This window comes from Adiantum capillus-veneris, chromosome 19, assembly GCF_014529385.1.
Source record: "Adiantum capillus-veneris isolate H3 chromosome 19, ASM1452938v2, whole genome shotgun sequence".
In the NCBI taxonomy this organism is placed as follows: Eukaryota; Viridiplantae; Streptophyta; class Polypodiopsida; order Polypodiales; family Pteridaceae; genus Adiantum; species Adiantum capillus-veneris.
The window spans coordinates 66,550,122-66,622,210 of NC_140949.1; positions in this window are offsets into that span (position 1 = coordinate 66,550,122).

Below are 72,089 nucleotides of genomic sequence, written 5' to 3' on the forward strand. Positions count from 1 at the left end.
CCAAAAAGGGTTATCGATGTAGAAGTTTCTCCACTCGATTTAAGACTTTTCTGAAATTTTACGTTTTCTGACTCCGCGTTTTGGCTTTTGGTCAACAAAAATAGGGAAAAACACCCAAGTCAATATGTTACTAGGGTAAAACCTACCCTCTAAACCCACTGGTGCAGTCAAAATTTTCAAATTTGGTCTCCAGAACCCCCTTGAGACATCCTACGCGTAGGATGTCTATGTTTATAGAATTGCAGGTTTTCTTCACAGAACCCTTGCAAATGCTCTTTTATATGCACAACATCAGTCAGTCATACAAAAATATCCACAAAAGCTTGTTTAACGCATTTTTATTCACAAAAGCACACTTTTCCGTGATTTCAAATGCAATCAAGCACTTTAGCAAATAATTCAGTGATGAATAGCTCCAGATCAGAATCGGATCACTTACCTAAAGCTACTCCTACAAATCATATGGGGTTTTGCATCTATGAGTAAAAAAATGCTTCACCGCCACACACGGACTAGTAAACTCTTTTTTCACCTCACAAATCACTCGACCACCAACAACTACTCTTATCCACAGATCCTAACTAAACCTATCTAGTCGCAGACCTTCGGCAAGACACACGCTTCCTGGCTATCCACTTGATCGCGGAATATCCTCTTTCGGATCCACTTAAGAAAAACGCTTTCTTTAGCCGAAACTAAATCAAGCAACCATCACACGAGTGTTAGTAGGAAACGTAATTAGGTCCTTGTGTCCCCGGCAGCGGCGCCAATGTTGGACGGGGGGAGCGACTCACACACCCATGAAGTGCATGCAACCACTACCTAGATCAACATAATGTCAATCTTCAATCGAGGACACAGATGACACGATAGGCACACAGAAGAAATCTCTTTAGCTTGTCAGGCTGAGACCATCCTACACATACAACACTCTGGAAGGCCAACTAAACCACAATCAAGAACCTCACTGCTCTCAACTACACCACCTAGCCACATATACACATACGGAAGGTAACTCACCTAATCATGCCAGATTCGTACGAAACTTAAGGAATACCATCCCCTCACTGGGATACACTTGTCCCTAAGCTTCTACACTCAAAACCCTCACTCTAAACCCATGTGCGGAAAACGCGTAGGATGACAGAGTTAAATTTTGAAAGTGCCCGAAACTGAAATTTATGAGTATCTATGCGTAGCTTATGTCTCCATGATTCTATAGACTACTAGCAAGCAGAAAACAGACATCGTTTGATACACTTACAGCCACAAATAGCTCGTAAGATGCGTCGGCGTGTGCGCTTCGTCTCGCGTGGAATGCTTGACGTCGTCGCGTAGCTCTCCTTGAGCCTACAACAATGGTGCAGTCGGATCTCCAATGTGTTGAGCGAGCCCGGCGTAGCGAGACGATAAAGCTCACGCTCACTCTCTTTATCTCTCTCACACAATAGACGGCAGCGCTAAGTTTTGATTATGATAAAAAGTCTTTTTACAAAATGACCTAAGTACCTTATATACTAAGGCTACCTTAGGTTTAACCAAAAATGGGGTTGAAAGGGTCAAATGGATTTGTATTTACAATCTGGAAGTGCCATTGCACCCCGACTTTTGAAACTAGAATAACTACTCATTACAAATGATGTTTACAGCCATAATCCACAGCATTTCATAACTCGCAAAAGATAAGACTTTGGTATGAAACTTGAATTATGTTGTGTTGTTGACCCAGCGGCCAACAGTTTGTTTCCAAAATTTTCCTTTGAAGGTGATATAATAATGCGAAAGGATAAAGGAGGCAACAAAGAGGACAAAATAGGTTTTTGAGAGTCAAAAAACTTAGTAATGGTAGATCTGAGAGCAATGAGGCCTTGAATAATAGGAATTCTAGGGTATAAGGCTTCAATGTCAAAGGTAAAAAGGGGGCTGTTAGGTGGAAGGGGAAGTTTGTCCAAGTCTTGAATGAGGGTAAGGGAGCTCTGTAGGTGTTGTTTTTGGCGAACGATAATTGGATAGAGTTTTAAATGGAGCCAAATAGAAGCCTTCTCAAAGAGGTAATCATTATAGGCACATAAAGGTCGAGAGACGATGGATGGCTTATGTATTTTAGGGATGAAGTAGATAGGACAAGGTTTAGGGGGTTTGTTAAGGGGGGAGAGGATAAAGTTGCGTTCCAAAGAGGGAAGAGCGGAGTAGCTGAGGGTGATAGAGAAAATAAGGGAAGCTAAGAAGGTAAAGGGAATGTTAAGGCAAGTCTTATACGTGGAGTGGTCATTGAGATGTGAGAGGGCATATTTCTCATACCAATCTAATGGTAGGATTACTACACCCATGTTTTTGTCAGCGGGTTTTATGATTATTGAAGGGTCTAAGGAGAGGTAGCTAAAGCTTCAATGACAAAACGAGGTCGCTTTGAGAGGCGGGAATAGCAAGCATTCAGAATGAGGTTAAAGTTATACCGATTAGTAGACAAAATTTGGCTAAGATGGCGATTTATTAAGGGTGGTTTCCAAAGGGGGTTGGGTTCCTTAAAAAGAGAGGGGGGAGAAGGTTTAAGATCTTTAAAGAAAATCTTAAGGTTGAGATTTCTTGATTGTAGTGTGAGTTGAGGAGTAAGGTAGGGGAAGGGTTTAGTGGGGGAGGGATGTATTTTAAGCCTAAGGCCAAGAATCGCCTTTTAGAGGGAGAGAGAGCTCGAGGTGCCAAATTGTGAATTTTAAAGTTGGAGATATCGTGCTCCAAAGTTGAAACTTGACATTTGCCAAAGATACAAGAGTTTGTAGCCTTGTGGATTTGTGAGTGGGAGCCACCATTTTCTTCTTTTTCTTCCTTTGTGGAGTGCTATTGCCCGCAAGATTTCTTCCTAGCTATACCTAACTCAATTTGGAGTTGTGTATCAAAAGTCAGAGCACTTTTAGTGAACTGCACTTGAAACAACACTCAAAACAATCTGAGAACCAAAACACACGAACTTTGGCTTATATCTTGGTCTCCAGAAGGTATTTTTAGCTCAACCTTGAGATTTGGGATTTCCTTAAGTATGTCTACAAGATCACTCAGTCACATACCCCCACTATGCTGAGAGATACATGGATCGGGATCCATGTTTCCTGTCAAATTTTTTATTTTTTATTTCCAAATTTTTATTGTGTGTAGACAAGGTCATATGCAAGCTGTATACCAATTTTCATCAAATTCTGAGGTTGAGCTACATGGATCGCGATCCATGTTCAACCACATCTGGACTTGTCCTCTTAAGAGTTTATTCGTGACTATGTCCACAAGTTAAATCTCAAATCTTTTTGGACTCGGACTTATTTTGACAGGTCAAATACCCAATACAAGGTATGCATTGCGGTTTTCAGTCTCTCACCTATTTTGCTCCCTTTTGGCCCAAATTTGCTCAATGTTTTTCAAAACTGGACTTGGGGATATGTTTCCTTGTGTATGCACTACTGATCTGGAAAGTTTCAACTCAAGCTGTCACTATGGGTACATGGATCACGATCCATGTTTGGAGCTCAAACTGACTTATCTTGGAACCATCAAATTCACCATGATTAGGAGGTTCTATGGTATCAAATTTTTTGAAAATGGACCTCTAGATTGAGAGTTAGGTCAATTTCGGCACTTGCTAAGAGTACTTGGCAGTTCTGGGATTTTGGTTTGGTTTTTGATATCTAAATTCACTTTTGAAAAGACCACTAGACTCCTTGTGATATCCTCTAGCTAAGGTGAAAGTTTGGTATCAGTCTGTGACAAAGGAACATGGATTGCAATCCATGTACCTATGTGTTAGAAGGCACAGGAACTTGGCACACAACTTGTCCTTGGTCTCTTGATTCCTACTATATGGTTTTTGTGTGATTTGGACTTGTTTAGGTCAAGCAAAAGTGAATCCCTAGGTCTGATTTAGGGTTTTCCTCTTTGAACAGTTTTTGACTCTTTTGATGACTTTTTTGGACTTTTTTGACAAAAATTATCTAGGAACTTTTGTTCACAATGGTCTCTGCTACAGGTTGGAAAATTGTTTTCTCATAGGTACATGGATCGCGATCCATGTTCCACCACTTTTGGATCTGAATTTTTGGTGTGATGATAGCTTTTGATGTTTGTAGCTTGATCCACAAATCGTTTTGAATTTGGATCAGTTTTGCCCAACCAAAACTGACTTCTATAGTCTGCTACGATAGTTTTAACAATGTTCTATTTTTGGCTCTTTTGCCAATTTTTACAACTTTTTTGCATATGGTTCTTTTGGGAAAGTTGTTCCAAATGGTACCAGCTACGTACTGCTCAAATCTCAGCCAAAAAATTTTCAAATTTTTTTCATGAGGTACATGGATCGCGATCCATGTTTGACCACATTTTGACATGAAACTTGGTCAGCTTATAGTCCATGTTATGGTGATACTCTTCCCCAAATCTGGTTGAATTTGGCCAACTTTTTTCTACTCAGAAGTGAGTTTTTTTGTCTGCCCTGCGATTTTTGACTAGTTTCTGTATTTGGCTATTTTGACTTGTTTTAAAAAATAACAAATATTCAAGCGTGCAAAACGACACTATAAGATTAGCCGAAAAATGATGGATGTCAAAATCAGCTGTGGCAATAATAGGGGGAGTACCACCAAACGCGTTTGCTCTTGTGAGCTCATAAGTGGTGGTGTTAGCGGATTGTGTTTGTAAAAGAGGAGAAGGTAGGGGTTTATAAAGGGAGCTTGGAGGATTATTTTTGAGGCTTATATCTTGGGGGATATCATTTTTTGGGAGGAGTGGAATTAAAGGCCAAGTACTAGGGTACACGGAGAAGAGTTATGGTGAGTTAGGTGTGGATGTAAGCTAAGAGATCAGGTTCCAGAGTACAATTTTTGGGAATTAGAGGATGGGGTAGAGGTGTGAATCAAAGGGAGGCTAACAAGAAAGGAAAAGGAGAGGGAGAGGTTAAAATCAAGCTCAATAAGGATTTGGTAAAGGTGTAATGAAGTGTTCAAAGGATAATTCAAGTGGAGGGAGGAAAGTTTCTCCAAAAAATTAAGCTCTAGATGGTATGGTGCTAGCATAAAAAAAGGGGGGGGAGGGGGGGGGGGGATAATAGTAAACTATAACTTTTTAAAGATTGTCTAGGATAGATGTACAAAACTGGATTGGGGTTGGCTTGGGAGCTTAAGAAAGAGTGGGTGTGTGAGGCGAAAAAGCGAGTCAAGGGGGGTGTGAATTGTGCACCAAAAGCTTGTGGATGTTGGGGCCTAAAGTCCAACAAATAGTAGGCCTAGGGAGGTGGGAAAGGTTAGCATCAAGCTGGAAAGCTTTTGAAATGGGATTGCTAATACATTGAGAGGGTAGTAGTTTTCTAGAGGTAGGTGTAAAGGGGATTTTGAACACGGTGGGTGGATTTTGTTTTATCTTCTGCAAGGGAAGGAGGAGAGAGGTGCGATTAAGGTAAGAGACCTTGCTAAAAACTTTTAGGAGGAAGCTGGGTGGGTAGCTTTTCGCCCGAAGGCGTAAGTAGAAGAGGTTGCGGAGGTCGAGGTATCCCTTCAAGGTTGATTCTCTAATACTATACCTTTTGAGCTCTGAGATGATGAAAGAAACCTTTTGATGTAGTTATAGGCATTTAAGGGTTTTTGATAGCAATGGGAGTCCAGGAGACCAGATGAAGTGAAGCGGGCCCCTTTAAAAAATTCAATGTCAAGTATAATGGCATGGGTATGGGAGGTGGTACTCGAGATTTTAATGTGCTCTTACAGAGGTTCACCATAAGAGTTTAAGAGGTGGGTAAGGGTATTGAAGGATCCCTTCCATAGTCCAAAAGCATCATCCACATAGCGCTTGAAGTAGAGGAGGTTAGGGTTAAGTAAGAGAAGGCGAGAGGGTTCCAAGTGACAAAGGAAGAGCCCAACGTAAACCAAGCAAAGTTAGAACCCATGGCAGTGCCTTTGTTTTGTTTCCAAACTTTTCCTTTGAAGGTGATATAATGATGCGAAAGGATAAGGGAGGCAAGGGAGAGGACAAAATGGGTTTTGTGAGAGTCAAGAAAGTTAGTAATTGTAGATTTGAGAGCAATGAGGCCTTGATTAATAGGAATTCTAGGGTATAAGGCGTCAATGTCAAAGGTAAAAAGGAGGGTGTTAGGTGGAAGGGGGAGTTTGTCCACGTCTTGGGTGAGGATAAGGGATCTTTGTAGGTGTTGTTTTTGGCGAAGGAGAATTGGATAGAGTTCCAAATGGAGCCAAATAGAAGCCTTCTCAAAGAGGTAACCCTTATAGGAACATATAGGTTGAGAGACGATGGATGGCTTATGTATTTTAGGGATGAAGTAGATAGGACAAGGTTTAGGGGGTTCGTTAAGGGGGGAGAGGATAAAGTTGCATTCCAAAGAGGGAAGAGCGGAGTAGTGGAGGGTGATAGAGGAAAGAAGGGAATCTAAGAAGGTAAGGGGGTCTTAAGGCAAGGCCCATAGGTGGAGTGGTCATTGAGATGTGAGAGGGCATCTTTCTCATACCAATTTAATGGTAGGATTACTACACCAAGCTTTTTGTCAGCGGGTTTTATGATTATTGAAGGGTCTAAGGAGAGGCTAGCTAAAGCTTCAATGACAAAACGAGGTCGCTTTGAGAGGGGGGAATTGCAAGCATTCAGAATGAGGTTAAAGTTATACCGATTAGTAGACACAATTTGTCTAAGATGGGGATTTATTTGGGGTGGTTTCCAAAGGGGGTTATGTTCCTTAAAAGGAGAGGGGGGGGGGGGGGGGGGGGGAAGGTTTAAGATCTTTAAAGAAAAGCTTAAGGTTGAGATTTCTTGATAGATTTTAGTGTGAGTTGAGGAGTAAGGTAGGGGAAGGGTTTAGTGGGGGAGGGATGTATTTTAATCCTAAGGCCAAGCATACCCTTTTAGAGGGAGAGAGAGCTCGAGGTGCCAAATTGTGAATTTTAAAGTTATAGATATCGTGCTCCAAAGTTGAAACTTGACATTTGCCAAAGAGCAAGAGTTTGTAGTTGTTTGGCGGCTAAGTCAACAATGGCCAAATGGACCAGTCAAAGACGCTGTCTACTACTTTTAGTAAATGCTAACGAGGCCAGATGATGCGAATGCAAAGTAAAGATGAAGATGAAGCAAACACAAGCAACAGATGCAGAGAAGAGTTGGAATTGATGACTATCTATGGAGTTACGATCACAATTGACTGTCACTTAAGTTTTAGGAGTTTCCGTCAAATGACCGCAAATGTGGGTCGTAATTATGTTTTGGGCTCATCAAGAGTTCCAAGTTGTAAACACTGTGGTATATTTAGATCCTAGGCAATGCACATAGCAGATTAAGTGAGTTTGGCCATTTGGGTGCCCGACCACTTCTAAAAAGCCTAGTGAGTATATAACTCAAAACACACAATGTGAAAAAGGATTCTTACTCACTTGAGATAAGCTTTGTGAAGAAGGAGATGTCTATGGAGTTCTTGAGCTTTCTACGCGCGTACATGGACGATTCGGCCTCATGCCAATAGCTAAACTCTAACCTCTTCTCTCTCATTTACTCATGGTGTAATCAATGCTTGATTAATCAAACATTGGTGGCTGATTTGTTGATTAATCTCTCTCTTTTTCATATTTCCCTCTTGTTTAAGCATGCTACTAAGTGTGTGTAGGCTTGTGTAGAGTGTTGGTGCCCGGTGTGGTCAATCTATGCTATTCTATGCTCATTGTGTGCTTGATTAAAGTTGGATTAGTGATTGATTAGAGAGTAGTGCGTGATTAAGCTTGTGTGTGAGAGATTAAGCCGAATGGTAGAGTAAATAGTTTGCTCACTCCTCGTAGCAACATCATACCCACTCCATAGCTTTCTCTGTGTGTAGGTTTCACCTTCTAATCCTCCATTTGGCACACACAATCCACTTGTGTGTTTCCATGCCCTAGCCGGATCCTACTCCTCGGATTGACATTATGTTGATGTATTTCCTATGCTAGGATGACGTCTCAACATTGGCGGCACTGTCGGGGATCGATAACCTAAGCTAGAGGTGCCATCGGTGTGATTAGGAGACACTAATTTCCCTAATTTTTTGTTAATTTTGTTAGTTTTTAGATTAGGTGTGTTGATTAATTGAGTGGTTCTTAGTGTGATTAGTGCTTAGAACATCACAAAACAACCCACACACATCATTAGTTCTTGATTTTGATCACTAATTTTGACCATCAAATTCACTAATTTTCCCTAACTTTGATGTTAATTTCTTGTTGATGACTGATAAGTGTTTTTTGTGCTACACACAAATAGAAAGTGAGTTGGGTGTATGGACAACATGGCTATGTGATCCACACACTCATATCCTACTCCATTTGTGCGCAAATCATAGCCGAAATCACCTATTAATCACTAATTTTCACTAATTTTTCTCTAATTATTTGGGCATTTTGCAAAGTGCTGATTTGTATTGATTATTTGATGCACGTCCATGATGATTATGTGTTTACATTCATGCTAAACGATGCTACACATTGATTTTTGTGTTGGTTGTGTTACGGGATCCACACACACACACACACACACACACACTAGTGTGTTGGGCACTAATCAAGTCCTTAATCACTGACTTTGTGATTAAGGTGCTGAAATTAATGCTAATTTTTTAATTTTTTGTGAAGGTTTGGTTCATAAACTATGTGCATTCGTAAAATGCAAAACTAGGTGCGGTTTATGCCCGCTTGCGTATAGGTGAAAGTCCCTAGTTCGGGACTGGTTTGGAGTCAAAATTGCTTATGAGAAGCATGTGATTGCTTATGGTCATCAATAGTTATGGTTATGTTTTTCTAATTCCGTTGTGATGCCAAAATGCTGCCAAAATTCGGTCAATTTTGGTTATGTATGTTTATGTGCATGATTTGATGCAAAAAACGTGTTAATGATTGATTAAATTTGAGATTTGGATGCTCGAATTGAAGTTTAATTGATGCAACACATTGTTTTGAGTGCGATTGGTCATCGTGCAAGAGAGAGTGATTTTTGTGTTTATTTAAGAGCAGTTTCGAGATGATTTGTGTGCTTAAAGAATGATGCTTTGTGAGATTTTGATTAAGTAAGTGATCAATTTCTACGTTTCGATTGCGTGATTGCGAACGTTTAGGTCGGTGGGATAATCTAGAATTTTTGGTAATTTTTTGGTAATTTTTGCTAATTTTTACTCAAATGTGCTAATTATACTCAGAAAATTAATAAACCGCCTAATTCGGGTGAATTATGGAGTACCGGGGTAAATTTTTTTGTTTTCTGAGTGTTTTTGTGTATTTGTTTAATTTTTTTTACATTTTTGGGTTTTTGTTTGATAAGATTTGATTTTTTATTTTTTTATATTTGTATATTTTATTATTTTTATGTGTTTTTTCTATTTTTGTTTGTGTTTTTGTGATTGTTTTGTGTCTTTTTTTTCTTATTTTTGTGTGTTTTTTATATTTTTTGTGTTTTTTATATTTTCAGCTTGCCTAGTAGGAGGTAACTTCATCCTCTGTTAAAATCACAAGCCAAGAGGTTGTGTCCACCCAAAAAACGCAATTACGAGGTGATGAAAACGGTGTTGTCCAACTATTTTCAGCGTGCTCTGGACGCTCTCGACAACGATTTTCGGCGTGCCTAGCAGGAGGTAACTTCATCCTCTGTTAAAATCACAAGCCAAGAGGCTGGTGCCACCCAGAAACGCAATTGCGAGCTGATGAAAATCCATTACAATGACTGGGGTAAATTTTGGCTGGCTTATTCGTTCTGTTCACCGTTGGTCAGTAAGACGCCAGGTGGTAATCATGGATCCCCCGTTGGATTTGTACCTCCCCCCCTGCTCATTGTCGTTTGCCACCCGTTAGTGAGAAAATAGAAGAGTCACCACCTCCTTTGGAGTGCGCAACCGCCTAGTGATGGCTACAATGAATGGATTTCCCAAGGACTGTACGCCCATAGATGATCAAGATGATGTTGAAGATACCGTGTACTATAGCAGTCACTAGTGAGAGACCATACGAACCACGATGAGATGGTGTTCTAGCAGGAGGTAACTTTATCCTCTGTTAAAAACACAAGCCAAGAGGCTGCTGTCCACCCAAAAACGCAACTGCGAGGTGATGAAAACGGTGTTGTCCAGCTATTTAAAGCGTGCTCGTACGCTCTCGACATTCGTCCTATTCATCATCTGTGCAAGGTGAGATGAAAACGGTGTGGTCCAGCGAAATCCATTACAATGAGTGAGGTAAATTTTGGCTGGCTTATTTGTTCTGTTCATCGTTGGTGAGCAAGTATGTTTGACGTCAGGTGGCAATCATGGATCGCCCGTTGGATTTGTACCTTCCCCCTGCTCATTGTCGTTTGCCACCCGTTAGTGAAAAAATGGAAGAGTCACCACCTCCTTTGGAGTGCGCAACCGCCTAGTGATGGCTACAATGAATGGATTTCCCAAGGACTCTACGCCCATAGATGATCAAGCTGATGTCCAAGATACCGTGTACTATAGCAGTCTCACTGGTGAGAGACCATACGAACCACGACGAGATGGTGTCCTAGTAGGAGGTAACTTCATCCTCTATTAAAAACACAAGCCAAGAGGCTGCTGTCCACCTAAAAACGCAACTGCGAGGTGATGAAAACGGTGCTGTCCAGCGATTTTCAGGGTGCCTAGCAGGAGGTAACTTCATCCTCTATTAAAATCACAAGCTAAGAGGCTGCTGTCCACCCCAAAACGCAATTGCGAGGTGATGAAAACGGTGCTGACCAGCGATTTTCAGCTTGCGTAGCAGGAGGTAACTTCATCCTCTGTTAAAATCACAACCCATGAGGCTGCTGTCCACCCAAAAAACGCAATTAGGAGGTGATGAAAATGGTGTTGTCCAGCTATTTTCAATGTGCTCTGTACGCTCTCGACAACGATTTTCAGCGTGCCTAGGAGGAGGTAACTTCATCCTCTGTTAAAATCACAAGTCCAGACGCTGCTGTCCACCCAAAAACGCAATTGCGAGGTGATGAAAACGGTGTTGTCCTGCGATTTTCAGCGCGCTCGTAGGCTCTCGACATTCGTGCTAAATATCATCTCTACAAGGTGAGATGAAAACGGCGTTGTCCAGCGAAATCCATTACAATGACTGAGGTAATTTTTGGCTGGCTTATTTGTTCTGTTCACCGTTGGTCAGCAAGTATGTTTGACGCCAGGTGGTAATCATGGATCGCCCGTTGGATTTGTACCTTCCCCCTGCTCATTGTCTTTGCCACCCGTTAGTGAGAAAATGAAAGAGTCACCACCTCCTTTGCATCGCCCGTTGGATTTGTACCTCCCCCCTGCTCATTGCCATTTTCCACCCGTTAGTGAGAAAATAGAAGAGTCACCACTTCCTTTGGTGTGCGCAACCGCCTAGTGATGGCTACAATGAATGAATTTACCAAGGACTCTACGCCCATAGATGAACAAGCTGATGTCGAAGATATCGTGTACTAGAGAAGTCTCACTGGTGAGAGACCATACGAACCACGACGAGATGGTGTCCTAGCAGCAGGTAACTTCATCCTCTATTAAAAACACAAGCCAAGAGGCTGCTGTCCACCCAAAAATGCAACTGCGAGGTGATGAAAACAATGCTGTCCAGCGATTTTCAGCTTGCCTAGCAGGAGGTAACTTCATCCTCTGTTAAAATCACAAGCCAAGAGGCTGCTATCCACCCAAAAAAGGCAATTACGAGGTGATGAAAATGGTGTTGTCCAGCTTTTTTCAGCGTGCTCTGTACGCTCTTGACAGCGATTTGTAGCGTGCCTACCAGGAGGTAACTTCATCCTCTGTTAAAATCACAAGTCAAGACGCTGCTGTCCACCCAAAAATGCAATTGCGAGGTGATGAAAACGGTGTTGTCCAGCGATTTTCAGCTTGCCTAGCAAGAGGTAACTTCATCCTCTGTTAAAATCACAACCCATGAGGCTGCTGTCCAACCCATGAGGCTGATGAAAACGGTGTTGTCCAGCTATATTCAGCGTGCTCTGTATGCTCTCGACAACGACTTTCAACGTGCGTAGCAGGAGGTAACCTCATCCTCTGTTAAAAATCACAAGCCAAGAGGCTGCTCTCCACCCAAAAACGCAATTGCGAGGTGATGAAAACGGTGTTCTCCAGCTATTTTCAGTGTGCTTGTACGCTCTCGACATTTCTGCTATTCATCATCTCTGCAAGGTGATAAAAAAGGTGTTGTCCAACGAAATCCATTACAATGACTGGGGTAAATTTTGGCTAGCTTATTCGTTCTGTTCACCGTTGGTCAGCAAGTATGTTTGACGACAGGTGGTTATCATGGATCGCCCGTTGGATTTGTACCTCCCCCCTGCTCATTTTCGTTTGCCACCTGTTAGTGAGAAAATGGAAGGGTCACCACCTCTTTTGGAGTGCGCAATCGCCTAGTGATGGCTACAATGAATGGATTTCCCAAGGACTGTACGCCCGTAGATGATCAAGCTGATGTCGAAGATACCATGTACTATAGCAGTCACTGGTGAGAGACCATACGAACCACGACGAGATTGTGTCCTAGCAGGAGGTAACTTCATCTTCTGTTAAAAACACAAGCCAAGATGCTGCTATCCACCCAAACACGCAACTGCAAGGTGATAAAAACGGTGCTGTCCAGCGATTTTCAGCGTGCCTACCAGGAGGTAACGTCATCCTCTGTTAAAATCACAAGCCAAGAGGCTGCTGTCCACCCAAAAACGCAATTGCGAGGTGATGAAAACGGTGTTGTCCAACGATTTTAAGCTTGCCTAGCAAGAGGTAACTTCATCCTCTGTTAAAATCACAAGCCAAGAGGCTGCTGTCCACCCAAAAAACGCAATTACGAGGTGATGAAAACGGTCTTGTCGAGCTATTTTGAGCGTGATCTGTATGCTCTCGACAGCGATTTTCAGCGTGCCTAGCAGGAGGTAACTTCATCCTCTGTTAAAATCACAAGCCAAGAGGCTGCTGTCCATCCAAAAACGCAATTGTGAGGTGATGAAAACGGTGTTGTCCAGCTATTTAAAGCGTGCTCGTACGCTCTCGACATTCGTGCTATTCATCATCTCTGCAAGGTGATGAAAACGCTGTTGTCCAGCGAAATCAATTACAATGACTGGGGTAAATTTTGGCTGGCTTATTCGTTCTGTTCACCGTTGGTCAGCAAGTATATTTGACGCCAGGTGGTAATCATGGATGGCCCGTTGGATTTATACCTCCCCCCTGCTCATTGTCGTTTGCCACCCGTTACTGAGAAATGGAAGAGTCACCACCTCCTTTGGAGTGCGCAACCACCTAGTGAAGGCTACAATGAATGGATTTCCCAAGGACTGTACGCCCGTAGATGATCAAGCTGATGTCGAAGATACCGTGTACTCTAGCACTCAATGGTGAGAGACCATACGAACCACGACGAGATTGTGTCCTAGCAGGAGGTAACTTCATCCTGTGTTAAAAACACAAGCGAAGAGGCTGCTGTCCACCCAAAAGCGCAACTGTGAGGTGATGAAAACGGTGTTGTCCAGTGATTTTCAGCGTGCCTAGCAGGAGGTAACTTCATCATCTGTTAAAATCACAAGCCAAGTGGCTGCTGTCCACCCAAAAACGCAATTGCAAGGTGATGAAAACGGTGCTGTCCAGCGATTTTCAGCTTGCCTAGCAGGAGGTAACTTCATCCTCTGTTAAAATCACAAGCCAAGAGGCTGCTGTGCACCCAAAAATCGCATTTACGAGGTGATGAAAACGGTGTTGTCCAGCTATTTTAAGCGTGTTCTGTAAGCTCTCGACAACGTTTTTCAGCGTGCATAGCAGGAGGTAACTTCATCCTCTGTTTAAAATCACAAGCCAAGAGGCTGCTCTCCACCCAAAAACGCAATTGCGAGCTGATGAAAACGGTGTTCTCTAGCTATTTTCAGCGTGCTCGTACGCTGTCGACATTCGTGCTAATCATCATCTCTAGAAGGTGATGAAAACGGTGTTGTCCAGCGAAATCCATTACAATGACTGGGGTAAATTTTGGCTGGCTTATTCGTTCTGTTCATCGTTGGTCAGCAAGTATGTTTGACGCTAGGTGGTAATCATGGATCGCCCGTTGGATTTGTACCTCCCCCCTGCTCATTGTCGTTTGCCACCCGTTAGTGAGAAAATGGAAGAGTCACCACCTCCTTTGGAGTGCGCAACCGCCTAGTGATGGCTACAATGAATGGATTTCCCAAGGACTGTACACCCGTAGATGATCAAGCTGATGTCGAAGATACCGTGTACTATAGCAGTCACTGGTGAGAGACCATACGAACCACGACGAGATGGTTTCCTAGCAGGAGGTTACTTCATCCTCTGTTAAAAACACAAGCCGAAAAGAGGTGGAGGGTTCCGAAGTGTTCTCTAAAAATAGGACCCGTAACACTCACCCCTCTCACAAAAAAGCTCTATGTCCTCATCGAGTGTGCATACATTATTCATAGAGCAATAACCCCCATCTTCCGGGCGCAGCTTACATTGTTGGACACCACTCGAAGCCACATATGCAGTGTCATCCACTGCCATAATTTTAGTCCAAGCAATCAACCAAACAAAGTTGCTCGATCGCCATCCCCGCATTTCTGATTTACCCATCAACGCACTACCCTGCTGGTTGCAATAAGCATATAGTTTATTTGCGGCTTCGATACCCAGAATCCAGTGGTGCCATCTTAACCAACACCGTCGAATGAGCAAAAGTGTGTGGATGATCACTCTCCAAGCATACCCATCGTCATCATTGACCCCGCATTTTCCTGTCGTAGCTCCAATCCAAGCCACTAGCCAAACGAAGCAACTCAAATAAAACGCGGGCTGGTGCTCACTCGAGCCCGTTTGCTCCCAATATGGATCGTGCCTTACATTGGCCAACTTTTCCTCCCATGAATATTTGAGCGACACCTCACCTGGTTCGCATGACTAGTCAAAAACACCATTCTTTTCAGTACCTCGCAAATAGTACTCCACCTCGCTGATCAGCCCTCTTCAAGGAGGGATAAACCATCGGCCAACCACCTTTTTTTCTTGCTGCCTGGTATGCCTGGTATGCCAGGCACGATATCGAGTACACTCTACCCGTCTTGCACTCTCTCGTATTCCGCTTCGTCGTGGGGGAATGCAGCGGCCATCTGTGGCTTGTAGTAAAACCAGCCCCTGCTGATCCATTAGGTACACCACATGGCTGCCTACCTCTTGCTCATCAAGACCAGAGAACGGCTGTAGTTATGCATCAAGCCCCAGCCATTATGCATCAAGCCCCTGCTTTCGTCTACCTGAAAGACCTCGCAAAGCTGCCCGCTCGTAGGGCCACCATTGGTCACTGCCACACTTTGGCTCAGGATTCTCAAAAAAAAAAACCAATCAACTCGCATGTCTTTACCTTCAGTCGGCCCTACTCAATCCCATTGAGTAACCCGTTAGGGGGCTCCTTATTCATAAAACTAGCCAGCCCAGGTCGCCATACATCTCTCTCACCGTTCCATGCTGCTCATATGCTGCTCCTCGTGAGCATAAGGTGCCAATAGCACAAAATGAGCATAAAAAGAAAATATGGGTTCTATCTCCCGGTAGGACCTCCAAATACTGACATCTTCGGACACCCACTCAGCCCACTCTTTGTCATATCCCTGCATCTCGCCCGGCTCTCGAGCCCAAACCAACTGTAGGCCTCTAGCCCGTACCAACTGTCCATGCCATCTTGACCATTGAGGAGGTCGTCCGCCACATCGCAGGACGCCTCGAGTAAAAGGACATCTAGTCCTCCGAGTGAACCATATCTGGCCAGTCAAGACAGGCCCAGAAGCTTAAGCTGCCCATAGTTAGGCTTCGCGCATCTCCCACCAATTGGTACTTCGTCGAGGGTACCATGACTGAGAACTGGCCAACCGTGCCATCCTCGGCTTTATAATTGTGCATTTATCGAGTATATATGTGACCTTGGTGGTCTCTCTTGAGAAGGCCAGAAGCAAAAGGACAAGTACCAGTCAAGTACCCACAGCACCACAAATCAAGGACCCATGAACTTCACCATTTTTCCAGCAATAGTCTAACCTTTTCAGCCCATGTTCATCAGCGTTTATGCTACAGAGTATGGTGTAGCAAGGAAACTCAATGAACCGGATGCAAATGCCAAATGTGGTTCCCTGTTCAAAGCACAAGAAGTTGTTGATTAACTTTTTGTCCAAAATGTCATCTCTTGGAACACGTTCGTGGAAGGATATTCCTAACATGGCTATGGCAAGAAAGCTCTTGGATGTGTTAAGCGGGCTCAAAAGGAAGACCTTATACAAGACCTTGACATGGGTGAGTGAATTCAAGATGAGATGCTAGTCATGGGACTGTTGGAGAATGATGTTGTGTTTTCCAATGCATTATTGATATGTATGACAAATATGGTGCCCAATGGGACTTGGGGAAAGGGCCACATGATTGGATTGCACGTACAATGACAATGCAATACAAAGAGACCAGAATGTATGAGGAAGTGGAAGCAAAAGGGACACTAACCATGATCAGCGAAAGTAGCGCTAAGCCGGGCGAATTAGAGCTGCTTGCTGGTTTTTTGAAGCCGGATGTGGGTTCACGTAGGTCATGTCACATAGAATAGCCGAGTATGCTACTGATACAGCCATAGATGGCCGATGGGTCCCCCCTTGATAATAGGAGCATGCATACATGTAATGGACAATATAGGGTTGAGCAAATGAGCCCCACCCTCTCTTAGCAAGACTCCCCTTCCCTCAGCCATCAGCGTTTTCAGCCATCGCCAAAAGGACCTTCCTCTTGGCGTTTTCCAGAACCTGCTATCGCCATCCCAAGCCCACCTTGCCCTGGCGTTTTACCCCAGTGGCAGCAGCACCATCAAGAATCACTAACACTAGGATTTGCTTGCAGATCTGCAGCGTTTTCAGCATGCACTAACGCCAGGAACACATCATTGGATCAATGTTTTTTATCATCAGTTGCAGCAGAACCTTTGTAGCCGGTAAGGGTTTATTAGCACCTGAAAAACTGCAAATTTCAGCAAGAAAACCTCTGTTGTCCCAGCGTTTTTGAGCAAGGAACTTTCTCCCCAAAAATGCAGCCAAAGAGCAGATTACAACAGCGTTTTTCATGATCCTCTCGACCCGACAGAAACAGTCTTTTTTCAGCCATGAACCCATCAAGAAACAGTCATTTTCAGCCACCAAGAAGTTCACAGATTTCAGCCTAAGTCGTCGTCGTCATCACCGTCGTCACCATCGACATAGTCCCATTGCATCAGTCCATTGCATATGCATTTTACATCTTTGTGCAATGAAGTAGACCACTCTCGCCGATGAGAGTGGGGCCTTCGGAGGCAGGCACACAACAATCAGGCAGCACCTCAGCAGGAGCCCTAGAGTTTTCTCAAGAAGAAGAAGGCCCAGATCAGCCTGGCGTTTTCAGTTTTCAGTAGACAACCCAGCGTTTTCAGTTTTCAGCCTTGACGCCGTCATCGTCGACACCATCGTTGTCGTCGCCATCATCATCGTCGTCGAAGTCCCTATCTTGATGACGACACCATCGCAGATCCCTATCTTGACGACGGCACCTTCGTCATTGTCATCGTAGTCCCGGACTTGACGATGACACCATTGTCGTCATCGTCACAGTCACCATCGTCGTCCTCGTCGTCAACATAGACCAGCAGTACCCGTCGTCGACATCATCGTCTTCGACATAGACCTCGTCGTGGACATCACCGTCTTTGACACAGAACCGTCGTGGACATCACCGTCTTCGACACAGAACCATCGTCGACTTCACCGCCATCGACACAGAACCCTCGTCGACTTCACCACCTTCGACACAGTACCGTCGTTGACAAAGACCCTTAGTACCTCGTCGGTGTGCGCTCCTTGCCGCACTGTCGAAGCAAGGGACTTGCCAATACACCATGTGCGAGCCACAAACGGCTCCAAGCACACAACAAGCCTAAACTAGCAAGCTCAAGAGAGCAAAGGGTGTGTCACTCACCGCTCTACGCTCGCCTTTGTGGTGGATTCCTCGCCGCGATGAAGAAGAAGCTGCAGTCGTGCCGCGCTCAACCGCTTCGCCGCCGTCGTGCCTTCGTAATGCTCGATCGCACACACACTCTCCCTCTCTCTCTCTCTCACACACACACACACACAAGGAGGTGAAGAAGAAGAAGATGGAGATGGAGCAAGAGCACTCTTCTATTGCACAAATGAGAGAATGAGTAAAAATTAGGTTTAGTTGGCTTTTATAGGAGCTCACCCCATTCACACTTGGGCGCCCATGCTTAGCCAACTAATCCCTTGAATGTCCAAGTTAAAGTGCGCCTCTCATCGGCGATCACTCTACCTTTCCCTATTGGACCGACAAGCCCGGTACCTGACTCTAAATAATACAACGTTTATAGATCATAGGGTGTCCGTGTGCCGTGAGGGTTAACAGTCGGCGACTTCATCATCTTCGACATAGACCTCATCGTCAACCTCCCCGTCTTCGACATAGAACCCACAGAAGTTGTCGTCGAGATCATCGTCTTCAATATAGACCCCTTCAGTACCTCAGTAGCATCAATACCCTTCAACATCAGCATCATTGTAGTCGCATTTGTGCAAGAATAAAGAAAGTACTTGATTTGGAAACAGAGCAAGGGGGCCCTTGAGGGTTGGGACCCGACATCCCTGTGTCGTCTCTTTTCTCTCTCTCTCTCTCTCTCTCTCTCTCTCTCTCTCTCTCTCTCTCTCTCTCTCTCTCTCTCTCGCGTTTCTCTCTTTCTTTCAGTTCAGTTCAGTTCTCTCAAGTGAAGTAAAGTGTCCCTTGTGTTTGTGTGCGGAGTACTAGATCCAGGCAAATCCTTATTCTCTTTCGCTGCATCTGACATGGGCTCTCCTTAGAGACAGATATGCTTGATTAGCACTAGAGTCTTCACGACAGCTGGCACTGTGCCACATATGCGCAAAAAAGGCCTCTCTTTGGATCCAATCACCTATGTTTGCACATTGGAGGAATGTGGCCTTATGCTACCTAACATGGTGTGGCAAGTAGGTTCTATGAACTGGATGAAAATGCCAAATGTGGTCCCATTATCAAAGCATTAGAACTTGTTAATGAGCTGTCTAGTGAAAATCTCGTCTCCTGGATGCGTTCATTGTAGGATATTCCCAACATGGCTATTGCAAGGAAGCACTACGATGTTTTAACCAAATATGAAGGCAACAACTTTCTTCAAATGCAATCACCTATTCTTGCACATTGAAGGGGTGTGGCCCTACACGACATCTTCATATGGGTGAGAGAACTCATGATGAGATTGCTAGCCAAGAGGTGTCGGAAACACATGTGTCAAATGTGGTGCCCTTGTGAATGAACTTGATGAGATCTTTGTACAAAATATTGTGTCTAGGAATGCAAGATATGCCCAACATGGTTGTGGCAAGAAAGCTCTGTGTTGTTTCAATCGGATGCGAAGAGAGGGGCTCTCTATAGATAGAATCAGCCATGCTTGCCCTTATGTTTCCCTACAAAGTGTGGCAAGGAAACTTCTCTTGTGTTATAGTCAAATGTTAAGTTGCTTTGTAGATGTTGAAGAGCTTCTTGTAAACTAGCAAATGGTAAAACTTAAGAAGTTAGAATATAGAGTTATATATAATTTTATGCTAATTACCAAAAGAATGATAAGAGAACAATGTTTGACCAGCTTTGGTAAAGCTTTGATTGACATGTGTGGCATGTGATATACTTTTGACAGCACACAAGTTCTTGGTAAGCTTTATGTTTGCAATGCTATCTCTTGGACTCCACTTATATGCAAGGCCAGGGTGAAAGCCTTAGTCTATTTATTTATTTTTAAAGCAAAGGCATGCATCTCTCCTAATCACTAATCCTTGCATTTGGAAGGAATGTGGCACCATACAAGAAATCAACCAAGGAAACAAGAAGTCGACCAAGGCAAAAGATTCAAGATTTGATGAAAAACAACATAATACTTGACAAAGCTTTGATTGACATGTATGCCAAATCGTACCATAAGCTGATAAGTGGTGGATCAACTTCAGAAATTGACGCATTGCAGACTCACTGAACTTGGTCTAGATTCACTTTATGTTTTTCAGTGCATTTCCAGGAATCAGCTTCGCGATCTGATCGGGTACACATCTCGTATCCGATAAACGACGGATCAGCTCATTCCTCTGTTCCATGATGACAAGCTCCTTCAACTGCAGACAATTGGTTCACTTCCATCAAGCTGCTTGTGAGGACACAAGCATGTTTTAAAAAAACGGGGAGTAGATGGAAGCACAACCAGATGGTATTATAGGTGCTTACCTCTCTAGAAAAACAGGGCATGGGGCCCCCAATTATGTAGAGTGGGCACACTGATGGTGGTAACGTTTGGTAATTCACCTCGTAGAGGAAAAATCTCATGGCCATCTGTGGCCTGCATTCGAACCAGCCCCTTCTGATCCATTAGGAGCAACACCTGTTTTTTTACCTCTTGTTTAGCAAAAACAGAAAACTGTTATATTCCTTTGGGCTGGATTTCGGCAGATGCAATGACTGTGAGGTCCTTTGGAATGGGGAATTGATGGCCTACGAGCCAGATGCGAAGATTGCGGGCTACTTAAGTGAAACTGATGATAAGGGGCGTCAAGTGGAGCCTGCCGACTCTCTTCCCTCAGAGAATGGGGAATTGCTAGTGTCCGTGAACATGCATGACTCAGAAGCTAACAAAGGGCTGATGCCCAAAACCATCCACATTCCACTCCGGAATGGCTTGTATCCATACCTCACATGCTTTGGCCTCCAGGCAACCTGATCTGAGCTTCCCCATCGAGCTTTTCCCTTACCAAAGACCAATGGGAGCACGCTTACAACCAAAACAAATAGCTAGGCCTCTTGTCGGCTCGGAACCCTCGAGGCCTCGGAGCATGAAAGTGAGCTAGTAATGCGAGGCCAAGAAGAGGTGGAGGGTCCTGAAGTGTTCTCCAAAAAGGGGACCCGTAAAACTCACCCCTCCCGCAAAAAAGCTCTATGTCCTCATCGAGTGTACATACATTATCCATAGAGCAATAACCCCCATCTTCTAGGCGCAACTTACATTGTTGGACACCACTCGAAGCCACATATGCAGTGTCATCCAGTGCCATAATTTTAGTCCAAGCAATCAACCCAACGAAGTCGCTCGATCGCCATCCCCGCATTTCTGATTTACCCATCAACGCACTACCCTGCTGGCTGCAATAAGCATATAGTTTATTTGCCGCTTCGATACCCGGAATCCAGTGGTGCCATCTTAACCAACACCGTTGAATGAGAAAAAGTGTGTGCATGATCACTCTCCAAGCATACCCATCGTCATCATTGACCCCGCATTTTCCTGTCGTAGATCCAATCCAAGCCACTAGCCAAACGAAGCAACTCAAATAAAACGCAGGCTGGTGCTCACTAGAGCCCGTCCGCTCGCAATATGGATCGTGCCTTACATTGGCCAACTTTTCCTCCCATGAATATTTGAGCGACACCTCACCTGGTTCGCATGACTAGTCAAAAACACCATTCTTTTCAGTACCTCGCAAATAGTACTCCACCTCGCTGATCAGCCCTCTTCAAGGAGGGATAAACCATCAGCCAACCACCTTTTTTTCTTGCTGCCTGATATGCTAGGCACGGTATCGAGTACACTCTATCCGTCTTGCACTCTCTCGTACTCCGCTTCGTCGTGGGGGAATGCAGCGGCCATCTGTGGCTTGCAGTAAAACCAGCCCCTGCTGATCCATTCGGTACACCACATGGCTGCTTACCTCTTGCTCATCAACACCAGAGAACGGCTGTAGTTATGCAAGATGAGATGCTAGTCGGGGGACTGTTGGAGAATGATGTTGTGTTTTCCAATGCATTATTGATATGTATGACAAATATGGTGCCCAATGGGACTTGGGGAGAGGGCCCCATGATTGGATTGCAGGTACAATGACAATGCAATACAAAGAGACCAGAATGTATGAGGAAGTGGAAGCAAAAGGGACACTAACCATGATCAGCCAAAGCAGCGCTAAGCCAGGCGAATTAGAGCTGCTTGCTGGTTTTTTGAAGCCGGATGTGGGTTCACGTAGGTCATGTCACATAGAACAGCGGAGTATGCTACTGATGCAGCCATAGATGGCCGATGGGTCCCCCCTTGATAATAGGATCATGCATACATGTAATGGACAATATAGGGTTGAGCAAATGAGCCCCACCCTCTCTCAGCAAGACTTGTAGTCGCATTTGTGCAAGAATAAAGAAAGTACTTGATTTGGAAACAGAGCAAGGGGGCCCTTGAGGGTTGGGACCCGACATCCCTGTGTCGTCTCTTTTCTCTCTCTCTCTCTCTCTCTCTCTCTCTCTCTCTCTCTCTCTCTCTCTCGCGTTTCTCTCTTTCTTTCAGTTCAGTTCAGTTCTCTCAAGTGAAGTAAAGTGTCGCTTGTGTTTGTGTGCGGAGTACTAGATCCAGGCAAATCCTTATTCTCTTTCGCTGCATCTGACATGGGCTCTCCTTAGAGACAGATATGCTTGATTAGCACTAGAGTCTTCACGACAGCTGGCACTGTGCCACATATGCGCAAAAAAGGCCTCTCTTTGGATCCAATCACCTATGTTTGCACATTGGAGGAATGTGGCCTTATGCTACCTAACATGGTGTGGCAAGTAGGTTCTATGAACTGGATGAAAATGCCAAATGTGGTCCCATTATCAAAGCATTAGAACTTGTTAATGAGCTGTCTAGTGAAAATCTCGTCTCCTGGATGCGTTCATTGTAGGATATTCCCAACATGGCTATTGCAAGGAAGCACTACGATGTTTTAACCAAATATGAAGGCAACAACTTTCTTCAAATGCAATCACCTATTCTTGCACATTGAAGGGGTGTGGCCCTACACAACATCTTCATATGGGTGAGAGAACTCATGATGAGATTGCTAGCCAAGAGGTGTCGGAAACACATGTGTCAAATGTGGTGCCCTTGTGAATGAACTTGATGAGATCTTTGTACAAAATATTGTGTCTAGGAATGCAAGATATGCCCAACATGGTTGTGGCAAGAAAGCTCTGTGTTGTTTCAATCAGATGCGAAGGGAGGGGCTTTCTATAGATAGAATCAGCCATGCTTGCCCTTATGTTTCCCTACAAAGTGTGGCAAGGAAACTTCTCTAACCAGAAAAATTCCAAATATGGTGCCGCTATCAAAGCATGGAATGTTCTATTGATGAGCTTTCTATCCAAGGTTGCGTCTCTTGGAACCCATTCATTGTAGGATATGTGCAACACACGTGTTGAAAGAACCTCCAGGCTGTTTTAACCACATAGGAAGGAAAGTCCTTTCTCCAAATGCAATCACCTATGCTTGCACCTTGAGAGCTATGTGGCCCTACATAGATTTTCACATGCGTGAGAAAATTCATGATGAGATTGCTAATCAGGGGTTGTTGTAAAAACATGGTGTCCTTGGCAATGCGTTGGTCTATATGTATGCCAGAAGGCATGTGCAATTACCTATGCTTTCACCTTGAAGGCGTGTGTCCTTATGCTACTGAGCATGTTGTGGCAAGGAAGAGCTGAGAGGTTTTAATCCCAACTTGGCTCTAACAAGGAAGCTCTATACTACTTTCACTAGCTGCGAACAGAAGGTCTCTCTCTAGATGCAATCGGCTATGCTTCCTACTTGAAGGACAAGGCATCTCTCTAGATGCTATCACCTATGGTTGCATCTTGAAGGCCTAAGGTCGAGATGTATACCAGATGTGGTGCGATTTTACCAAGGGCAGTGTCAGTAGGTGCAGGGTTGTTTCCACCTATGCTTGAACATTGAAGGTGTGGCTCTCTCATGTGCTTCAGAGAATTCACGATGAGAATGGTAGGTACGGGCAGTTGCGAATACTCATCCTTGGAAATGCATTTGTTACTTTGTATGCCACATGTGGTCCCTTTATGAAAGAATGAAAAGTTGCTGGTGAGCTTTTGTTGGCCCAATATGGTTGTCGCAAGGAAGGTCTGTGTCACATATATGCAAAAAAGGCCTCTCTCTGGATGCAATCACCTATGTTTGCACATTCGAGGAATGTGGCCTTATGTTACCTAACATGGTGTGGCAAGCAGGTTTTAAGAATTGGATGCAAATGCCAAATGTGGTCCCATTATCAAAGCATTAGAACTTCTTGATGAGCTGTCTAGTGAAAATCTCGTCTCCTGGATGCGTTCATTGTAGCATATTCCCAACATGGCTATTGCAAGGAAGCACTAAGATGTTTTAACCAGATATGAAGGAAAGTACTTTCTCCAAATGCAATCACCTATGCTTGCCCTTATGTTTCCCTACATGATGTGGCAAGGAAACTTCTCGAAACCAGAAAAATTCCAAATTTGGTGCCGCTATCAAAGCATGGAAAGTTCTATTGATGAGCTTTATATCCAAAATTGCATCTCTTGGAACACATTAATTGCAAGATGCCTTCAAGGTGAAAGCATAGGTGATTGCATTTGCCACCTCCTTTGGCATCCATATAGACCAAGGCATTGCCACCCATTTGCATCGTTAGTCAGGTGGGTCCGAGACCCCCATCCTTCCATACCAGCCATCTGGCCACCCTGTTCCATGTTGCTTTCAATGAGCATCAGTTTCCAGTACCAAAGGACGACCATAAAAAAGAATCTGGGTTCCATATCACAGCACCCCCAAGTAATGTCATTTTCGAACACACACTCGGCCCACACTTTGTCATATCCCTGCATCTCTTTCGGCTCTCTACTCTAGATACCACCTGTCCATGCTATCGGGACCATTGAGGAGGTCGCCCGCTGTATTGCAGGACACCTCGAGCAAAGGGACATCCATACAAGTGCGTTCATGACAGGACCTGCATCCTCTTGCTCAACTGTATCCTAATGACGACCACTCCCAGAGGGTCCACTTTAGACCGTCTCGGCTCAGCAACAAAACCATAATAGGACTCAGAATCCCTTCCATTTAGAGTCTCCATAACCACAAGCATGACCTGATCATCCTGCATTTCTTTGTCCCGTGATTGAAATTACCAGCATCTGCATACCCTTGTCATGCATCTCTTCGTCAAAAGGGCTCGCGCCCGCTACTTTTCCATAAAACAGACCTTTGTCAAGCCTTTACTGGTTTTTCCTGCGTAATATCCCCGGCTCACCCTTCAATACCACAGCTTGCCTTCTGTCAACCTGATATGGACAGGTTCAGGTGGTTCTACCCACGACCCCTGACCGCTGGCCTTCTTTGTCGATACCCATTCTGCTTCCCCTGCGCTCTCGCGAATAGTCTCCCACAAGGATGCCGGTACCGCCGGATAACTTGAAAACGGCACCCCACGAGACCCCTCCAACAACCTTGTCCTTGATGCCCACAAGCCAACAGTCACCTCGTGGCACTCCCCCCCACTTCCTTCATTCGCACAATACTCACTGTGTGAGTCTGGCTCGCTGGTCACCGATTTCCTTAGTTCTGGTTTTCTAAACACAGCACCATCATGCATAAATCGTTCAAAATCCTCTCTCCACAAAAGATGCAAATACAGGATGGTAATGAGGACAAAGTACAGGTGAGAGCACATGTATGTAGCCTTCTGATTGAGATCTCACAATAATTATAGTTTAGCACGATAGTTGATTAAAGGGAAGATAGAACAGATTTTGAGGTTGTCGCATTTGATTGGAACTAGATGATGAATAGCACGAATGTCAAGAGCGTACGAGCATGCTGAAAACAGCTGGACAACACCATTTTCATCACCTCGTAATTGCGTTTTTTGGGTGGACATCAGCCTCTTGGCTTGTGATTTTAACAGAGGATGAAGTTACCTCCTGCTAGGCAAGTTGAAAATCGCTGGACAACACTGTTTTCATCACCTCGCAATTGCGTTTTTGGGTGGACAGCAGCCTCTTGGCTTGTGATTTTAATAGAGGATGAAGTTACCTCTTGCTAGGCAAGCTGAAAATCGTTGGCTTGTGATTTTAACAGAGGATAAAGTTACCTCCTGCTAGGCAAGCTGAAAATCGCTGGACAGCACCGTTTTCATCACCTCGCAATTGCGTTTTTGGGTAGACAGTAGCCTCTTGGCTTGTGATTTTAACAGAGGATGAAGTTACCTCCTGCTAGGCACGCTGAAAATGGCCGGACAGCACCGTTTTCATCACCTCGCAGTTGCATTTTTGGGTGGACAGCAGCCTCTTGGCTTGTGTTTTTAACAGAGGATGAAGTTACCTCATGCTAGGACACCATCTTGTCGTGGTTCGTATGGTCTCTCACCAGTGACTGCTATAGTACACGGTATCTTCAACATCAGCTTGATCATCTACGGGCGTACAGTCCTTAGGAAATCCATTCATTGTAGCCATCACTAGGCGGTTGCGCACTCCAAAGGAGGTGGTGACCCTTCCATTTTCTCACTAACGGGTGGCAAACGACAATGAGCAGGGGGGGGGGTATAAATCCAACGGGCGATCCATGATTACCACCTGGCGTCAAACATACTTGCTGACCAACCGTGAACAGAACGAATACGCCAGCCAAAATTTACCCCAATCATTGTAACGGATTTCGCTGGACAACACCGTTCTCATCACCTTGCAGAGATGATGAATAGCACGAATGTCGAGAGCGTACGAGCACGCTGAAAATAGCTGGACAACACCGTTTTCATCACCTCGCAATTGTGTTTTTGGGTGGCCAGCAGCCTCTTGGCTTGTGATTTTCACAGAGGATGAAGTTACCTCCTGCTAGGCACGCTGAAAATCGTTGAGGAGAGTGTATAGAGCACGCTGAAAATAGCTGGACAACACCGTTTTCATCACCTCGTAATTGCGTTTTTTGGGTGGACTGCAGACTGTTGGCTTGTGATTTTAACAGAGGATGAAGTTACCTCCTGCTAGGCAAGCTGAAAATCGCTGGACTAGACCGTTTTCATCACCTCGAAATTGCGTTTTTGGGTCGATAGCAGCCTCTTGGCTTGTGATTTTAACAGAGGATGAAGTTACCTCCTGCTAGGCACGCTGGAAATCGTTGGACAGCACCGTTTTCATCACCTCGCAGTTGCATTTTTGGTTGGACAGCAGCCTCTTGGCTTGTGTTTTTAACAGAGGATGAAGTTACCTCCTGCTAGGACACCATCTCGTCGTGGTTCGTATGGTCTCTCACCAATGACTTCTATAGTACACGGTATCTTCGACATCAGCTTGATCATCTATGGACGTACAGTCCTTGGGAAATCCATTCATTGTAGCCATCACTGGGCGGTTGGGTACTCCAGAGGAGGTGGTGACTCTTCCATTTTCTCACTAACGGGTGGCAAACGACAATGTGCAGGGGGGAGGTACAAATCCAACGGGCGATCCATGATTACCACCTGGCGTCAAACATACTTGCTGACCAACGGTGAACAGAACGAATAAGCCAGCCAATTACCCTAGTCATTGTAATGGATTTCGCTGGACAACACCGTTTTCATAACCTTGCAGAGATGATGAATAGCACGAATGTGGAGAGCGTACGAGCGCGCTGAAAATAGCTGGACAACACCGTTTTCATCACCTCGGAATTGTGTTTTTGGGTGGTCAGCAGCCTCTTGGCTTGTGATTTTAATAGAAGATGAAGTTACCTCCTGCTAGGCACGCTGAAAATTGTTGTCGACAGCGAACAGAGCACGCTGAAAATAGGTGGACAACACTGTTTTCATCACCTCGTAATTGCGTTTTTTGGGTGGACAGCAGCCTCTTGGCTTGTGATTTTAATAGAGGATGAAGTTACCTCCCGCTAGGCAAGCTGAAAATCGCTGGACAGCACTGTTTTCATCACCTCACAATTGTGTTTTTGGGTGGACAGCAACCTCTTGGCTTGTGATTTTAACAGAGGATGAAATTACCTTCTGCTAGGCAATCTGAAAATCGCTGGACAGCACCGTTTTAATCACCTCACAGTTGGGTTTTTGGGTGGACAGCAGCCTCTTGGCTTGTGTTTTTAATCGAGAATGAAGTTACCTCCTACTAGGACACCATCTCGTCGTGGTTTGTATGGTCTGTTACCAGTGAGACTGGTATAGTACACTGTATCTTCGACATCAACTTGATCATCTATGGGCGTAGAGTCCTTGGGAAATCCATTCATTGTAGCCATCACTAGGCGTTTGCGCACTCCAAAGAAGGTGGTGACTCTTCCATTTTCTCACTAACGGGTGGCAAACGACAATGAGCAGGGGGGAGGTACAAATCCAACGGGCGATCCATGATTACCACCGGGTGTCAAACATACTTGCTGACCAACGGTGAACAGAACGAATAAGCCATCCAAAATTTACCTGAGTCATTGTAATGGATTTCACTGGACAACACCGTTCATCACCTTACAGAGATGATGAATAGCACGAATGTCGAGAGCGTACGAGCGTGCTAAAAATAGCTGGACAACACCGTTTTCATCGCCTCGCAATTGCGTTTTTGGGTGGACAACAGCCTCTTGGCTTGTGATTTTAACAGAGAATGAAGTTACCTCCTGCTAGGCACGCTGAAAATCGCTGTTGAGAGCGTACACAGCACGCTGAAAATAGCTGGACAACACCGTTTTCATCACCTCGTAATTGCGTTTTTTGGGTGGACAGCAGCCTCTTGGCTTGTGATTTTAACAGAGGATGAAGTTACCTCTAGCTAGGCACGCTGAAAATCGCTGGATAGTACCGTTTTCATCACCTCGCAGTTGTGTTTTTGGGTGGACAACAGCCTCTTGGCTTGTGTGTTTAACCGAGGATGAAGTTACCTCCTGCTAGGACACGATCTCGTTGTGGTTCGTATGGTCTCTCACCAGTGAGTGCTATAGTACACGGTATATTCGACATCAGCTTGATCATCTACGGGCGTACAGCCGTTGGGAAATCCATTCATTGTAGCCATCACTAGGTGGTTGTGCACTCCAAAGGAGGTGGTGACTCTTCCATTTTCTCGCTAACGGGTGGCAAAGGACATTGAGCAGGGGGGAGGTACAAATCCAATGGGCGATCCATGATTACCACGTGGCGACAATCATACTTGCTGACGAACAATGAACAGAACTAATAAGCCAGCCAAAATTTACCTCAGTCATTGTAATGGATTTCGTTGGACAACACCGTTTTCATCACCTTGCAGAGATGATGAATAGCACGAATGTCGAGAGCGTACGAGCACACTGAAAATAGCTAGACAACACCGTTTTCATCGCCTTGCAATTGCGTTTTTGGGTGGACAGCAGCCTCTTGGCTTGTGATTTTAAAAAAGGATGAAGTTACCTCCTGCTAGGCACGCTGAAAATCGCTGTCGAGAGCGTACAGAGCACGCTGAAAATAATTGGACAACAGTGTTTTCATGACCTCGTGATTGCGTTTTTTGGGTGGACACAACCTCTTGGCTTGTGATTTTAACAGAACTTGAAGTTACCTCCTGCTAGGCAAGCTGAAAATTGTTGGACAGCACCGTTTTCATCACCTCGCAATTGCGTTTTTGGGCGGACAGCAGCCTCTGGGCTTGTGATTTTAATAGAGGATGAAGTTACGTCCTTCTAGGCACGCTGAAAATCGCTGGACAGCACCGTTTTCATCACCTCGCAGTTCCGTTTGTGGGTGGACAGCAGGCTCTTGGCTTGTGTTTTTAACAGAGGATGAAGTTCCCTCCTGCTAGGACATGATCTCGTCATGGTTCGTATGGTCTCTCACCAGTGAGTGCTATAGTACACGGTATCTTCGACATCAGCTTGATCATCTACGGGCGTACTGTCCTTGGGAAATCCATTCATTGTAGCCATCACTAGGCAGTTGGGCACTCCAAAGGAGGTGATGACTCTTCCATTTTCTCGCTAACGGGTGGCAAACGACAATGAGCAGGGGGGAGGTACAAATCCAACGTGTGATCCATGATTACCACTGGGCATCAAACATACTTGCTGACCAATGTTGAACAGAACGAATAAGCCATCCAAAATTTACCTCAGTCATTGTAATGGATTTCGCTCGACAACACAGTTCTCATCACCTTACAGAGATGATGAATAGCACGAATGTCGAGAGCGTACGAGCACGCTGAAAATAGCTGGACAAACCGTTTTCATCGCCTCGCAATTGCGTTTTTGGGTGGACACCAGCCTCTTGGCTTGTGATTTTAACAAAGCATGAAGTTACCTCCTGCTAGGCACGCTGAAAATCGCTGTCGAGAGCATACAGAGCACGCTGAAAATAGCTGGACTGTACGCCCGTAGATGATCAAGCTGATGTTGAAGATACCGTGTACTATAGCAGTCAGTGGTGAGAGACGATACGAACTACTACGAGATGGTGTCCTAGCAGGAGGTAACTTCATCCTCTGTTAAAAACACAACCAAGAGGCTGCTACCCACCCAGAAACGCAACTACGAGGTGATGAAAACGGTGCTGTCCAACGATTTTCAGCGTGCCTAGCAGGAGGTAACTTCATCCTCTGTTAAAATCACAAGCCAAGAGGCTGCTGTCCACCCAAAAACGAAATTTCCAGGTGATAAAAACGATGCTGTCCAACAATTTTCAGCTTGCCTAGCAGGAGGTAACTTCAAGTTCTGTTAAAATCACAAGCGAAGAGGTTGTGTCCACCGAAAAAACGCAGTTACGAGGTGATGAAAACGGTGTTGTCCATCTATTTTTAGCGTTCTCTGTAGGCTCTTGACAACGATTTTCAGGGTGCCTAGCAGGAGGTAACATCATCCTCTAGTAAAATCACAAGCCAAGAGGCTGCTGTCCACCCAAAAAACGCAATTATGAGGTGATGAAAACACTGTTGTCCAGCTATTTTCAGTGTTCTCTGTACACTCTCGACAGCGATTTTCATCGTGCCTAGCAGGAGGTAACTTCATCCTCTGTTAAAATCACAAACCAAGAGGCTGCTGTCCACCCAAAAACGCAATTGCGAGGTAATGAAAACGGTGCTGTCCAGCGTTTTTCAGCTTGCCTAGCAGAAGGTAACTTCATCCTCTGTTAAAATCACAAGCCAAGAGGCTGCTGTCCACCTAAAAAACGCAAATACGAGGTGATGAAAACGGTGTTGTACAGCTATTTTCAGCGTGCTTTGTGATTTTAACAGAGGATAAAGTTACCTCCTGCTAGGCAAGCTGAAAATCGCTGGACAGCACCGTTTTCATCACCTCGCAATTGCATTTTTGGGTAGACAGTAGCCTCTTGGCTTGTGATTTTAACAGAGGATGAAGTTACCTCCTGCTAGGCACGCTGAAAATGGCTGGACAGCACCGTTTTCATCACCTCGCAGTTGCATTTTTGGGTGGACAGCAGCCTCTTGGCTTGTGTTTTTAACAGAGGATGAAGTTACCTCATGCTAGGACACCAACCTGTCGTGGTTCGTATGGTGTCTCACCAGTGACTTCTATAGTACACGGTATCTTCAACATCAGCTTGATCATCTACGAGCGTACAGTCCTTGGGAAATCCATTCATTGTAGCCATCACTAGGCGGTTGCGCACTCCAAAGGAGGTGGTGACTCTTCCATTTTCTCACTAACGGGTGGCAAACGACAATGAGCAGGGGGGAGGTACAAATCCATCGGGCGATCCATGATTACCACCTGGCGTCAAACATACTTGTTAACCAACGATGAACTAAACGAATAAGCCAGCCAAAATTTACCTCAGTCATTGTAATGGATTTCGTTGGACAACACCGTTTTCATCACCTTGCAGAGATGATGAATAGCACGAATGTCGAGAGCGTACGAGCACGCTGAAAATAGCTGGACAACACCGTTTTCATCACCTCGCAATTGTGTTTTTGGGTGGCCAGTAGCCTCTTGGCTTGTGATTTTAACAGAGGATGAAGTTACCTCCTGCTAGGCACGCTGAAAATCGTTGTCGAGAGCGTATAGAGCACGCTGAAAATAGCTGGACAACACCGTTTTCATCACCTCGTAATTGCGTTTTTTGGGTGGACTGCAGACTCTTGGCTTGTGATTTTAACAGAGGATGAAGTTACCTCCTGCTAGGCAAGCTGAAAATCGCTGGACAGCACCGTTTTCATCACCTCGCAATTGCATTTTTGGGTGGATAGCAACCTCTTGGCTTGTGATTTTAACAGAGGATGAAGTTACGTCCTTCTAGGCACGCTGGAAATCGTTGGACAGCACCGTTTTCATCACCTCGCAGTTGCATTTTTGGTTGGACAGCAGCCTCTTGGCAAGTGTTTTTAACAGAGGATGAAGTTACCTCGTGCTAGGACACCATCTCGTCGTGGTTCGTATGGTCTCTCACCAGTGACTTCTATAGTACACGGTATCTTCGACATCAGCTTGATCATCTATGGACGTACAGTCCTTGGGAAATCCATTCATTGTAGCCATCACTGGGCGGTTGCGTACTCCAGAGGAGGTGGTGACTCTTCCATTTTCTCACTAACGGGTGGCAAACGACAATGTGCAGGGGGGAGGTACAAATCCAACGGGCGATCCATGATTACCACCTGGCGTCAAACATACTTGCTGACCAACGGTGAACAGAACGAATAAGCCAGCCAATTACCCTAGTCATTGTAATGGATTTCGCTGGACAACACCGTTTTCATAACCTTGCAGAGATGATGAATAGCACGAATGTGGAGAGCGTACGAGCGCGCTGAAAATAGCTGGACAACACCGTTTTCATCACCTCGGAATTGTGTTTTTGGGTGGTCAGCAGCCTCTTGGCTTGTGATTTTAATAGAAGATGAAGTTACCTCCTGCTAGGCACGCTGAAAATTGTTGTCGACAGCGAACAGAGCACGCTGAAAATAGGTGGACAACACTGTTTTCATCACCTCGTAATTGCGTTTTTTGGATGGACAGCATCCTCTTGGCTTGTGATTTTAATAGAGGATGAAGTTACCTCCCGCTAGGCAAGCTGAAAATCGCTGGACAGCACTGTTTTCATCACCTTGCAATTGTGTTTTTGGGTGGACAGCAACCTCTTGGCTTGTGATTTTAACAGAGGATGAAATTACCTCCTTCTAGGCAATTTGAAAATCGCTGGACAGCACCGTTTTAATCACCTCACAGTTGGGTTTTTGGGTGGACAGCAGCCTCTTGGCTTGTGTTTTTAATAGAGGATGAAGTTACCTCCTGCTAGGACACCATCTCGTCGTGGTTCGTATGGTCTGTCACCAGTGAGACTGGTATAGTTCACTGTATCTTCGACATCAGCTTGATCATCTATGGGCGTAGAGTCCTTGAAAAATCCATTCATTGTAGCCATCACTAGGCGGTTGCGCACTCCAAAGAAGGTGGTGACTCTTCCATTTTCTCACTAACGGGTGGCAAACGACAATGAGCAGGGGGGAGGTACAAATCCAACGGGCGATCCATGATTACCACCGGGTGTCAAACATACTTGCTGACCAACGGTGAACAGAACGAATAAGCCATCCAAAATTTACCTGAGTCATTGTAATGGATTTCACTGGACAACACCGTTCTCATCACCTTACAGAGATGATGAATAGCATGAATGTCGAGAGCGTACGAGCACGCTAAAAATAGCTGGACAACACCGTTTTCATCGCCTCGCAATTACGTTTTTGGGTGGACAACAGCCTCTTGGCTTGTGATTTTAACAGAGAATGAAGTTACCTCCTGCTAGGCACGCTGAAAATCGCTGTTGAGAGCGTACACAGCACGCTGAAAATAGCTGGACAACACCATTTTCATCACCTCGTAATTGCGTTTTTTGGGTGGACAGCAGCCTCTTGGCTTGTGATTTTAACAGAGGATGAAGTTACCTCTAGCTAGGCACGCTGAAAATCGCTGGATAGTACCGTTTTCATCACCTCGCAGTTGTGTTTTTGGGTGGACAGCAGCCTCTTGGCTTGTGTGTTTAACCGAGGATGAAGTTACCTCCTGCTAGGACACGATCTCGTTGTGGTTTGTATGGTCTCTTACCAGTGAGTGCTATAGTACACGGTATATTCGACATCAGCTTGATCATCTACGGGCGTACAGCCGTTGGGAAATCCATTCATTGTAGCCATCACTAGGTGGTTGTGCACTCCAAAGGAGGTGGTGACTCTTCCATTTTCTCGCTAACGGGTGGCAAAGGACATTGAGCAGGGGGGAGGTACAAATCCAACGGGCGATCCATGATTACCACCTGGCGTCAATCATACTTGCTGACCAACAGTGAACAGAACGAATAAGCCAGCCAAAATTTACCTCAGTCATTGTAATGGATTTTGTTGGACAACACCGTTTTCATCACCTTGGAGAGATGATGAATAGCACGAATGTCGAGAGCGTACGAGCACGCTGAAAATAGCTAGACAACACCGTTTTCATCGCCTTGCAATTGCGTTTTTGGGTGGACAGGAGCCTCTTGGCTTGTGATTTTAAAAAAGGATGAAGTTACCTCCTGCTAGGCACGCTGAAAATCGTTGTCGAGAGCGTACAGAGCACGCTGAAAATAATTGGACAACAGTGTTTTCATCACCTCGTAATTGCGTTTTTTGGGTGGACACAACCTCTTGGCTTGTGATTTTAACAGAACTTGAAGTTACCTCCTGCTAGGCAAGCTGAAAATTGTTGGACAGCACCGTTTTCATCACCTCTCAATTGCGTTTTTGGGCGGACAGCAGCCTCTTGGCTTGTGATTTTAACAGAGGATGAAGTTACGTCCTTCTAGGCACGCTGAAAATCGCTGGACAGCACCGTTTTCATCACCTCGCAGTTCCGTTTGTGGGTGGACAGCAGCCTCTTGGCTTGTGTTTTTAACAGAGGATGAAGTTCCCTCCTGCTAGGACATGATCTCGTCATGGTTCGTATGGTCTCTCACCAGTGAGTGCTATAGTACACGGTATCTTCGACATCAGCTTGATCATCTACGGGCGTACTGTCCTTGGGAAATCCATTCATTGTAGCCATCACTAGGCAGTTGGGCACTCCAAAGGAGGTGATGACTCTTCCATTTTCTCGCTAACGGGTGGCAAACGACAATGAGCAGGGGGGAGGTACAAATCCAACGGGTTATCCATGATTACCACTGGGCGTCAAACATACTTGCTGACCAATGTTGAACAAAACGAATAAGCCAGTGAAAATTTACCTCAGTCATTGTAATGGATTTCGCTCGACAACACAGTTCTCATCACCTTACAGAGATGATGAATAGCACGAATGTCGAGAGCATACGAGCACGCTGAAAATAGCTGGACAACACCGTTTTCATCGCCTCGCAATTGCGTTTTTGGGTGGACACCAGCCTCTTGGCTTGTGATTTTAACAAAGCATGAAGTTACCTCCTGCTAGGCACACTGAAAATCGCTGTCGAGAGCATACAGAGCACGCTGAAAAAAGCTGGACTGTACGCCCGTAGATGATCAAGCTGATGTTGAAGATACCGTGTACTATAGCAGTCACTGTTGAGAGACCATACGAACCACGATGAGACGGTGTCCTAGCAGGAGGTAACTTCATTCTCTATTAAAAACACAAGCTAAGAGGCTGCTGTCCACCCAAAAACGTAACTACAAGGTGATGAAAACGGAGCTGTCCAGCGATTTTCAACGTGCCTAGCAGGAGGTAACTTCATCCTCTGTTAAAATCACAAGCCAAGAGGCTGCTGTCCACCCAAAAACGTTTGTGAGGTGATGAAAACGGTGTTGTCCAATGATTTTTAGCTTGCCTAGCAGGAGGTAACTGCATCCTCTGTTAAAATCACAAGCCAAGAGGTTGTGTCCACCCAAAATACGCAATTACGAGGTGATGAAAACGGTGTTGTCCAGCTATTTTCTGCGTGCTCTATAGGCTCTCGACAACGATTTTCAGCATGCCTAGCAGGAGGTAACTTCATCCTCTATTAAAATCACAAGCTAAGAGGCTGCTGTCCACCCAAAAAACGCAATTACGAGGTGATGAAAACAGTGTTGTCCAGCTAGTTCAAGTGTTCTTTGTACGGTGTCGACAACGATTTTCAGCGTGCCTAGCAGGAGGTAACTTCAACCTCTGTTAAAATCACAAGCCAAGAGGCTACTGTCCACCCAAAAACGAAATTGCGAGGTGATGAAAACGGTGCTGTCCAGCGATTTTCAGCTTGCCTAGCAGGAGGTAACTTCATCCTCTATTGAAATCACAAGCCAAGAAGCTGCTGTCCACCCAAAAAATGCAATTACGAGGTGATGAAAATGGTGTTGTCCAGCTATTTTTAGCGTGATTTGTACGCTCTCGACAGCGATATCAGCGTGCCTAGCAGTAGGTAACTTCATCCTTTGTTTCAATCACAAGCCAAGAGGCTGCTATCCACCCAAAAACACAATTGCAAGGTGATGAAAACGGTGTTGTCGGGCTATTTTCAGCGTGCTCGTACCCTCTCGACATTCGTGCTATTCATCATCTCTGCAAGGTGATGAAAACTGTGTTGTCCAGCGAATTCCATTACAATGACTAGGGTAAATTTTGGCTGGCTTACTCGTTCTGTTCACCGTTAGTCAGCAAGTATGTTTGACGCCAAGTGGTAATCATGGATCGCCCGTTCGATTTATACCTCCCCCTTGCTCATTGTCGTTTGCCACCCGTTAGTGAGAAATGGAAGAGTCACCGCCTCCTTTGGAGTGCGCAACCGCCTAGTGAAGGCTACAATGAATGGATTTCCCAAGGACTGTACGCCCGTAGATGATCAAGCTGATGCCGAAGATACCGTGTACTATAGCACTCACTGGTGAGAGACCATATGAACCACGACGAGATGGTGTCCTAGCAGGAGGTAACTTCATCCTCTGTTAAATACACAAGCCAAGAGCCTGCTGTCCACCCAAAAAGGCAATTGCGAGGTAATGAAAACGGTGGTGTCCAGCGATTTTTAGCTTGCCTAGCAGGAGGTAACTTCATCCTCTGTTAAAATCACAAGCCAAGAAGCTGCTGTCCACCCAAAAAACGCAATTACGAGGTGTTAAAAACGGTGTTGTCCAGCTCTTTTCAGCGTGATCTGTACGCTCTCGACAACGATTTTCAACATCCCTAGCATGAGGTAACTTCATCCATTATTAAAATCACAAGCCAAGAGGCTGCTGTCCACCCAAAAACGCATTTGCGAGGTGATGAAAACAGTGTTGTCCAGCTATTTTCAGCGTACTCATACGCTCTCGACAATCGTGCTATTCATCATCTCTGCAAGGTGATGAAAACGGTGTTGTGCAGCAAAATCCATTACAATGACTGGGGTAAATTTTGGCTGACTTATTCGTTCTGTTCACTGTTGGTCAGCAAGTATGTTTGACGCCAAGTGGTAATCATGGATCGCCCGTTGGATTTGTACCTCCCCCCTACTCATTGTTGTTTGCCACCCGTTAGTGAGAAAATGAAAGAGTCACCACCTCCTTTGGAGTGCGCAATCGCCTAGGATGCCAAGTGGTAATCATGGATCGCCCGTTGGATTTGTACCTCCCCCCTGCTCATTGTCGTTTGCCACCCGTTAGTGAGAAAATAGCAGAGTCACAACCTCCTTTGGAATTGGCAACCGCCTAGTGATGGCTACAATGAATGGATTTCCCAAGGACTGTACGCCCGTAGATGATCAAGCTGATGTCGAAGATACCGTGTACTATAGCAGTCACTGGTGAGAGACCATACGAACCACGACGAGATGGTGTCCTAGCAGGAGGTAACTTCATCCTCTGTTAAAAACACAAGCCAAGAGGCTGCTGTCCACCCAAAAACGCAACTGTGAGGTGATGAAAACGGTGCTGTCCAGCGATCTTCAGCGTGCCTAGCAGGAGGTTACTTCATCCTCTGTTAAAATCACAAGTCAAGAGGCTGCTGTCCACCAAAAAACGCAATTGCGAGGTGATGAAAACAGTGCTGTCCAGCGATTTTCAGCTTGCCTAGCAGGAGGTAACTTCATCCTCTGTTAAAATCACAAGCCAAGAGGCTGCTATCCACCCAAAAAACGCAATTACGAGTTGATGAAACCGGTGTTGTCCAGTTATTTTCAGCGTGCTCTGTACGTTCTCGACAACGATTTTCAGCGTGCCTAGCAGGAGGTAACTTTATCCTCTGCTAAAATCACAAGCCAAGAGGCTGCTGTCCACCCAAAAACGCAATTGCAAGGTGATGAAAACGGTGCTGTCCAGCGATTTTCAGCTTGCCTAGCAGGAGGTAACTTCATCCTCTGTGAAAATCACAAGCCAAGAGGCTGCTGTCCACCCTAAAAACGCAATTACGAGGTGATGAAAACGGTGTTGTCCAGCTATTTTTAGCGTGCTCGTACGCTCTCGACATTCGTGCTATTCATCATCTAGTTCCAATCAAATGCGACAACCTCAGAATCTATTCTATCTTCCCTTTAATCAACTATCGTGCTAAGCTATAATTATTGTGAGATCTCAATCAAAAGGCTACATACATGTGCTCTCACCTGTACTTTGTCCTCATTACCATCCTGTATTTGCATCTTTCGTGGAGAGAGGCTTTTGAACGATTTATGCATGATGGTGCTGTGTTTAGAAAACCAGAACTAAGGAAATCGATGACCAGCGAGCCAGACTCACACAGTGAGTATTGTGCGAATGAAGGAAGTGGGGGGGAGTGCCAGGAGGTGACTGTTGGCTTGTGGGCATCAAGGACAGGAAAGGTTGTTGGAGGGGTCTCATGGGGTGCCGTTTTCAGGTTATCCGGCAGTACCGGCCTCCTTGTGGGAGACTATTCGTGAGAGCGCAGGGGAAGCAGAATGGGTATCGACAAAGAAGGCCAGCGGTCAGGGGTCGCGGGTAGAACCACCTGAACCTGTCCATATCAGGTTGACAGAAGGCAAGCTGTGGTATTGAAGGGTGAGCCGGGGATATTACGCTGGCAAAACCAGTAAAGGCGTGACAAAGGTCTGTTTTATGGAAAAGTAGCGGGCGCGAGCCCTTTGGACGAAGAGATGCGTGACAAGGGTATGTAGATGCTAGTAATTTCAATCACGGGACAGCCAGGTCTGTGTTATGGAAACGTGTCGGGCGCAAGTCCCTTCGACAAAGAAATGCAGGATAATCAGGTCATGCTTGTGGTTATGGAGACTCTAAATGGAAGGGATTCTAAGTCCTATTATGGTTTAGTCGCTGAGCCGAGACGGTCTAAAGTGGACCCTCCGGGAGTGGTCGTCATTAGGATACAGTTGAGCAAGAGGGTGCAGGTCCTATCATGAACGCACTTGTATGGATGTCCCTTTGCTCGAGGTGTTCTGCAATAGAGTGGGCGACCTCCTCAATGGTCCCGATAGCATGGACAGGTGGTATCTAGAGTAGAGAGCCGAAAGAGATGCAGGGATATGACAAAGTGTGGGCCGAGTGTGTGTTCGAAAATGACATTACTTGGGGGTGCTAGGATATGGAACCCAGATTCTTTTTTATGGTCGTCCTTTGGTACTGGAAACTAATGCTCATTGGAAGCAGCATGGAACAGGGTGGCCAGATGGCTGGTATGGAAGGATGGGGGTCTCGGACCCACCTGACTAACGATGCGAATGGGTGGCAATGCCTTAGTCTATACGGATGCCAAAGGAGGTGGCAAATGCAATCACCTATGCTTTCACCTTGAAGGCATCTTGCAATTAATGTGTTCCAAGAGATGCAATTTTGGATATAAAGCTCATCAATAGAACTTTCCATGCTTTGATAGCGGCACCAAATTTGGAATTTTTCTGGTTTCGAGAAGTTTCCTTGCCACATCATGTAGGGCAACATAAGGGCAAGCGTAGGTGATTGCATTTGGAGAAAGTACTTTCCTTCATATCTGGTTAAAACATCCTAGTGCTTCCTTGCAATAGCCATGTTGGGAATATGCTACAATAAACGCATCCGGGAGACGAGATTTTCACTAGACAGCTCATCAAGAAGTTCTAATGCTTTGATAATGGGACCACATTTGGCATTTGCATCCAATTCTTAAAACCTGCTTGCCACACCATGTTAGGTAACATAAGGCCACATTCCTCGAATGTGCAAACATAGGTGATTGCATCCAGAGAGAGGCCTTTTTTGCATATATGTGACACAGACCTTCCTTGCGACAACCATATTGGGCCAACAAAAGCTCACCAGCAACTTTTCATTCTTTCATAAAGGGACCACATGTGGCATACAAAGTAACAAATGCATTTCCAAGGATGAGTATTCGCAACTGCCCGTACCTACCATTCTCATCGTGAATTCTCTGAAGCACATGAGAGAGCCACACCTTCAACATTCAAGCATAGGTGGAAACAACCCTGCGCCTACTGACACTGCCCTTGGTAAAATCGCACCACATCTGGTATACATCTCGACCTTAGGCCTTCAAGGTGCAACCATAGGTGATAGCATCTAGAGAGATGCCTTGTCCTTCAAGTAGGAAGCATAGCCGATTGCATCTAGAGAGAGACCTTCTGTTCGCAGCTGGTGAAAGTAGTATAGAGCTTCCTTGTTAGAGACAAGTTGGGCTTAAAACCTCTCAGCGCTTCCTTGCCACAACATGCTCAGTAGCATAAGGACACACGCCTTCAAGGTGAAAGCATAGGTAATTGCAGATGCCTTCTGGCATACATGTAGACCAACGCATTGCCAAGGACAGCATGTTTTTACAACAACCCCTGATTAGCAATCTCATCATGAATTTTCTCACGCATGTGAAAATCTATGTAGGGCCCTTTCAACACGTGTGTTGCACATATCCTACAATGAATGGGTTCCAAGAGACACAACTTTGGATAGAAAGCTCATCAATAGAACTTTCCATGCTTTGATAGCGGCACCATATTTGGAATTTTTCGGGTTAGAGAAGTTTCCTTGCCACACTTTGTAGGGAAACATAAGGGCAAGCATGGCTGATTCTATCTATAGAAAGCCCCTCCCTTCGCATCCGATTGAAACAACACAGAGCTTTGTTGCCACAACCATGTTGGGCATATCTTGCATTCCTAGACACAATATTTTGTACAAAGAGCTCATCAAGTTCATTCACAAGGGCACCACATTTGACACGTGTTTCTGACACCTCTTGGCTAGCAATCTCATCATGAGTTCTCTCACCCATATGAAGATGTTGTGTAGGGCCACACCCCTTCAAGGTGCAAGAATAGGTGATTGCATTTGAAGAAAGTTGTTGCCTTCATATTTGGTTAAAACATCGTAGTGCTTCCTTGAATTAGCCATGTTGGGAATATCCTACAATGAACGCATCCAGGAGACGAGATTTTCACTAGACAGCTCATTAACAAGTTCTAATGCTTTGATAATGGGACCACATTTGGCATTTTCATCCAGTTCATAGAACCTACTTGCCACACCATGTTAGGTAGCATAAGGCCACATTCCTCCAATGTGCAAACATAGGTGATTGGATCCAAAGAGAGGCCTTTTTTGCGCATATGTGGCACAGTGCCAGCTGTCGTGAAGACTCTAGTGCTAATCAAGCATATCTGTCTCTAAGGAGAGCCCATGTCAGATGCAGCGGAAGAGAATAAGGATTTGCTTGGATCTAGTACTCCGCACACAAACACAAGGGACACTTTACTTCACTTGAGAGAACTGAACTGAACTGAAAGAAAGAGAGAAACGAGAGAGAGAGAGAGAGAGAGAGAGAGAGAGAGAGAGAGAGAGAGAGAGAGAGAGAGAGAGAGAGAGAAAAGAGACGACACAGGGATGTCGGGTCCCAACCCTCAAGGGCCCCCTTGCTCTGTTTCCAAATCAAGTACTTTCTTTATTCTTGCACAAATGCGACTACAATGATGCTGATGTTGAAGGGTATTGATGCTACTGAGGTACAGAAGGGGTCTATATTGAAGACGATGATGTCGACGACAACTTCTGTGGGTTCTATGTCGAAGACGAGGAGGTCGACGACGAGGTCTATGCCGAAGATGATGAAGTCGACGACGAGGTACTAAGGGTCTTTGTCGACGACGATGAAGTCGACGACGGTACTGTGTCGAAGATGGTGAAGTCGACGAGGGTTCTGTGTCGATGATGGTGAAGTCGACAACGGTTCTATGTCGAAGACGGTGATGTCCACGACGGTTTTGTGTCAAAGACAGTGATGTCCACGACGAGGTCTATGTCGAAGACGATGATGTCGACGACGGGTACTGCTGGTCTATGTCGACGACGAGGACGACGATGGTGACTGTGACGATGACGACAATGGTGTCATCGTCAAGTCCGGGACTACGATGATGATGACGAAGGTGTCGTTGTCAAGATAGGGATCTGCGATGACGATGGCGATGGTGTCCCCATCAAGATAGGGACTTCGACGATGTTGACGATGGCGACGTCACGATGGTGTCGATGATGACGGCGTCAAGGCTGAAAATTGAAAACGCTGGGTTGTCTGCTGAAAACTGAAAACGCCAGGCTGATCTGGGCCTTCTTCTTCTTGAGAAAACGCTAGTGCTCCTGCTGAGGTGCTGCCTGATTGTTGTGTGCCTGCCTCCGAAGGCCCCACTCTCGTCGGCGAGAGTGGTCTACTTGATTGCACAAAGATGTACAATGCGTATGCAATGGACTGATGCAATGGGACTATGTCGATGGTGACGACGGTGATGACGACGACGACTTAGGCTGAAATCTGTGAACTTCTTGGTGGCTGAAAATGATTGTTTCTTGATGGGTTCATGGCTGAAAAAAGACTGTTTTGTCGGGTCGAGAGGATCATGAAAAACGCTGCTGTAATCTTCTCTTTGGCTGCCTTTTTGGGGAGAAAGTTCCTTGCTGAAAAACGCTGGGACAACAGAGGTTTTCTTGCTGAAATTTGCAGTTTTTCAGGTGCTTATAAACCCTTACCGGCTACGGAGGTTCTGCTGCAACTGATGATAAAAAACGTTGATCCAATGATGTGTTCCTGGCGTTAGTGCATGCTGAAAACGCTGCAGAACTGCAAGCAAATCCTAGTGTTAGTGATTCTTGATGGTTCTGCTGCCAATAGGGTAAAACGCCAGGGCAAGGTGGGCTTGGGATGGCGATAGCAGGTTCTGGAAAACGCCAAGAGGAAGGTCCTTTTGGCGATGGCTGAAAACGCTGATGGCTGAGGGAAGGGGAGTCTTGCTGAGAGAGGGTGGGGCTCATTTGCTCAACCCTATATTGTCCATTACATGTATGCATGCTCCTATTATCAAGGGGGGACCCATCGGCCATCTATGGCTGCATCAATAGCATACTCCGCTGTTCTATGTGACATGACCTACGTGAACCCACATCTGGCTTCAAAAAACCAGCAAGCAGCTCTAATTCGCCTGGCTTAGCGCTGCTTTGGCTGATCATGGTTAGTGTCCCTTTTGCTTCCACTTCCTCATACATTCTGGTCTCTTTGTATTGCATTGTCATTGTACATGCAATCCAATCATGGGGCCCTTTCCCCAAGTCCCATTGGGCACCATATTTGTCATACATATCAATAATGCATTGGAAAACACAACATCATTCTCCAACAGTCCCCCGACCAGCATCTCATCTTGAATTCACTCACCCATGTCAAGGTCTTGTATAAGGCCTTCCTTTTGAGCCCGCTTAAAACATCCAAGAGCTTTCTTGCCATAGCCATGTTAGGAATATCCTTCCACGAACGTGTTCCAAGAGATGACATTTTGGACAGAAAGTTAATCAACAACTTCTTGTGCTTTGAACAGGGAACCACATTTGGCATTTACATCCGGTTCATTGAGTTTCCTTGCCACGCCATACTGTGTAGCATAAACGCTGATGAACATGGGCTGAAAACGTTAGACTATTGCTGGAAAAATGGTGAAGTTCATGGGTCCTTGATTTGTGGTGCTGTGGGTACTTGGCTAATACTTGTCCTTTTGCTTCTGGCCTTCTCAAGAGAGACCACCAAGGTCACATATATACTCGATAAATGCACAGTTATAAAGCCGAGGATGGCACGGTTGGCCAGTTCTCAGTCATGGTACCCTCGACGAAGTACCAATTGGTGGGAGATGCACGAAGCCTAACTATGGGCAGCTTAAGCTTCTGGGCCTGTCTTGACTGGCCAGATATGGTTCACTCGGAGGACTAGATGTCCTTTTACTCGAGGCGTCCTGCGATGTGGCGGACGACCTCCTCAATGGTCAAGATGGCATGGACAGTTGGTACGAGCTAGAGGCCTACAGTTGGTACGGGCTAGAGAGCCGGGCGAGATGCAGGGATATGACAAAGAGTGGGCTGAGTGGGTGTCCGAAGATGTCAGTATTTGGAGGTCCTACTGGGAGATAGAACCGATATTTTTTTTTTATGCTCATTTTGTGCTATTGGCACCTTATGCTCACGAGGAGCAGCATAGGAGCAGCATGGAACGGTGAGAGAGATGTATGGCGACCGGGGCTGCCTAGTTTTATGAATAAGGAGCCCCCTAACGGGTTACTCAATGGGATTGAGCAGGGCCAATGGTGTCCAATGGTGTCCCTACGAGCGGGCAGCTTTGCGAGGTCTTTCAGGTAGACGAAAGCACGGGCTTGATGCATAATGGCTGGGGCTTGATGCATAACTACAGCCGTTCTCTGGTCTTGATGAGCAAGAGGTAAGCAGCCGTGTGGTGTACCTAATGGATCAGCAGGGGCTGGTTTTACTCCAAGCCACAGATGGCCGCTGCATTCCCCCACGACGAAGCGGAGTACGAGAGAGTGCAAGACGGGTAGAGTGTACTCGATACCGTGCCTGGCATATCAGGCAGCAAGAAAAAAAGGTGGTTGGCCGATGGTTTATCCCTCCTTGAAGAGGGCTGATCAGCGAGGTGGAGTACTATTTGCGAGGTACTGAAAAGAATGGTGTTTTTGACTAGTCATGCGAACCAGGTGAGGTGTCGCTCAAATATTCATGGGAGGAAAAGTTGGCGAATGTAAGGCACGATCCATATTTCGAGCGGATGGGCTCCAGTGAGCACCAGCCCGCGTTTTTATTGAGTTGCTTCGTTTGGCTAGTGGCTTGGATTGGAGCTACGACAGGAAAATGCGGGGTCAATGATGACGATGGGTATGCTTGGAGAGTGATCATGCACACACTTTTGCTCATTCAACGGTGTTGGTTAAGATGGCACCACTGGATTCCGAGTATCGAAGCGGCAAATAAACTATATGCTTATTGCAGCCAGCAACGTAGTGCGTTGATGGGTAAATCAGAAATGCGGGGATGGCGATCGAGCGACTTCGTTTGGTTAATTGCTTGGACTAAAATTATGGCAGTGGATGACACTGCATATGTGGCTTTGAGTGGTGTCCAACAATGTAAGCTGCGCCTGGAAGATGGGGGTTATTGCTCTATGGATAATGTATGTACACTCGATGAGGACATAGAGCTTTTTTGCGGGAGGGGTGAGTGTTACGGGTCCCCTTTTTGGAGAACACTTTGGGACCCTCCACCTCTTCTCGGCCTCGCATTACTAGCTCACTTTCATGCTCCGAGGCCTCGAGGGCTCTGAGCCGACAAGAGGCCTAGCTATCACTTCAGGTTGCCTGGAGGCCAAAGCATGTGAGGTATGGATGCAAGCCATTCCGGAGTGGAATGTGGATGGTTTTGGGCATCAGCCCTTTGTTAGCTTCTGAGTCATGCATGTTCACGGACACTGGCAATTCCCCATTGTCTGAGGGGAGAGAGTCGGCAGGCTCCACATGACGCCCCTTATCATCAGTTTCACTTAAGTAGCCCGCAATCTTCGCATCTGGCTCGTAGGCCATCAATTCCCCATTCCAAAGGACCTCACAGTCATTGCATCTGCCGAAATCTAGCCCAAAGGAATATAACCGTTTTCTTGTCTTGCTAAACAAGAGGTAAAAAAACAGGTGTTGCTCCTAATGGATCAGAAGGGGCTGGTTCGAATGCAGGCCACAGATGGCCATGAGATTTTTCCTCTACGAGGTGAATTACCAAACGTTACCACCATCAGTGTGCCCACTCTACATAATTGGGGGTCCCATGCCGTGTTTTGCTGGAGAGGTAAGCACCTATAATACCATCTGGTCGTGCTTCCATCTACTCCCCGTTTTTTTAAAACATGCTTGTGTCCTCACAAGCAGCTTGATGGAAGTGAACCAATTGTCTGCAGTTGAAGGAGCTTGTCATCATGGAACAGAGGAATGATCTGATCTGTCGTTTATCAGATACGAGATGTGTACCCGATCAGATCGCGAAGCTGATTCCTGGAAATGCATTGAAAAACATAAAGTGAATCTAGACCAAGTTCAGTGAGTCTGCAATGCGTCAATTTCTGAAGTTGATCCACCACTTATCAGCTTATGGTACAATTTGGCATACATGTCAATCAAAGCTTTGTCAAGTAGTATGTTGTTTTTCATCAAATCTTGAATCTTTTGCCTTGGTCGACTTCTTGTTTCCTTGGTTGATTTCTTGTATGGTGCCACATTCCTTCCAAATGCAAGGATTAGTGATTAGGAGAGATGCATGCCTTTGCTTTAAAAATAAATAAATAGACTAAGGCTTTCACCCTAGCCTTGCATATAAGTGGAGTCCAAGAGATAGCATTGCAAACATAAAGCTTACCAAGAACTTGTGTGCTGTCAAAAGTATATCACATGCCACACATGTCAATCAAAGCTTTACCAAAGCTGGTCAAACATTGTTCTCTTATCATTCCTTTGGTAATTAGCATAAAATTATATATAACTCTATATTCTAACTTCTTAAGTTTTACCATTTGCTAGTTTACAAGAAGCTCTTCAACATCTACAAAGCAACTTAACATTTGACTATAACACAAGGTATGTCATATTTAAAAATATTTTAAACACCTATAAGAAAACAAATTTTAATATTAGTATTTTGATAACCACAATAAGATCAAAAAGATTTTCTTTCCAAATTGATGGAGCTTTAAATTTTCATACATATCTAAAAATGAGAATAGCCTCATTCTTCTCAATATTCACTTTATACAAGCCATACTTATTAATGATGTACCAATTACGTCAAGCTTTGATAATAGCAAATTCAACAAATTTAACATATATAGATAAATTCAAACTTAAAAATACACATGCATCTGATCTAGATACCATACGTTATATCATAAAAACACAATATCTCTTATTCAGTTCCAGGCTCTCCGTCATGGTATCGTAAGAATTTAAAAGATTTATTATGCATGGTAGAGTCATTTGGTTTACCTAACTTCTTCTTAACCCTAACTTGTGACGAAGTATCCTCTAGTAGATGGGTAGAAATAGAAGATTTAGATAAAATTATCCAAAAGATAAGCTTAAAACTCAATTGGACAGATTGTCCAGCCGAGTGCATGATGATTTTTCACAAACGATTACATACATTTTTAAACAAATACATATTTATTCCTAATGGATTATTAGGTATCATCAACCACTATCTAATACGATATGAGATACAAAATAGAGGTTCACCACATGCACATATAATGCTATGGGTAGATTCAAACGATATCGATCGAATATCTTTAGAGATAGATAGCCATATACCTTATTTACATACAATAAATAAATTTGATCCAACATCAATTGAATATAAATTGCATAACTTAGTTATCAAAAAACAAATACATAATTGTAGAGAATCTTGTAAAATAGAATTACAAAATAAGAAAATTAAATGTAAATATGGATTTCCATACGATATTCAAAGTAATCCTAAGCCAATTATTCATGAACAAACTCAACGATGGCTTTATTATAGACCAACATTAGAACACATGAATGTGGTCCCTTATCATGCAGGAGTATTATTGTTATGGTAAGCTCATATGAATATTCAAAAAGTAACCAATACAGATTTATCATATTACTTACTAAAATATGCATTGAAATCAGAACCTATAGGAAAAATAGATATCGATTTAGAAATAGCGAAAACATTAGGACTAAATAATATTGATGATACAAAACTCAAACTAATATCTTCTTATGTATTAACAAAACCAATATCAGCAACCGAAGCAACCATGATGTGTTTAGAGATACCAATCATAAAAAAATCAAAAAAGGTAACTTATATAGATTGTTCACCTCCTAAAAAAGACAAAAATATATACAAAATTTTTTAACCTCTATACTACATCCAATTGATCTATATACAGCAAGACCATTAGAATTGGAAAGCTTAACATTTTATTCATACTTTCATCACTATAGAATTAACAAAATACTCAAGCATACAACAAAGAAAATATCTAAAATGCATGATTTATTTGGAAATGAAATAGAAGAGTATAAACAATTAGTAAGATTTACCGATTTTCACCCTGTCCATCAAATGGAAGGTTTTTTTTTTACTATTCTATTAAAACATATACATTTTCGTAATGAAAAAGAATTAACTTCAATTAACAACATAGAAAAATCTTACTTTTTAGAATGTCAAATACGACAAACAATAAAGAATGAAGAAGACATAGAGAATCTAGTTGGAAATTATTCTCAATTACATCTATTAATCGATGAATCTAGACAAAAAATTGCAAATCAAATACTTCAAATGCATCCCATACATAATTTAGAAGAACATTTAACATCAAATGATTTTATAGAAAAACAGACCAATATTAAAACTATAGGAGAAAATCAATATGATCCAATAATACATCTACAAGATCTTAAACACATAGAAAATACAACTTTGACTAAAGAGCAAGAACTAATATACAATAAAATTATCGAAAAATTGGGTGGGTTGCATATAATAAATGGAACACCTGGATCTGGGAAAACGTTTCTAATTCAATATATCACATTTAAATGTATAACCAAAAACATAGGAGTCCTCCTAACAGCAACCACAAGAGTAGCATCTACAAGACTTAGTCGATTAGCACGTACTTCACAGTATTTTTTTTCTTTACCTAATAAAAATCAATTATTTCGTTCTTATTTAGAACCAAATGATATCCGTTCAATTAAAATAAGATCTTCTGATGTAATTATAATTGATGAATTCTCAATGATGACATCACAAATATTACATACAATTATACTCCAAATTTCAGAAGCTTGTAATTTATCTATGCTAGAAATATTTAACACTAAAAAACTACTTCTATTTGGAGATATAGCGCAATTGCCTGCAATATATAATTGTAAAAATAAAGAGTTGATATGCCAAAAATGTGTAATAACAAATTCTACATTTTGGAAATTAGCTATACACCACACATTATATACCTCAATACGTCATTGTTCAGATCCAGACATTGAATTCTTAAATATAATCAGACAAAGTAAACCATCTAAATCACAATTAGATAAATACTTAAAAGATACATTTATACAGGAGAAAGATTTAGAACAATATATAGATAAAGACACAACTATATTATGTACACATGATAAAGATGTCATATACTATAATGACCTCATATTATTAAAGATATTCAACCCTTCCAATATATTCAATATAGATATTTCTACAACAGCACATCATATACCAAAACTACAACATTGGATAAATGATACAGAATTTCATACCCTATCCAAAGTAGCAATAGGGGCATTAGTAATGTTTACACAAAACATAGATCTAGCGATAGGTATAGCTAATGGAACTTTTGAGACAATCGTAGATATTAAATATAACAATATAACATCTATTATAACAAAACTTATAATACGTGTAAATCATACACAACGAAATGTAACTATTAGAAGATCTAAATATCAAAAAAAGACATACAATGGAACATGGTATCATAAAACATCTTTTCCACTAACACTAGCATATGCAATGACTGGACATATACCCCAAAGATGTACTATCTTTGGTAAGTCATTGTTAATAGTTCGAAAATATTTTTCTCCTGGACTATTCTATGTCATGTTGTCTCGATCGACTAACCGAAAGAGCATAAAAAAATTGAATTCAATTACAATCGACGATTTCTAAATACAAGTAATTAACCATTATATATGAAGATTATTGACTTACAAAAGTATACTCCAAAGATTAAAACAAAGGTAACGTACGCTAAATTATTATATCAAACTTAAGGTGCTATAATTTATTACTATATTGATATAAAAGAAAATATTAATAAATTTAGTTTTATATTTTTCAGATTGAAAGCTAAACAATATGGAGGTAAGCTTATATCTCTAATCACATACTTCAATATTTATAACCTTAAATGTATAAATTGTGTTAAAATATATTAGGTCTTCAATTCTATCAAAGCTAAAGCAAAATCCACAATAGACCTACAAGAAAAAGAACAAGAAGAGCAAAGAAAATAAAAAAGGCAACACAGAGAAAACTTCTTCTTAAGAATCAAACAACTTAAATATGCAAATATCTCGGGACGTGATCCAATAAATTACATTTATGGCTGGCCATCTTATGATGAGCTAAAACAATATATGGACGCAGCCGACAATATGTTTCAAACATGGAAAAACACACATACTACTAAAGAACTCCCTGCAGATGGTAAATAATTCAGCTTATGTTTTAAAAATTTTACTTATATTATTTATAATTTCAAATATAATTAATTCAAATACAATTACTTTGCAGGTCTAACAATACGAATTCTTAAGATATTCAAAGAAGATTTACCAAATGAAGATATGATGCTTGAGTGATACGAAGCTCAAGCTTTACTAGATAAACACACGAATGGAATCTCAGCATATGCTATCAACTTATTGCATTTTGGCTACAACATTCCATTAGACTCCTTGAAAACTCTTGATAATAGAGTAGCTTCAATCATTCTAAAAGAGTATGAGCAACTATACAACGTAAAAAACAAACAAGATCCAATCACTTTGGAGAGCATTACATCATCACTAGATATGGAATTTGCACGTAGGCAATATGGCACTACTTTAAAATTTTTCATTACTATGAATCAAATCAATGGTATAAAATCATAATTTCTTCTCTATTTTGAAATGATTATATTCTTCAAACTAAAAAAAATTTACATAACATTGTTTATAGATATGGATATAGCTAATAAAGGAGAATCATCTTTGCAATCAACTTCAATACCTATAGATATTCCATCCAACAGTCAAGGTACAATTATTACTCCAAAAATTCACATTTTACTCAAATACCAACAAGTTCAATAATATTTTAAATCAATTATCAACATAGTCAAATAATGCATTCTCACATCTCTCTCTCTCTCTCTCTCTCTCTCTCTCTCTCTCTCCACCCAAATGTGAATCCATTGTTTATTTTAAAATAACAATCTATATTCTAAAATATTTAAATATATTTTAAATACCTTATATATTTATATTAAAACTCATAAAAGTTCATACAAAATCATTTTAAAAGAGTTTAATTGTTTTCTTTTTACAGAAGCAAAGTCTCCCCGAAAATCAACAACTCCAGAAAATAAAAGTAAGATTTTTGTTTATAAATTACAATGTATAATAAATAAAAAATATATATATTGGACAAACGAATAATCTAAAAAGAAGGATTTTACAACATAAAAAACAACCTACTAAATTGATGATAACTAACATTAGCAGATACAAGCCGTTCAACAAAAATTTCATGATCAAAATTATAGATTCAACAACAATAAAGGACAAAGAAAATCACTTAGAAACACTTTATATTTCTTCTTTTAACAAATATTATTACCTAAAGAAAAGAGACCTTATTTAATTTAAAGGGTTGTTATCTCTTTCTAACTCTCTCTCTCTCTCTCTCTCTCTCTCTCTCTCTCTCTCTCTCTCTCTCTCTCTCTCTCTATTCAAAAAAATACATTGTAGACGTAATCTATATCAAAAATGTATACATTTCACATTAAATCCAACCCTGCACAACAACTTTACGCTCAACCATAGCTAACTACCCCATACTAGTTATTATATTTTAATTGTGGTTTTTAGTAATTTTGTGCATGTTTTGATTTTTTTGTGTGTTTTTTAGAATTATTTGTGTTTTTTTTTGGTATTTTTTATGTTCATTTTTGTATTTTTGTAAGTGTTTTTTGATTTTTTGTGTATTTTATTATTTATTTTGTGAGTTTTGTTAATTTTTGTAAGTCTTTTTGAATTTTTGAAATTTTTTTTATTTTTTGTGTGTTTTTGAATTTATGTGTGTTTTTTTAATTTATTTGTGTAATTTTGTATTATTTTTGGATTTTTTAAATTAAAAAAAACTCACCTGTCTCCCACTCCCGTGTTGACCATAGCTGGCCCGCCCGCCTGCTGTCTCGCCGCGATCCGGGCTGAACCGCCTGCTGTCTCGCCGTGATTCGTGCTCAGCAGTACCTAGCTTTCATACGCCGACCCTTGACATCCTACGTCGTGCCTTGACATCCTACCCTTTTGCTCCTTGGCTTGACATCCTACGCCTTTGCTCCCTGCCTTGACATCCTACGCACTCACTCTTGGCCAAGACATGCTACGCGCTCGCGCACCCTCTCACTCTTGATACACGGCTGGGGTCCCCTCATCACACGTGCCTCACAGCTCACACCAGCAGATCGCGATCTCTGGCCTACCTCGGACTACACCGCGTATCCCTGCGGCCACTGATTCGGTGGCTTGGGGATTCGCAAACCAAGTAAGGGCTCTCTAACCTCAGGTCGACACCACCCATTGGCTCGCACCCCATACACTCACGCTCGTCGAGACGCGCTGGCAGCTGTCCTGCAGCTCCAGTCCCTGCCGGTTCTCTCCGTTTATGGCGCTGCGCTACACGTCAACTCCACACACACTGAGGCCGCTTCCAATGCCTCAAAAGGCGCAGTCCCAACCCCGTGGCTTGGTGGTGCACCACACACGTGCCCACACATTTCTCTATTGGCTCGTAGCTTTGGCTGCTAGTGGATGCTGACGTTTTCTCTGCACATCCCGCCTTGCTCATCAAATCTGCAGCTTGCATCCTCAAAACACCCACACCCCTAGGGCCTACACTATCGCGCTGGGCCTGCTCCCATTCAGCTCACGGTCCCGCACAGCTGTGCGCCGCCGCCATTATTATGAAATATATATTAAAAAAAAGAGCACATTCACATACTCACAAACACAGACACATACACTCAGACTTGCCGTACGCGTAGCTAACACTTGCTGCAGTAACTGGTAGTGGCCATAAGGAGGCTGGAAATTGAACATTGCCAGGCAGAATTTTCCATGCAAGTCATCAAAAGAGAAAATTGAAGCGAAAAATTTGAGTGTGCCAGGGATAAGAGTAACAGTGAGGCCAGAAAAGCAAAAGTTACGGAGAGATACACTTCAGAAGTCGGATGACCTATGGTCACCTGCATGGTGGTTTAATTTAAATTAAACACCATATAAAGTGTGCTGTCTCACAGGAAAATTGAGGTCGTTTTAGTTCAGGTCAAAAGTGCTTTGCTAATCTACAATTTTGCAGATTAAGAGAAAATTTCATCACTCAATCAACTAGAATCGAGGTATCACAAAGGCGAGTAGTCGTTGCAGTACAGTGGTAAGTTTCTTGCCAACTAGTGCTACAGCTATATAGGTAAATCAGATCATCGAGATCACAGCTATGCCTAGCAGAGAGCTTTGAATTAGGAAAACCACTAGTCACCCGTGGAAGAGGCTAGAAAAAGGGAATACAAGTGCTCAGCAAGTCAGTTAACAGGGTTGAAAGAAAAATGGAGCAGCAAATGCAACAGCCACAGTCAATGGCAACATTGGCAAATCAAAGCAGTTATGATGCAGCTTCAAGCTCATTAATAACAATCAAATCAATTGGCGTCAGGTTGGAGTTCATAGGTCATTTCAAAGACTTTCCATGCTACATGGATGATGCAGACAATCGCTATCTAAAGTCCAAGAAAAATGCTTTGAATAGCCCGACAATAGAGGTTTTGGAAGTAGAAGAAGCTACCAACATGGCTAATTCAAAAAAGAACCTAATGGAAGATTGTTTAGGATCGGTGTACATGAAGCTCAAACCAAGTAGTGAGTTGGACATAATAAAATTGCACAGGCAAGATCTTCCAGAGGTTAGCAGTTGTCAAGGCACTTGATAAAGTCAAATTACAAGGACAAAAACTGTAGCAGTCTCTATAGGGATATGGAGGGTAGATGGTACAAAGCATAGATAAAGGATCACATGTTGATAATAGAAATAGAATTAAAGTTGGTCACTGAAGCAGGGGCTGAAACAACCATCTACCAGGGTTATAATGGAAGCTACTACAAGCTTCTTGAGAATGCCAGAGTCAAAAAAGATAAGGGCAATCGTCAAAGCCAGCGTCAATGTTGGTTTTTAAGTATCTACATGTCATGTTGATGACATATTTGATCCAAGATACTATGGGCAACGAATACCAACAGTATTATGGACATATACCTTGATCAAGTATAGAACAAATAGGAATAGATGTGCATTGCTATGAATGTGGCATTGATCATCTAATACCCAATTGCCCAGTAAAGATGCACTTAGATATGATGAAGTAGCAAAACCAAGACAGTATCAGACTGCAAGCACTATAACATATGCGCGGTATTATCGCTCACATTACCGCAAAAAAACAAACAAACTTGAAATATAAAAATTCTCGTACGCGGAAAATACTGCGGAAACGTTTGCGGTAATGGTCTAGCGGTAACATCCCCGGTAATGGTTGCGGCTATATTTCCGCGCCTATTACCGCGTTTTTTGCTGCAAACATACCCGCAAACATTACCGCGTGTGCCCCATTACCGCGGCAGGATTTATTATAAAAAAACATATGACCGTTTGGATTGTCCTTTGCAGGACCATCCAAAAGGTCATCTATTTTTTTATTTATTTTAGTTATTTTACAAAATTATTATTAATTACAACAAAATATCACAATTGGACAATACATTGAACCAAAAAAAGATTGATAATTTCATTTACATAAGTGGAATTACAATTGGGGGAGGTATTGAGCCAAAAAATGATAGGTATTGCATTTACATAAAGGGCAAAAAAAGCCCGCGTGTACAAAATAGAGTATGGTCATGTGGGATAGGGCAAATGGGGCCCACGTATACAAAATAGAGGATGCTCATGGGGGAGTTCGCGGCATTTCGCGTGGAACTCCTTGACTCTGCAAAACCATAAAAAAGAAACAATTAACACTTTGTTATTTAATATTTGATATAAAATCAACAATTTGATTATTTAAATAAGATTAAACTTACATGTTGCAGACTTCCGCACGCATTTTCGAAATCCTCTCTAGAGATCATTTGATTTTCAAACAACCAACACCAAGTTTGATACTCGGTATGGTTCTCTCTATATCTCTGCACATCTCTGGTCGGGCGACTCATGGTAATGTTATACTGACAAAAAATAGCAACCAATTAATTAAATGAAAAACATTAGATTTTTTACAATAAAACTAATATTTTTACTTACATATTTGTCTTTCCAAGTCGTCTTTCCTCCCGAACCATAATGCGTAGGAGTCTGATGGGATCTGGCCTCAACTTGACGCGTATACATCCTCGCACCCGTTGCCCTTTCGTCCTCTTTCTCGCCCATAGCGGTCTCCCACTCCACATCATGGACATTTTCTGGCCGATAGCTATGCTCTGGAGACTCCATTGTCTTCTTTGCAGCTCTCCTCACACTATATTTTTTGTTCTTGAGAAATGTTTTGACATGCTCTTGCAACCATTGCCTTGAGAATTGTTGCCCCTCAAGGTTGGGGAAACGCATGTGCATGGTTTTCTCTATATATGTGAGGCTGTAGGGATCTTGCTGATCAAATTTGAGAAAACAATTGATATATGTGGAGTGGATTAATTGGTTGAAGTGTGTGCGGAATCTCCTGCCCTGCGCTGTCCCGAGATCCACCATACCTCCTCTATGAACCTGGTAGTATAACCCGCGAGCATCTGGTGAAGGCATGTCATGGTCCTCATCTTCTGCTAGAGCAGGGAGCGGTGACTGTGAAGGAGAATCTGTAGCACTTCCCTCCCCCCCCCCCAAAAACAACAACTAGCTCTGCTCCCTCGTCAAGATCGACCGGCGCTAGCGTAATGGAATTTGCCTATTCAATTTGAGAGTAGTGGAATTTAATGAGAGTACTTTCAAGAAATGATTTTGTGAGCATAGCGGGTAGACATAATTGAAGATAGCAACATAATTATAGCAATTAGTTAACTTGGCATGGACAATAATTTTGCAAGAGAGAGAATTTAGAGAACATGACAACAGTTGAGGACCGGATTTATGTGGATCCGGTCCCCCCTCCAATAGGCATTTGTATTATGATTTCTCCCATAAAGAGAGACTTGTTACAATACATTCTTTGTGTTCCTTGCGACCTAGGTGAAGCAATGAAGATGGAAAGCTCCATGCATCACCATCATATCATAACCTAAACTTGAAGAAAGCTTTAACTATACCAAGCCTCAGTCCCAAGACCTCAAACACCTTCAAAGGTGGAGAGAGCTAGCAGGGAATGAGGGTAGGGAAGAGGAAGAAGAAACATTTCATACGAGAAAGAGCTAGTTCCTCACTTATCATAACTCTTGTGCTAGCATACATAATAGCATAGTAATGAAGAAGAAATAGATGGCAAGATCAAGCATTGAAGCATGGCTCTTGGATGGATTTGCACTCCATAGCCAAGAGTGTTGGTGTAGGCTCTCAACCTCTACTTGCTTGGAGAAGGAGAGGGAGCTCTTGCACTTTGCATAGTACACAATGAGAGTGTTTGTGAGTGTGTGTGGGTGAGTATACCCCCTAAGCACCCCCCTAGCTTGCTTGGGTCGACCCCCCCTTGTATCTCATGCTTGAAGCTCATTGGACCCCTCCAGGCCTAGCCAATCACAAGCAGGAGCCATTACAAGCAACATGGGTAGCCTTGGGACAAGTGTCCCCCTTTCCCCTTTGAGAGAGAGGACTTGATAAATGCAAAATCAATTAATTAAATATCCTAAATTATCATTGGCACCTTGGGTGGCCAACCAATAGGCTTCAGGCACACCATGAGGGCAACATGGGAAGGAACTTGACAAGTGTCCTTGCTGCCTCTTCAAGCTGGGGCTTCCCTTGTGTGTGTGTTGTCTCTCATCCCCCCCCCCCCCCTTGTAGGCTCGCCCCCCTCCATGTAGGGATATTTTTGACTTTGGATGAGCAAGCCCCTTAGTCATCAAGCATGACTAAGCACTTGAAGTAGGGGGTGTTCCCACAAGCATCTCAGGCAAGCTTCTCAAGGCACCTCAAGCACCTTAATCATGCACCAAGTCAAGCACCTCAAGCATGGAGCCAGTCAAGCACCTCAAGCATCTTAATCAAGCACCTCAAGCAGGACAAGCACCTCGAGCTTGGGCCGTGTTCCCACCTCAAGCTCAGCCCTAGCTTACCTAAGGTCAAAGGACTTTTACACACATTATTGGAGGTCTTCAATGAAGCTAACCCTAAGGTCTTATGCTCCATTGGTTAGCCTTGCTCTTGATAGACCATCTCCCATTTGGGCCCCTTTACTATTGGCCCCGTGTTGAGATAGATCTATAAGCACATATCTATATCTTAACACTTGTTCCCATTTATTCTCCCATATTAAGTGATCAATTTAATATGAGAAAATCATTTGGGTTGGTTAGATATTAGATTTTATGACATTACCTCTCTCTTGAAATTATAGTCGTCCTCGACTATGAGGTAGAAGAGATAAAGCCTTAGTCATTAGTCAATCGTACTTAGCGGGTAGAGGATCCCTTTTTTACCCTACGAAATCTTTCCAAGATGGATGACTAATCCATTTGGTGCTTGGGAGACATAGCTGCCGCAAGCATGTCTGCTTTTTAGTCCATTTCATTCTCCCAAAGTAGAGTGACAAATTCTACTTGGTGTTTGAGAGACGTCGTCATCACAAACATGATTCTAAGCATGCATACTAGTTAAATTTGTGCACAATTAAAAAGAGGATTAGTCTTATAAGACAAAAACATGAGTCATTTAAAAGAGAGTTGTACATTTGCTTACTCTAATGTAGCATTGTAAGCATTGACAAGGTTCATACTATCCTTAAGTTGTACTCCTTGCATCCATTTAGCATCTTCAAAAGGATAATTTTTGAACTTAATAAGATACCGTCGGATTATCTTACCATGTCGTAGTACCTTGTCTTCATGCCGAAGGACAGCTTCGGGTTGTAGCACCTCTTCTTGGTCTTCAACTTCGGGAGGGTCTTCAATAATTGGTTCAGTTGGTGGCTCTCCTTTATAGGGCTTAAGTAGGCTTACATGAAAGGCATTGTGTATAAGCCAATGGTTGGGCAACTTGAGTTGATAAGCCGTCTCATTGATGGGCTTCAAGATTTGGAAAGGACCATAGTATCTTTTTGCTAGTTTAGCATAATACTTTTGATGGCCCGTAGGATTTTTGCCCGTTGTTTTCCTTAATCGAGCCTTAGGAAACTTGAGTAAGACCCAATCATTTTCTTTGAACATTAAGGCTCTTCTGTGCTTATCAGCAGCAGCTTTTTGCCTTTGTTGAGAGATGGCTATAGCCTCCCTAATCTTTTGAAAAGATTCTTGTAGGTCATGGCTATACTCATCGGCGGCGAACATCTTCCCATGTACTTTGAGTAGCAAGGGACTTTTAGGTCTTCCCTCTATGATCTCGAAAGGTGCTTTCCCCGTAGAAGTATGTACAGTATTATTGTAGGCATACTCTACTAGAGTTAAATACTTTTCCCATTGTGAGCGTTGATCTACTTCGGTAACATAAGTCTTGAGTAGATCGAGTATCGTAAGATTGGCTATCTCACTTTGGCCATCCGTTTGTGGGTGATAGGCCGAAGAGAAATTCAATCTTGTTCCTAGATTTTCAAAGAGACCTTTCCAAAAATTACTGGTCATTCTAGGATCTCTATCTGACATGATGGATGTGGGTAATCCATGGTGCTTGAAAATCTGAGATATGAAGAGAGTTGCCATTTGATGTGCCTTAATAGTCTTTTTGACAGGAATAAAATGTGCTTGCTTGCTAAACCTGTCGACTATTGTCCATATTCCTGTATTCCCATGGATAGACTTGGGTAATCCAAAGATGAAATCCATGGATATACTCTCCCATGGTGAATTTGGAATAGGCAATGGCTGGAGTAATCCAGGTTGCTTCCCTCTATCATACTTGGTCTTTTGGCATACTACACATTTTGAAACATACTCTTGTATGTCCACTTTTATGGTAGGCCAATAGAAATACGTCTCTACTCCTCACAGAGTAGGTTGAATACCTCTATGCCCTGGATATGGAGGAGCATGGGATTCATACATAACCTTCTCATGAAGGGAATGGGTAACACATAGCCTATTGCCGTGGAGAAGATAACCATCCTGCAAGGTGAATGGTTCCTCTTTCTTCCCCAAAGCAAGGGCTGACATTATGTCTCTAAAGTCAGGGTCAGTAGCATACTCATCTATCATAGAGGATAGATCATTGTGAGTAGCTATAGACACCGCATTAACTTTTGGTCGTCGTGAAAGTGCATCGGCAACTTGATTGTGCTTACTAGCTATGTGAGCAATATGGAAATTAAATTGCGAAAGAAAATTTGCCCACCTCATTTGTTTGTCGGAAAGTTTGGTTTGCGTCATGAAATACTTGAGACTTTGGTGGTCGGTTTGTAGGATAAATGGAGTCCCCAATAGGAAGTGCTTCCATGTATCTAGGGCATGTAGAACAGCTAAAAGCTCTCTCTCATAAATTCCCAAGACTTGTTCATCACTATTGAGCCTTCGGCTCTCATATGCTATGGCATGCCCTTCTTGAATCAAAACCGCTCCAAGGAAATCACCACAAGCATCACATTGGACCTCAAATGGTTTTGAGAGATCCGGAAGCACGAGGATTGGTTGGGAAGTAAGCTTCTCTTTGAGTTTTTCAAAAGCATTTTTCTCCTTAGCAGTCCAGACAAAATTAACGTTCTTTTTTGTTAAGTCGTGTAGTGGTCCTGCTACTTGAGAGAATTTTGCTATGAAGCGTCTATAGTATGCACACATACCAATAAAGCTTCTTAGCTCATGTAGATTCCTTGGGTTAGGCCATGATTTTATTACCTCTAACTTTGATGGATCCATACGAATACCATCCTGAGAGATAATATGACCTAGATATTGAATCTCTTGAAGGAAGAATTCACTTTTCTTTTGGTTGAGAAAAAGTTTGTTTTCCCTCAAGGCTTGAAAAATCACTTGGAGATGTTGCTTATGTTCCTCCAAATATTTGGAGTAGATGATGATATCATCAAAGAACACTCCAGTGAATTTACGATATGGTCTAAAAATTTTCTCCATGAGGCGATTGAAAGTAGCTGGTGCATTAGTCAAGCCAAAAGGCATGACTAGATATTCATAAAGACCAAATGTTGTGCGAAACGTGGTCTTTAGGATATCTTCATCCACTATCCTTATTTGATGATAGCCACTCTTAAGGTCAATCCTACTGAAGTAGGTAGAGCCTTGTAGCTTATCAAACAGATCTTCTACCCGAGGCACGGGAAATCTGTTTTTGATAGTGATATGGTTTAGTGCTCGATAGTCCACACACATACGGTATGTACCATCTTTCTTTTGCACTAAAAGGATTGGAGAACAAAAGGGAGAGGAACTAGGCCTCACCATCCCTTTGTCTACCAATTCCTGTACTTGCCTCATAATCTCCTCTTGTTGAGCTTGTGAGACTCGATAAGGAGGTTTGTTAGGCGATGAGCTTCCTAGAAGGAGCTCAATATGATGGTCATCATCCCCTCGTTTTAGAGGTAGGTCCATAGGGATATCATCGATGAACACATCTTGGAATCCTTTTAGAAAAGTAGACAAGTCTAACTCTTCTTGATTCCTATCATTTTCATTTGATGAAACATTATTAGCTTTTAGAGACTCTTTGACATAAATCATGTACGCAGAAACTGAGCTCTTCATTGATTTATCAAAAGAAAGAGGATTTACAAGTGGAATAGTGCGACCACACTCATTGGCATCTATATACATGTTCTTTCCCCTGTAGGTGAAGTAAATTCTCCTTTTAGGGAACTTCATGTTGGCAGCCATGCGATCAAACCATGGTGCCCCTAGGATAACATCCTGATGTTGGAGAGGAGAGATGAAGAAGTCTTATTTGTCGACATAGCTTTGGACATGAAGCCTCAACTTCCCAATCAAGGGAGTAACGGAGGCTTGTTGTCCCTTGAAAGCTACATCAGCTGTTACTATATCTCCCATCTCAAAAGCTTGAATGCCCAACTTGGTGGCCAACTCTATTGATATGAAGTTGAGAGTAGAGCCAGGGTCAAACAAGATGAAGGCATCATGCTCTCTTACCTTTCCCCAAGCATAGGAGAGTGATGATCCTTTGCAACAAGATGAAGGCATCATGCTCTCTTACCTTTCCCCAAGCATAGGAGAGTGATGATCCTTTGCAATAAGCATCCTCTTTTGGAGCTTCGATGGTGGAAGCCCTAGGAGTCTCATTGCGAGTATTCTTCTTGGGGCAAGAACGATAGCCATGTCCTTGCTCCCCATACTTTAAACATTTATGGTCCTTGTGAAAAGCTTCAAGATCTTCAGGAGAGAGTTTGTTTTTACCTTTTTAAACTCCCTTCTCCTTGGACCGATTGTTGTTGTTGGAAGTGCCTTGGGAATTATTTTGTGCATTGGATTTCCCCTTTGCATCATTTTTATCTTTGTTTTCCATGGGCTTGACATTACGTCTAGCCCCTTGATGGAAATTGATGCCTGAAGCAACCATGGTGTGATGGATTACTTCGGTAACAGTACCAGGCCGTTGAGAGTTGATGTATTCGGCCATCTCTTCAGGTAATCCCGCACAGAATTGATGTCTTTTCTCGGCAAAGTCTATCTTTTGAAAGACAGTAGCTTTGAGATGTAAATCCCAAAACTTGTCTACATACTTGTTGATAGACTCATGAGAGAGAAGCTTCAAGCCGCGCCATTCGGTAAGAACTTTATCTTTAGTATCGCTTGGAAGAAATTGCTTCATGATGGAAACTTGTAGAGTTTTCCATGTCTTTGGGGCTTCTCCATTGCCACGAAGGCTAGCCCACCATTGACGAGCTGATTTTTGGAAGTGCATAGCTACATGGCGTAGCTTGGAGGACTCTGTGAATCCCTCATCCCCAAAGGCCACATCAAATTGCTGGATGAAGGCCAACACTTTGTCAGTAGCACCAAAGGTGCCATCGTAGGTGAGAAAAGAGATACTCTTTCCTCCCTCCTTGAACTTCTTTAGCTTTTGTGACCTTCGCCATGCAGGAAATGATTTGTGATGTCCTCCCCTCTTGTATTCTCTAGGAGAATATCCATAACTTTCATCGGAAGAGGAGGAAGGTGAAGAAGAAGGAGAAGAGGTCACCCTCTTCCTAGCCCTTTTCTTCCTTTGTTTCCTCTCTTGCCTTTCAGAGTGATGAGGAGAAGGACTATAGGTTGCTCTTTTCCTCTTGGGAGGAGTAGGCGATCGTCTAGACCGCCGTCTTTGTGGAGCCACCTCTTCAGAAGAACTTAGACTTTCATTGCTTTCTTTCTCTTTGGATTCCTCCTCTCGAATGGGAGAGAGTCTTCTTTTGGGGGTCTCTTCAAGAGGCCTCCTAAGCTCTCTCTCCTCTGGGAGAGGAAGGGAAATTCCATAAGCACGAAGTTGTTGAGTAACTTTGGCTTGCAAAGCAGGGTTGCCCATAGCTTGCTGCAACCTAGCGACGAGATAATTCACAAACATGGGAGCATCATCATTAGCACCTTCATGTGCAAAATCAAAGCTATCAATGTTCATTCTACTCTCTTGATTATTGTCAGCCATGTTAACAAAATTTATGTTTATACTTAGTGTATGCTTTGGCAGTTCAAAACCTTAGTTGCCACTCCTCTTAGCCTTTGAAAATCGGCTCTTAAGTATCTACACCCACGGCTCAAAGTGGTTAATTATAGAGAGTAGAGGAGTAGGTCTAACATAGCAGAGTTGCCAAGGGCTAGCTCCTTTCGGACTTCTTATGGCTCAATAATGGTAAAGCTGTAGGCAAGTCTAAAAAGACTCCATTATTAAGTCCAAAGCTCCCGAGGTGTGCACCATCCCCCACATAGTGGGCTTAACAAAACCGATATTAGATCCCAGTTCCACTTGCTCTATTATAATTAACACCATCAACCATTTATAGGCTACTTAAGGACCTCTCTTCTTAAGCAAGAAAAGAGAAACCAAATGCTCTGATACCAATGTAATGGAATTTGCCTATTCAATTTGAGAGTAGCGGAATTTAATGAGAGTACTTTCAAGAAATGATTTTGTGAGCATAGCGGGTAGACATAATTGAAGATAGCAACATAATTATAGCAATTAGTTAACTGGGCATGGACAATACTTTTGCAAGAGAGAGAATTTAGAGAACATGACAACAGTTGAGGACCGGATTTATGTGGAGCCGGTCCCCCCTCCAATAGGCATTTGTATTATGATTTCTCCCATAAAGAGAGACTTGTTTTAATACATTCTTTGTGTTCCTTCTGACCTAGGTGAAGCAATGAAGATGGAAAGCTCCATACATCACCATCATATCATAACCTAAACTTGAAGAAAGCTTTAACTATACCAAGTTTCAGTCCCAAGACCTCAAACACCTTCTAAGGTGGAGAGAGCTAGCAGGGAATGAGGGTAGGGAAGAGGAAGAAGAAACATTTCATACGAGAAAGAGCTAGTTCCTCACTTATCATAACTCTTGTGCTAGCATACATAATAGCATAGTAATGAAGAAGAAATATATGGCAAGATCAAGCATTGAAGCATGGCTCTTGGATGGATTTGCACTCCATAGCCAAGAGTGTTGGTGTAGGCTCTAAACCTCTACTTGCTTGGAGAAGGAGAGGGAGCTCTTGCACTTTTCATAGTACACAATGAGAGTGTTTGTGAGTGTGTGTGGGTGAGTATACCCCCTAAGCACCCCCCTAGCTTGCTTGGTTGACCCCCCCTTGTAGCTCATGCTTGAAGCTCATTGGACCCCTCCAGGCCTAGCCAATCACAAGCAGGAGCCATTACAAGCAACATGGGTAGCCTTGGGACAAGTGTCCCCCTTTCCCCTTTGAGAGAGAGGACTTGATAAATGCAAAATCAATTAATTAAATATCCTAAATTATCATTGGCACCTTGGGTGGCCAACCAATAGGCTTCAGGCACACCATGAGGGCAACATGGGAAGGAACTTGACAAGTGTCCTTGCTGCCTCTTCAAGCTGGGGCTTCCCTTGTGTGTGTGTTGTCTCTCATCCCCCCCCCCCCCTTGTAGGCTCGCCCCCCTCCATGTAGGGATATTTTTGACTTTGGATGAGCAAGCCCCTTAGTCATCAAGCATGACTAAGCACTTGAAGTAGGGGGTGTTCCCACAAGCATCTCAGGCAAGCTTCTCAAGGCACCTCAAGCACCTTAATCATGCACCAAGTCAAGCACCTCAAGCATGGAGCCAGTCAAGCACCTCAAGCATCTTAATCAAGCACCTCAAGCAGGACAAGCACCTCAAGCAGGACAAGCACCTCAAGCACGACAAGCACCTCGATCTTGGGCCGGGTTCCCACCTCAAGCTCATCCCTAGCTTACCTAAGGTCAAAGGACTTTTACACACATTATTGGAGGTCTTCAATGAAGCTAACCCTAAGGTCTTATGCTCCATTGGTTAGCCTTGATCTTGATAGACCATCTCCCATTTGGGCCCCTTTACTATTGGCCCCGTGTTGAGATAGATCTATAAGCACATATCTATATCTTAACACTTGTTCCCATTTATTCTCCCACATTAAGTGATCAATTTAATGTGAGAAAATCATTTGGGTTGGTTAGATATTAGATTTTATGACAGCTAGCGCACGAGCTGCCCTAACGCTGACTGCCAGAAGAGCGTCGACGTGAATCTGGGACAGAAGGTGGAATAGGTGATGGATAGGTGGACGCCCGTGGCGTCCGACCCTGTGGCCTCTCACCCAACGGTGTCGGACCCTGTGAAGGAAAAGTTGAACCTGGAGCTATAGCTGGAAAACTCTGCAGGTATGGAGTGCCACTAGTTGGAGTAGAGACCTCTGATAATCCAAAATTTGCTAGCTGCACCGGTGAATAGCGTTGCGAAGGGTCTGCTGCGAACCTAACCACTCAGCTTGAAGACGCAATGCCCTCTACACATCTGGATCGGTCACAGATACGGCAACGGACCCACCAAGAGCGTCCCAAAACCAGTCGGACCCTGATGATGACTGCTGAGGCGACAGCTGTGAATGATAGGCAGAGAGAGCGTCGGGATATGACATCCCGTCTGCCATGAAATCCTCAATGCTGCGAAAGCGTGGTGTGGAAGAAGTAGACATGGTCTGCATTTATTAAGACAAAGATTAAACTAGGGTATAAAATTCAAATATATGATTAAAAATTTATACATTGATTTTTTTCAAACATTGGATTTTTTAACATTGGATTCTCTATAGTATCCAATGTTGAAAGAATCCAATGTGTGTCTACAACCTATAAAAGAGTCTTGCAAAGCCTTGAGTGCTAATAAGATATTAGTGTGTGTATTGACTAATAAGAGATTATTGTGTTTATGATTAGTGTGACCAATTGCGCGATCACTTGGACGGCCATTGGGGCCTAATACGTCACCTACGACTTAATCATGGAGGTATGTTTATGTTTTTGTGTTGATTGTTGTTTAATTTAACATAATTAGTGTGTGTTTTAGTGTTGGCTTGTGCACACACTAATTAGTGTGTGTTTTAGTATTGGCTTGTGTAATATTTGGCTTGTGCACACACTAATTAGTGTGTTTTAACATACACTAATTAGTGTGTGCATTGGCTTGTGTAATTGGCTAAATAGTGTGTGTATTGGCCAATCCAATTGGCTTGTGCACACACTAATCACACACTAAATAGTGTGTGTATTGGCCAATCCAATTGACCACTGCACACACTAATCCCAAACTAATTAGTGTGTGCATTGACCAATCACATTGGCCAATGCACACACTAATCACACACAAATTAGTGTGTGTTAACACATACTAATTAGTGTGTGTATTGGCCAATCCAATTGGCTTGTGCACACACTAATCACGCACTAAATAGTGTGTGTATTGGCCAATCCAATTGACCAATGCACACACTAATCCCAAACTAATTAGTGTGTACATTGACCAATCACATTGGCCAATGCACACACAAATTAGTGTGTGAATTGGCCAATCCCATTGACCAATGCACACACTAATCACACACTAATTAGTGTGTGCATTGACCAATCACATTGGCCAATGCACACACTAATCACACACTAATTAGTGCATGTGTGCATTGACCAATCACATTGGCCAATGCACACACTAATCACACACTAATTAGTGTGTGCATGGCCAATACCAAATTTAACATATTAGGTTATGCAAGTAATAAATTTAACAAATTTGACAAATCTAACAAGTTTAGATCTTGCAAGTAACTAATAATTAACAAATTTCGGTTTTGGTGTGTCTTTACTTACACTAATTAGTGTGTGCATTAGAATAATGCACACACTAATTATTGTGTGTAGCGAACACATGCACTAATTAGTGTGTGTAATTAGTGTGTGCATTAATGTTTAGATTTTGCAAGTAACCACTAATTAACAAATTTAGGTTATGGTGTACTTTACTTACACTAATTAGTGTGTGTAATTAGTGTGTGTGTGTATGCATGTGTGTGCATGCGTGTGTATGAGTGTATGCATGTGTGTATGCATGTGTGTGTATGCGTGTGAAAAAATCAAAAAACATAACAACAAAACTTACATGGAATTGAAGCGCTTGTTGGGAGAGGGTAGGAGAGGGTAGGAGAGTGGAAGAGTAGAGATGGTGGAGAGTAGAAGAGTAGAGATGGAGGTAGAGCTCAAGGTTGTGAGGTTCGCGCTCTCGGCTTCTGTGGAGAAGACGATGAAATTCAAATTTTAGGGCTTTGAACTTCGCGGGGCACGTGGGTGCCCCTATATATAAAAAAATTTGAAAATTGAATTGCAGCTCCTATTACCGCGAGCATTACCGCATGTCTTACTGCGCTGATTACCGTACCTATTACTGCGGCACGAATTCGGGCCATATACACAGATGGCCACGTTCTGACATTAATACTATTGATCCTCAAAATTTATTGGTACATGTTTTTTATAAAATATATATAAAATGAAAGTATTCCTAGTACTTTGAAAATGACATTTTTACCTAAAAGTTTAATTTTTACTTTTTATTGATATTTTATTAACATTCTTTGGTAATTTGATTTTAATTAGTGTATGTAATTTATTAATGTAGGTTGCTTGGGATGATTTTGGCCCGTCCACTAAACCGGATAGATCACGGTGGTTGGCCGAGCGATTACCATGCACCATTGCTCAACTTCGACGGATATGCTTGAGGCATGTAGAAGGGACCTACATGGCCTAATGCAGTCACTACGCATCCTACATAGTTTTCCGTTTAGGTTGCTTGGGATGACCTACATAATCCATTTTCCACCTTGGGAGGCAACAAAAAAGGGAAACATTTTACTATCACTTCTCATTCCAGGAAGGCACAAGGTAAAAAACATGGATGTATATCTACAGCCTCTTATTGATGAGCTTCAAGAACTATGGAGAGGCATAGATGTCATTGACATTTCACGAACACCATGAGACCGCAAAGCCGTCATCAAGTGCATCCTCATGTAGACCATGCATGATTACCCAGGATTTGGAGAGGTATCTGGTAAGTATGCACATGTTAATTGTAATCTTTGCTTTAGGTTTATCATCTCATGTGTAACGTTTGTTTACCTCTTGGCAGGATTGGCAACATCTGTATATAGTGCGTGTTCCACTTGTGGCCCTTCCCTTGTGACAGAGAGACCTCCTCTTCTTGGGAAGGTGATCTATCCCAACAACCATCGCTTCCTACCTCCTTCACATCGTAGATATGCTCCCCCTATCAATGGAGTGCAACCGTTCCATTGGAACATGGCTGATTGGGCGAAGCATTGGGAGGAGCATCATGGTACCTCACCGCCTCCCAATGGGTTGCCAAAGGGTATGTTGAGGTACTCAATCTTCTTGTTGCTCGCCTATTGGGCTTCGTTGAAAATTCAGCACTTATTGGACCCTATGCATGTATTCAAAAATGTTGGGCAAGCTATATGGGATCACATAATTGGCAAGAAGGATTCATTGGGTGCTAGGGAAGATTTAAGAGCCATGAGACGTCTCCCCCCTTCAGCCACGCCCCGCATGGGGGAGCGGGGAAAGATGATTCTCCCAAAAGCACCGTGGATAATGTCAAAGGCAGACCAAGAGCGAACAAAGCAAGTTATTGCATCCATCACAACTCCAACGGGATATATGCGGTCACTCAAAGGTGCTTTCACAAAAACCAAAAAGGGTGGCTCCACTCAATTGTATGGATTGAAATCCCATGATTGGCATAAAATCCTTCAAGTAAGAGTAGAACAGTTTGTGGTGTCTATGTGTCCTTATATATAGATTGACATTCACTAAGATATTTTATTGTTTGTAGTTTGTACTTCCCATAACTATTAGTGGTTATGGGGACACTAAGGTGAAGGCTGCAATATTCAAAGTGGGTGAGATTGTGAGGTAATGGGTTTTTTTCAAATACTATATCATGTTGTGCATGCATGAACTTTGGAAATTTTTTTCATCTACTATATAAAGTTTGCCCTGTAGATTTGTGAGATCTAAGGAGATAGAAGTAGAAGCCATACCAGTAGCCCATCAGCTAGCATTAGAGGCAGTGTGTGCTATTGAGGATGCATTCCCACATACAATCCTTGTTAGCCAAATACATCTATTGCTTCACCTTGTTGAGGAGATTGCCATTTTTGGGGTGGTTCACTCTAGATGGATGTTCTTCTTGAAGACTTTAAAGGATTTTGTTAGATTGAGGTCACAACCGGAGGTATGCAAAATCAATACAATATAGATAGAATTTATATGCTATGGAGTTACTAATAAAAATATGTGGTTTTAATGTTTTTAGGCGAGCATGGAAGAAGGTTGGGTGGTGCAAGAGGCATTTGTGTATGCCTCATAGTATCTCATCACAGTGTATCCATCATTGCCTTGTCTGTGGAGTGAAGAAGAGGATCCTAGGAAGCACTCAACCATTCCTAGTGGAAAAGGCTCACTCTTGGTCATGGATAGAGAGTTTCATGCCATAGTCAAAAACTACTCTTTACTCAATGCCACTATCATGACCAAATGGGTCAATATGTACTTGGAAGCCCGCGCAGCTAGAGAAACGGATAGAGATGCATCGAAGAGGTCCCATGGAGGTAGACGTGCACCTCCTTTTCCTAAAGAGCTTTCAAAATATCTTGATTTGATTCAAGTAGAGTGGATCCATAATGCCATGACCAATGCCAAAGCACAAGGAGAAAAAATAAGCCCTAAAGAATGGGAGTATGCGCGAGGATGCTTGCGCAAGGTAAGTGTGTATATGTTATGTATGCATGTATGTAAATCACTTAATGAAATGCGATGTAAACTCTTATGCACTGTGATTGTAGGGTCTCATTTTCAACTCCATTTGGTCCGAAGGCCGACATTTTCGCACCCGCAAGATAGATGAGCGTCGGACCACTAATGATTGTGGTGTGATGGGAAACTTTGACAAAACAACAGATGAGGTCAGATATTGTGGTACTATAGAGAGAATAATCAAAGTGGATTTTAGATCTTTTCACAAATTCCTCTTTGAGTGCCGATGGTTTGCGGGTGAGGTCAAAAGACATGAAAATGGGCTCATTATGGTGGATTCCACCCAATTCCATCGGGGAGAAACTGACAACTTGGGGTATCCTAGTAGTTGCGAGCAGGTAATTTAGGCTATGTGCAATTAACTTAAATTAAAAATTTAAGTTATGTATATCAGCTTATTCTTTGTGTGTGACGTATAGGTCTTTTATGTGCCATGTATATATCAAAGAAGACTTTGGTATGTCATTCCAGTCACGCCGCGGGGTAGATCTATCTTTGCAGAGACAGACATTGAGTCAGTAATTGATCCCATCATACCATCACCACAAGATGTAGAGGAAGATGTAGTAGAAGTTGAAGAAGGTCAGTCAAGCCTTGCAAATAGTCATCTTGAGGAGGAGGAAGAGGGAGAAAGCGATGATGATTCTACAGGAGGTGATGGAGAGGAGGAAGAATCTCTAACTTTGTTTATTGATTTGAATAATACATTGGGTCTAAATATGGATCCTAGTGCTTGTAGAGATCTTATACAAGATGAGAATTAATAAAACTCTCCATTCTTTCACTTGGTGTAGTATATGATTAATTTCAAATGTTTCGTTATGTGCTTATGAATAGTATTTGTAATGGTTTTGTTGTGAGTTCAATGATTTATGTATAGAATTTTTAGAGTGAAAGAGAGATTAAGTGAAGTGAGCAAGCATTCTGGAGAGTGTAGGAGTTGTAGTGTGTAAATACATTTTGAGTTGTATTAGATTTAAATGGAAACCCGCGGGAGAGGGAGGGGGTCCAGCTTTAGCGGTAATGTGTGCGGCAATATTCGCGGAAATGCACGCGGTAATATTTGCGGTAAAGTGCCTCTTGAGCATCAAAAGGACTCTCTCTCCTCATTTTGAATTCCTCTCTCTTGTTTTGCGGTAATGGCCCGCGGTAAACACCACAATCTCTCATAGTGAAGCAGTAGAATCATTAAAGCAGACGTCTCTAAATAGAAAGTCGCCAGAAAGAAAGCATATCTTGTCAAAGGATACCAGAGACAAACTGATGACTAAAATATTGGAGGTAAAAGGCGTCAATGATATTTTGATTGAAAATCAAGCGGCCAAAAAAGATCAGCTACAAAAGATGGCTCAAATAGCTTGGAATTTTTCAGGCCTGAAGTCGAAAGATCCAACAAAGATGCAGCGGATGATCCAATGTCAAAAGAAATGGATGAAGAAATTATCTGTGACCCAAAACCAGAGCAGGTACCGGCAGTCAAGGACTTGCCACTGAAGATTTCAACAAGCATAAATGTGGAATCAAAGATTCTACATAATAATGCTAATAGCACAGATAGTTCAGTGCTAATGAATGTACCTCAGAATTCAACAAAGACAGAGATCAAGTCTCAAAGCCAAGAAACAGACATCTCAATGTGTTCAAAGGTAGACTTGAATCAAAAGGCAGAGGCGGTCATAATGTCAGATCCTAATATGGTCTTGCCAATGGAAGATGCCACAGAACCAAAGGTGACACAAATCATAATTAACTTGAACAATTAGAATTAAATGGTGCATCAAGCACATGAAGCCTATCAAAAGACCTACAAATAGATCAATAAAGAGCAATGTGAACCAAAGGCCACTGTAAGCATTGCATATGGAGAAAAGAGTCAACATACTTCTGTCCAGCTGGTAGAGGAAATTAAAGACTCAAACAGATTGTCAAAAATATAGGCACAAAGGACTGTTCAAGTGTTCAAAACAAAACACACACGCACTTGTGCCCATTAGGCGAGTGGAACCCATTGCATCAAACCCCCTTCTCAAGAGTAGTGGAAGCTAGTAAAGTGAATTTAATTTACATTTTTAGATGCATTAACTTTGAGGAGCACCCATCAATACTCTTCTCTCGCACAGCATAATCTTACCCATGCATAAATCTATGCAAGCATATCGAATGTCCCATAGTTGGACATTTGCATTACTCACTCTTTATTGTTCCACCCATGCACTCACCTTGTAGGTACATGTAGCAAACAAAGCAACTCCAGACTCAAGGCAGATCATCGACCCTTTTCAAGGGACAGAAGGCTTAAACAATTCACTTTCACGTTATTCATATAAGACCACTCAATTCAGTCCCTAAACACCCATCACTGTATCTTCCCATAATAAGATCACATACCTTTGGGCACTTTTTCCCATGAGGTTTTTCCCCATTGGTAATCCAGGGTTTCCAGACCCTAACGTACTATACCTAGCCTTTTATTTTGCTTCCAATTTCTTTTACTTTTCCTAATCTCATATTACACCAACAAGTCAACCCAACAGCTTACAACTCTTCAAATAAACATTCACAACCAATTTCAAATCTCTCCAGTGCCAACCAAC